Source organism: Triturus cristatus, chromosome 10, assembly GCF_964204655.1.
Source record: "Triturus cristatus chromosome 10, aTriCri1.1, whole genome shotgun sequence".
Taxonomy (NCBI): domain Eukaryota; kingdom Metazoa; phylum Chordata; class Amphibia; order Caudata; family Salamandridae; genus Triturus; species Triturus cristatus.
Genome location: NC_140593.1, coordinates 319947515 through 320019603, shown reverse-complemented (window position 1 = coordinate 320019603; position 72089 = coordinate 319947515).

Below are 72089 nucleotides of genomic sequence, written 5' to 3'. Positions count from 1 at the left end.
GGAAATTTGTCATTAACCTCCTCAAAAACTTTCTACCGGAACTGGCACAATGGGACTGGGACAAAGAAATTCAGCGGGTGCATAGATTCCCTCTAAATATATCCAAGCGACGTTCAGCTGATTCACAATATGCCAGAGCGATTTTAATCTTTTTTGGGAACTTTTTGCTCCGGCAATCAGTATTTGAACTCGCAAGACCAGATAAAAGAAGGAACTGGGAGACTTTTTCATATTTTGTGCGCCCTGATTTTGCCCATGCTACTGTAGAAAGAAGGTGGCGACTCAGACAGTTGATTACACCCTTCCAGAAAACCGGCACCACTGCCTTTTTGCAAAATCCTGCGAAACTCAAGATTAATGTTCAGGGGCAGTTCCATTATTTTACTTCTGAAGTTCAGGCCCAGAATTCTTAGATGAAATCACTGCTGGTCAAAAGAAAAAATCTTCCTGAGAGCAAATTTATGTGTCCGGAGGGTGAAAAGGAGAAAGAGAAAGGATAGTAAAGAAAAGAGGAAAGAGAAGATATAAGAAAGGGGAAAAAAAAAGAAAGGAAGGAAGGAAGGGGGAAGAAAAAGGGGGGAAATATATATACATACAAATGTTTTTTTTTTGTGTGGGGAAGGTAGGAAAGGAAGGGAAAGGGGAATGAAAAAAGGAAAAAAAAAAGGGAGGAGAGGAAAAGGAAAGGCGGAAGGGAAAGAAAAGAGAAAAAAAAAAAGGGGGGCACTATAATTTCAGTTTACGGACCGCGGCGGGGGTTGGGTGGGGACAGTACAGACGCCATCATAACAGGCTCAGGACTGAGCCTGATTGCCTATATATTGGTGGGGGTGGGGGTGGGGGTTGGGGGGAGGGGACCCGAGGGAGGGTTGGGAGGAGACAAGCTCAGTACTATAATACATATAAATTGCGAAGGTAAAGTTTTTTGTTGTAAAGGACATCAGATTAAAGAATACATGAAAAAAACGTTTATGGGAAAGATAAAAATGCTCTTAGCTGGGAGAGCTAAAATTTCAAGATGGATAGGGTAAAGATTCTGACCATTAACAGCTGTGGTCTCAATGATGAGAGAAAAAGGCACAGAGTGGCTATGGGGCTACAATCTATAGGAGCAAACATCGTTTGTATCCAAGAAACACATATCGAGGGATCTAATATGCATCTGCTTCACAAACTCAGCTTTAAATTGATCTCTGCCACAACACAGGGGGTTAAAATTAAGGGTGTCGCAATTTTAGGGAAAATACACGGGACACAATTCAACCGCTCAAAAGCTGATAAACACGGACGATGGGCCATCACAGAGTGTCTCTTGAACAATGGATCTACAGTAGTCATTTGTTCAATATACAATAGTATCAGTGACGACCCTGATCTCTTGGATCATATCTCTAATGAGCTCGCCCACTGGCCACTCCCGGTAATAATCTGTGGAGACTTCAATCTGAATTTACCGACTGATTGGTCAGATGATTTACGCTTTAAATACAAAGGGAGGAAGCCTAGAGTCTTTCAAGCATTTAAGAATTTATGCTCGACCCATGGTCTTATCGATATTTGGCAAACGAAACACCCGGACGATCCAGGCTATACCCACTATTCCTACCCCCATGCTTGTCACGCAAGGTTAGATTTTTTTTTAGTGTCCAATTCTATGGTTTCTAGTTGCGTTATTGAAAAATTACCTAGGGTAATCTCTGATCACAACCCTCTCCTATTGACCATAGAAATTCCTTTAATTAAAAGTAACACTAATATATGGACGTTTGAAAGGGCACTACTAATTAACGAAACGTATTGTGAGCTCATGCGCCAATGGATCCCTAGATTTTTAGCCGAGAATATTGGTAGTGCGCCAATCGAGACAGTCTGGGATGCTCTTAAGGCCGGGATCAGAGGTGAAACTCTCCGATTTTCATTATGTGCTAACAAAAAAATAAAACAAGAGATGGCAGTACTACAGAATAATGTCATAACCGCTGAAGAAGGCCTAATTAAAGCTATTCGAGAGAGAAGGGAAGTCGAAGAAGAACTTAAACAGATCACAATTGCCAAGAATCGCGTGATGGAGATATTAACAGCTAAAGCTATCGACCAAGCCACAATACATAAAGAAAATATTTATGAGTTAAGTGAACAGGTAGGGCACCAGCTAGCTGTGCGTACCCGAGAATCAAACACTGCTAACCTTATCAAGGCTATCAGAGATCCAGAAGCCGGGCTCTTGACAGATCCTGACGCAATTAGGATTGCGTTCCATAAATATTATCAGATTCTATACAGGGAAACTCTCATACATCATAATATTCATGATGCAATTAACGAATACCTAAGACAAGATGTTCACATGAGGCTAGAGAGCAATGATGCCGATAGCATGGATGAGATTCCAAAATGGGAGGAAATCCTCCTCGCACTGAATAGCCTTGCTATAGGTAAAGCGGCGGGTATGGATGTAATTCCTACTGAATTCTATATTAAATTTTCTTCACAAATGAAAGATATATTGTCTGAGCTAGTCGCTCATGTATTCCAAGGGGGACGACCCCCGGGATCTTGGTCTATGGCTAAAATCGTAGTCTTTTTAAAAAAACATAAAGACGCTACAGAATTAGGGTCCTATCGACCTATCACGTTAATAACTAGCGACTCCAAAATTTACTCTAAATTATTGGCTACAAGATTAGCCCCTTACATACATAAATTAGTCTCGGCTAGACAACATGGGTTTATCCCCGGAAGGGGCACCACCGATCATATCCAGAGAGTAATCTCATTATTTGATTGGTGCGAGGTTTCAGGAGACCCTATGGCTTTGATATTATTAGATGCCGAGAAAGCTTTCGATAAGGTCTCCTGGAAATATCTCTGGACTGTCATGACTAAAAGTGGTATAGGGGAACCCTTTATCAAAGCAACGCAGATGCTGTATAGAGAGCCAACTGCAGTGGTCATGGTGAATGGGTCAACTTCAGAATCTCTGCCAATAACTAGAGGGACAAGACAGGGATGTCCATGTTCTCCTCTCTTATTCGCTATATATATTGACCCATTCATACGGAGATTGGAGAACAGCGCTCGGATCTCACCTATTTGGGTAAGGGACCAAGCGACGAAAATACTAGCATATACGGATGACATCGCAGTGGTCACTAGCGACCCTGCGAACTCCATCAGGGCGATTGAAGAAGAAGCGAAGATTTTTGGGGAAGTGTCAGGCTACAAATTAAATCAAGCCAAAACCCAGATTATTTCCAATAGCAAAATAAGTCTGACAGACTCACGGGTGACGAAAAAGCTAACTACCTGGGAGTGAGCATAACCTCAAAATTAGAAAACCTAGTTGATGATAATATCTCTCCTTTAATGCAGCGTACTAAGAAGGATATGATTCGTTTTAACAATCTTTACCTATCCATTGGAGGTCGTTGTAATTTAATTAAAATGCTTATCTTGCCTAGATTTCTATATTTTTTTAGATCAATCTGTTTGGAGTTCCCCCCGCAAATATTTAAGAATATGGACAGTATGTTTAGTAGATTTCTATGGGGGTACAAGAAACCACGAAGGGCGTTGCAAACCATCACTTTACCTAGAGATAGAGGAGGACTGGCACTGCCCAATTTCAAAATATACTATTGGGCTACCACCTTAAAATTTTGCGTCGGTTTACTCTCTCCCATAAATAATAACAACGAAGGAGATATCCCAACCCCACAAGAGCTACTGCTAGGAAATGAGTCTAGCGGCTGCTTATGGCGTCATATGAACGATGGTTACTTTAAAAAAGTAAGATTTAAGTCAATAACGTGTATTCATAAAATCTGGAACTCTGTACGGAAATTAGCCTGTATTGGACGATTATCTTATTACACTCCGATTCTCAATAATAGCAATCTCCCCGCAATTTTTAGCGACGTATATATGGAAAGGTGGATAACTAAAAGAGTTACACAACTTGGTTGTTTATATACTATATCCGGAATTAAATCTTTTGACGAATTGCGGACTGAATTTAATTTAGACCACTGGGATTTTTTAAAATTTTTGCAGATTCGAGACTTTCTTTTGAAGAGAGGGGAGAGCAGGTCAAGATTCCTGACAGTCCCACTAATCGAGAATTTATTAAACAACTCTAAAATTAAAATTGGGGAAATTTATGAACTATTAAATCTTCGTATTTCAGATGATATGGATAAATATATATGTAAATGGCAGGATAAACTTGGGATTTCGGCTGAAATCGTTCAATTCTCATTTAGCCTATATCTGTCTAATTTTATATCAATTAAGCTTCAGGCTCAATTCTATAAAACTTTTTTTTTCTTGTATTATACCCCTTATAAAATAGCTAAATGGGGTTCAGGGAAAGGAACTACGTGTCCCAGATGCGCGCTACCCGAGGCGGATAGCATTCATATTTTTGCCACTTGCACGGTATTATCGAATACTGTGAACGATATCTCCACTTTTCTTTCCGATATTTTTAATACAAGAATAGAAATTTCTATTGCAGAAATTATGCTGGGCACGTCAAATGTTATACGACCTAAACATATGCATGGGTTAATATTCATTGCAATGGCTGTTTTTAGACTGTGTATTGCTTCAGCTTGGCTAGATACCAGCGCTCCGGCGTTTCAACAATGGAGAGCTCGGTTTTTAGCAGTTTGCAGTCTAGAAGTAGCTATATATAAAAGAAAGGGCTATATCAAACACAAAAAAGGGTTAGCAATCTGGGATCCTCTTCTACAATGGCTACAAAGATAATGCATAGTGTTAATTTTTTTGTTGAAGTCTTTAACTGTTTCTTTCAATGCTGTCCAAAACGTACTATGTTAAGATAAAAAATTGTTATTTGTATGTAATGGATTGTTCTGAGCTAGGGCGGTGTTTATTTTTTTTTGTGGGGAAAAAATAAAATAAAATAAAAGCATTTAAAAAAAAAAAAACAATTATTGATAAATATGAATAACATTGCAATATATTGTGAAATAATTAACTTGAAGAATTATCATGGAGAAATGGTAAGTATAGAAAAAGAATAGTAGGAAATAGGAAAAAGAAAGAGAGTAGAATAAATAAGAGAAGACATGGATTAAAAATGTAGCGAGAAAACAAGTAAGTAAAATGGAACAAGGAATTAGAGGGGAAAAGGGCAAGGAAAGGGTGAAACAGATGTGAAAGAGAGTAACAGATAAACAGATAAGATAAGAGTAAAGGAAAGAGCAGGAATGAAAAAATAATAAAAGAAAGTTCCACAAAACGATACGGAAACATGGGGGTGGACCACACATGGAAGGCAAGACACCCACGCAGGAAACTCCAAGACGAAACGGAAAGGGAAGACATCGTCCAGGCGAACATGATGGGATCACAGATTAAAGGACCACAATGAACTGCACCTGATAAAAAAGAAGAAAAACTTATTATGAAAAATATAACAAACATGCAATAATAACGTACAATACATTAAGGGATGTGAAGGAGCTTAGACATATCAGAACAGCAAAATTTCAAAAACTAGCATCAAAACGTGGATGTGTGAGGCAATTCAATGCTATCAGCTTTGCAAGAGTCTAAAAACAGTTGCAGACATGCCGGGTCCTCATAGGTAGTGGTTTTATTGTTAAACGTCACTTTCATAAGACAAGGGTGAAACAGGCCATATCGGGCATTCAGGTTGTGGAGCAACGGGCTCATGTCTAAGAATTTCTTCCTCCGGTCGGCCGTTGCTTTTGCATAGTCTTGAGCAAAAATGTGATCATTTCCTTGCCACAATAATTTTTCTCTACTTTTGGCAGCATGAAAGACCTCAAGTAAATCTGCGTACTCCACAAAATATAGAAAGACGCCTCTTGGTTTAGCATTGGCAGATGTAAATTTTGAAGTTTGACCAAAACGATGAGCCCTTTGGCTATTTATTTGGAGAGTCAGGAAGTTCCAAAAGGGTTGAAAGAAACGATTGAAAGAAAAAAATAGGATCTGAACCTTCAATTTCCTCCACCAGGCCATAAATGCGTAGATTATTACGCCTATTGCTGTTTTCCAAATTTTCAACTTGTTGTTTTAGGTGAGAGACCTCCAGCTGCAAAGGAGGAATCTGGTTGGTAACGTCTTGGATAGTGTCAACACGTTGAGTCAATTGGAAAGTTTGTTGTTCCATCTGGGACCATTTGTCCTCCAGAGTTTGGAGACGGTTATTTGCTTCCTCCATGAGAGGTTTGAGAGCGCGGATTTCTTGAAGAAGCAACTCCATAGATAGTGAAGATGTAGAGTTAGTGTGTGATGGAGGTTTTTTTTTAACACGTTTGGCAGAAACTGTGGTTGGCGTGGAGGGAATTTTAGTTAGTTGCTTGGAATTACCACGGGATATGGTAGATGATGAAGTACTTGTATGAGTTTGAGCAGGTCCAGATTCATCCATATTCTCTTGTAGTACACTAAAGGGATTATAATCAGTCACGGAGGTATTTTCAACAAGGTTAGAACCATTGCGAGAGGGGCGTGCTTTTGCCATGGCACACCACGTAATTGGTTGCAGGTTCTAAGGAAAACAGAGAAGTAAGCAGAGTAGACCGTTGTTACAAAAACTTTTGAGGAAAAACCAAGAGAACCATTGGAGATGACGAAGGCGTGTATTAATGAAGAAATAAATAAGAAGGAAAATACTTCATTGAAACATCGCTTTAGAAGACTCTTTGAAATGCTATGAGTAGAACAGGTATAGTGTCATATACGCAGCAGAGAGAACAATGTGAGTTGGCAATATAAGAAAAATGTTCAGGAACCAAAAATACGAGGAGAATGTATCTGGCAGCTCTGTAATAACATGTCAGTGGAAGAAAAGTGAGTATGTTCAAAAACGCGGTTAAAAACTGCGAAAACGCTCACCTTAAATGCTGAAAAAAGGCACAGTATATAATGCAGACTTTCAAATCATCCTGTTAGTGACTGCAAGGATTGGGACTGTGCAGAAAGACAGGAGTTCACAAGCACATATTGTATGGTGAAAAAAGATTTGGTTGCAATGGAATGGTAAAGCTCCTGCACGAGAAAAACAGAACTGCAGAGAAACTGTGAAGAAACTGAGCATCGAACGCTCAAAATGGTGGTCGCTAGTTGCTGAGGAGAAAGCTTATCAGCACAGACGAGGACAACCATCTCACCCCAGACGCTCGTAAGGCTCGCAAAATGAACCGCGAGTCTTCTTTTCTCTGTTGCTGGTAATTTAGACGTCCGACATCAAGAATTGCCGCCCGGAGATCTCCCGTCTCCGAACACCACCACAGAGCTCTACATGAAGGCAGCCATATTCCTTGGTGTCGAAGCCACGCCCTTCTCTAAATTGGTTTCTAAGTCAGAAGGTAAAACTTACAACCGGTACGACCTTGGTTTCTGTATCTGACCTGAGCTCCATCACAGCAGGCCTTAAATTGAACATATACTTTAGTCAAATGCAACTAGATGACCGTGATTGCACTGATGCTTTTGATTATTTTTGCTTTGGGTGTCATCATGTTCATTAAATTATCCACTAGTTTTTTTAATTGATTTGGGATTTTATTGCGTTGTGTTATTGACTTTTCAACTATTTTTGTGCTCCTAAATGCTTTACACATTTATTTTCTTAAGTTAAGCCTGTCTGCTCTGTGCCATAGCTACCAGGGTTGCGCTCAAGTTTAAATACAGAAATCTCTGCCGGAACTAACAAAAATAGTGACATTATTACTTGTCCACCCTAACTAATAATGCACTTTCTCACACTCACAGAATAACCTGTCTACCACACTTTAAATAAGATACATAAAATACCAGTTTTGGTCTTCAGAAATGTGTGAGGCACGAGCATGAAGACATATTGTGGAGCTAACTCTCATACTAATGATGTTATAATGTCAAAATTATTTGAGCCAAGTGTGTATAAATACATTTTTGCTAACTCCTAACAAAGGGTTATGTGTGGATTGACATAACAATGTTAAAAGTGTTATTGTTGATAATTACCCTAACTAAAGCAGACTAATGAGTTATATGATTTAACTCAGCATCTAGGGTTTCGTATGAATATTCACTTACCACCACTCATGTCTGTATACTTCAAAAGATACAATTTATGTTGGTACTCTAAGTTATTGCTTTATCAAGACAGGATAAAGGTTTGATATTTGCATGTTATTCTACATTATTTTCATCATTGGAATGTATGCTGCACTGTACTATACACATACAAATGTTAAGAGTTGAATTCTGTCACAGCATTTAATTTTTTAATGAAGTGTATCAGTTCAAAACAATAAATGTGCTTCTTATCAAAACACACACACACACTTTTACTAAAGTGCCAGATTATATGCGTTGGCACATGCCAGACTAATGTGCATTACTGCAGTGGGATAGAAAAACAAGATCACCCTAATGAAGATAAAGGGTACTATTTCACTCTTTCCTTTTAACACAAAGCAACACAGCAATTCTTTTCTGCCCTGCCTCAATTTTTTTAATTAGATATCCAAATATTCTTTTTTTTGTTGTTTTTTTTACAATTAATGTGTGTGCAAATGTCAGCTTGTTTGTTATGTTTGAAATGAACATTTATGTGTAGCAATTTGTCTTGGCTGGTTTGACATCTATCTTGTAATCAAAAAATGTGCTGCATACTAGAGACATAGATCATGTGCTAATTTTTTAGAATTATTTGCTGTGTAGCTAAAATACTTCAGTATTTAAATTTCCCATTGCAACTTAATAATGTAATATAAATAGAATGATCCCTCTTTAGGAATTACTTTGTATATATTATTCACAAGTTCAACATTGGCTATGTTAAATCAAGTATTTTTGAAAAACAAAATATTTTTATTGAAATTTCTTTGGGAGCGGGGCACCTAAAGAAATTCACATGCAGACAATCATACAGAGAAATTTCATAGAGATAAAAAGCGTTGGGGTAAAAACCTATACATTCTATTAAAAGAAGCATTATTTTCATATACGGTATATCAATTCATTATTACAACAAGATCCCCTACCTCCGCCTTCCACCGATAGACTGGGGCCCAAATCGTTTCCCCATTTTTTAGGCCTTTCGGCCTTTTCTTTCATAAATTCCTTTCCCCAAATTAAAAGTGGAGAGGAGCTGGGCGAGCCAATGGCAAAAGGATGGGGCCACCGGTTACAACCACGCTGTAGCAATACACATTTTAGCCACTGCCATCGCCAGAAACAAAAAATATGGCTGAGTGCCATCTGATCCTGAGCTACTTACCCCCAGTAGCTTTAACTCTGGGGTTAAGACCACATTCGCTCTAGGAACTGCTCTATATCTTTCTTTAAGGAATCGAGCGGTAGACAGGTCAAAAACATGTGAACCACCTCTGCCCTGAGGGCTTGGCAGCGAGGGCAGCTAATACCCACTGATCTGCCCCACTTTGCTATTTTATCTGGCATATAATACAAATCTAAACTCGTTTTATAATGCTGTGCCTGTAATTTTGATGAACAGAATATAGTGTGTCCCTTATCTAAGGAATCGAGAAAGCCAGATTGCTTTATTCTGAGCCTTTGATCCCATTTGTCTGCCTTCCTCTCTAAATGATCTGGCTGCACGACGATCAACTCACTTTAGATGCTGCTGATGGTACAACCTTCTTCGTCCCTTAGCCCATCCATAATAATGTTTTTAGTTATCCCTTTTGGACCCCCATTTTCTTCCCCAGGAAGCTACGTATCTGTAAATATTTGAAGGGAGCGTGGCAAACCGCCAAGCATGGCAGCCGCAACTTAGCAAAGCTCAGCTGCAGTACCCAAAAATCCTGACAATATTGTTGGTACAGGGGGCCATCCAACAGTAATTCCCCCCCACACTTTGCACACACTGTGAGAGGCATGGCCCCAAAGAGACAAAGCAGACAGCATGGTTCTGGCCAAAGAGGAGACGCCATACTGTGCACACATCCCAGGCCCAATGCGGGAAATGGAGACCTGGCATTGCCCCTGACATCGGAAGAGACCTGTGCCAGCACCCATGGGACTGAGAGGCTTCCATGTCCCCGAGAGTGCGTGATTACCTTGATGAGGCCTGAGGGTGAGCTGTGCCGATTCCCGTTAAGATAACCAGGCCTGCGAAGGGCCGGCGAACCTTCCCCTTTGAGCAGCTGTGGTGTGGCCAGGAGACAGTAGAGCACTACGGGAGCCCTGTCCTGGGCGTGCTGGAGCACCACTGTGCCTGGGCTGAGCGGTGGGAAGCTTTGGTTGTGGTGCGGAGCCCCACCGGCAGCCTCAGTGGCCCTTGAGCGGCGCTGCCGGGCGAGACAGGCAGAGAATTGCCCTCGGAGAATCCGGTGAGTCGAATTCTCCCTTGCGCAGTGGAATGAAGCCCCGGTTCTTGGGCCTCTCCTGACTCTGGGTCTACGACCCTTACGTCCCAGGACAACTGCTGGGTCTGCCACAATTACCCTTTGCAGCAGCCCGATCATGCAGCGAGCGGCCTACAAGTGGGATGTCTCCTGATACAGCGAGGGCATTGAGAGCAGGATGAAAGTGCCCTAATTAGCCGCAGAATCCAACACCGCACCTATGGGGCCTGGCTCCTATTGCATGTGGCCCTCTCCTGTTGTGAACTGTTTCACTGGACCACCCTGCCACACAAGCGGCCTATGGACTGGGGACCCTTAGTACACATGACAGTTAGGGCAACCCAGTTTGAACTATACCTTGTGAGTTTGACCCAATAGACCCAGGGAGCAGGCTGAAGCCGCTGTTGGAGTTATCGCCCGTGTTGGTGGAGGCCCTCTGGGCCTGCTCCCTTCTGAGTCCACGAGGGAAGCCTACATAAGCACTGCCAAGCACTAAATACTGCTTTAGCGACCGGCTTGAGCCACAAACCACCAGCAACACTAGTCTAGTTGGCACTCGCCAAACATTGCACCATGGGGCGCACGAAGGGCAAAACGCCAGAAGTACCACCTGCGAACTCACAGACACACGAAGAGTCAGATGCAGCCTCCCAGGCACTCTCACAAAGTTGCATCCCGCCGACTAACATGGACCCCACTCCGGACAAATTAGATTTGATCCTGCAGGAAATACGGGACTCACGGAAGTCCATAGAACACCAGATATGCTCCCTCACTACCGGATTCACCCTCCTTAAGGCTGACCAAGAGAAGCTCTCCACCACAGTGATTAGCAACAAACAGACTCTGTCGGACTTACTGCCACAACACAGGGAACACTTAGAGCACATATCCCAGTTGGCTGGTCTCTTTGATAGGGCAGAGGACACAGAGGGCAGGTCAAGATGAAACAACGTCTGCAAAATAGGTCTGCCAGAGCACACATAGGGCCACAGTGCCACCGGGTTTGTGGAGCATTGGCTTTGAGACCAGATAGCCCCAGAGGGCTTATCAAACTTCTTTTGTGTGGAGAGAGTGCATTGGATCCCTACGGGTAGACCGACGGTGGGTGAACTCCCACGCCCAATGATAGCCCGTATACTGAATTACAGGCACCATGATATCCTGCTCCAAAAGACCAGGGAGAAGACACCAATACAGTACAAAAAACATCGAATCTCGCTGTATCCAGACTACACTGTCCTGGTTCAAAGTCAAAGAGCCTCCTACCAGCCTCTTAAAAACAAGCTTGAAAATCATCTACGATCAAAAACCACACTCCTTTGACAGCCCAAAAGTGGCAAATGACTGGCTGGAAATCACCCTCCCCACAAGCATTGGAGAGCCTTGAACATAGGACACATTGAGACCCAAAAAAGGCAAAAGGACAAAGAACTCACCGAGACCGATTGACCCGCAAGCCTGTTGCCAAAAGCCCCTCACTGGAACAGGCTCTGTGGGGGCAGGAATCAGCCTTGGCAGCGGCAGCTGGCATTCGAGACTCTAACCCCCCTTCATCACCCAAACAATCGGATGAGAACACTATGCACTCGGACTCTGTGAACACTGACATGCTATTCCCCTCGATTACTCCACAAGCAGTTCAAGACTTATTCAGCTAATGATATTCAGAGACCGAACAACGCTCCAGGATCATTGTTACATGGATGCACTAAAGAGAAGTAAGACATTACTAATGCACCCAACTCTTTCCTCCCCACCCCAGCACCCCTTAAACTTTGTTTAAATTAAGGCTCCTGACATGCGTGTAGTTCCACCCTAGTTGATGTACTATGCAACACACATGAACCCCCTGCAGCAGATGCATACCGAAGCCAAATGGAAGTTCAGATTATTCTGTATAATGTTGGGACCAGCATAGTTTATGCGCTAGTCCTCGTATTGGGAGTTTAGTTGCTTTTTTTGTTGGGTTCCTGGCTCATACTGCACCAACCCACACACACCGCCTATCATCCAACCCAAGGCTATCGCAATACCGACTGAACTCAGACATGGCCACATTGTGTAAATATACTGAAATTACCTGGAATGTCAGGGGGATGGGATCAGTGCACAAACGCCACAGGGTCCACGCACAATTGAATAGACTAGATCATTCTCTGCATTCGTGAGAGGGACAGTTTTATGGGTTAGTCACGGGGTCCCATTTGTGGCTATTGAGCAGCGCACAGACACTTAGGGCAGGTAGGTGATTGTTCATGGCACGTTGGATGGCGTACATATAGTAATTTGTTAGTAATCAATGAGAACTAGCTCTGGTTTAAATTGTTTGTGTCTGCGGGGAAAAAAAAAACCATTAGGTTTTTAATGAAGGCCCTCACCCACCAACCTAGTTGGTGGCATGCTTCATCATTGGGCCCCACCCGAGGTACCAAGTGTACCTCAGGTGTGCTTCGACGCCAGATTACTGCGGAGCGGGTTTTTTGGTTCGTGAGGGTGCTGTGAGTGTGCTCTGAGTGAGGTTTAAAATACTGTCCTGGGTGTCCCAAAGACTGTTTTAATGGTGGGCCCCAGGCAGTCGATAAAAACAAAGGCTGTGGGACGTGCACGGTAGGCTTATGGCCTCCGACGTCCTGTGCGGTCAACTAGTTTCAGCCAGGCCTTTTCTTCTACTGGCTTTCGTCAGGACCTTATATGTGTTGGGTGTTACAGGGGTATTTATGAGTTTGTCAGTGCCCTGTGTGTAAAGCACACGCTACGGTGCTTATATGTGCAAGAGGTGTTTCCTCTCGGGTTGTACACCTGATTGTAACGAACAACTCAGCATGGAGCTCAGCCGGGGGCCAGGACCATGTGCACTCGCGCGATGTCGCTGGTCCCTCAATGAACCTGTTGTCCGGGCAGAGGCTCTGTTAGTAATTGGCAGTATATATGCCCCGAATTATGAACAAGACAAATTCCTTACAAATCTATATGCGGTGCTGGCAGATAGGGTAGACTTCCCATGGGTACTCGGCGGGGACAACAACTCCACTCTAGATGTTTAGCTAGATCGTTCCCAACCACCCTCCGAGGAGCTGCCTCAATTAAATAAGTAAAATCTTTACGGTTCTGGGCGGAGGGCTGGGCACTAAAGGATGTATGGGGCCTAAAAAACCCTAACAACCGTGACTACTCCTTGTATTCCCCACCACACCAGCTACATACCAGGCTGAATAGAATATTCTGCTCCCTGCCCATCACACCCCAATTTTCTCATACTACATACCTGGGTAAAACCCTTTCTGATCACAACCCACTCGAGATCACTTTAGAATGGGGAAGAATACCCACCCCTGTCCCTACATGGAGGTTATGGCAGCAGATGCTGGAAGACAGTCTTCCGTGACACATTGGGGTCAACCATCACAAATTATTTCAATGAGAATGCCAGCTCTGCCTCCTCCCACCTCATAGAATGGAATGCATTCAAGACAGTGATCTGAGGCACTGCTATTGGTTCCACGGTGGGGGCCTGCTATGAGTCACATAAAAATCTAACAACACTAGAGGTCTCTTTAAATGCACTAGAGCAAGGGTCAAGTAACAACCCCTCCAAACAAGAGAAACTGCAAGAAGGGCGAATACAACACACTGAACTCCTAGAACAACTCCAATTGATAGATTACCAGTCATACACCCAACATAAACACGCAGATGCAGATAAGTCTGGAACGTTATTGGCGTGATTGCTACGAGAAACACCCCCTTCTGTCCCGATACATGAAGTGGCTCTGCCAGATGGCGCCATAGTGCACACCCAAGAGGAAATAAACCTGGCCTTTAGTAATTACTAGGAGACATTATACAGTGCCCCCAGTGTTGCAATAACAGAGCCCATAGCGACTTTCCTAGATGGCTTAACCTACCCCAAGTTAATAGAGACCGACCAAGAGGAACTAGATGGCCCCATTAAAAATGGGCCAAAATTAATGAGGCTATCCGTGAGTTTCCCGTAATGAAACCCCGGGTCTGGACAGTCTACCGGTAGAATTTTTCACCACCTTTGCAGACAAACTAACACCACAACTTAAACGTTTGCACCAAGCAGCTCACGGGGCCCATTCTCTTCTGCTTTCTACTAGGCAAGCCCTGGTCTCTTCCCTCTCCAAGCCGGGCAGAGATCCGCGAGATATGTCGGGTTACCATCGCTATCCCTCTTACCCGCAGAATATAAAATGCTTAGTAAAATTCTGGCCTGTCTTCTTCTTCCTTACCTCCCGAAATTAATTCACACTGATCAGTGTGGCTTTGTCCCAGGCCGCAGTACATCCCTGAACATGAGGCACTTGCACTATGTCATGGAGGCTGCCTCTGATGTTTCCCACGAGGCTGGAGGCATCTCCCTTGATCTGTGGCAAGCTTTTGATACCTTAAACTGGGAATACATGGCAGCAGCCAGTAACAAATTTGGCATTCCACCTTGTTAAATGGGTTGGATTAAGCTATTATACACGGCTCCTACAGCCCGGGCCCATACTGGCTCTCATATATCACGTTCTTATCTAGTAGCACGAGGTATGCGGCAGAGCTGCCCCCTGTCACAACGGCTATTTGTGCTAGCTTTTAGAACCCCTTACCATCACACTTCGGAGGGAAGCAGAGAACAGAGGGATCCAATTAGGAGATACAACACATGTAGTATCAGCATATGTCGATGACCTCATTCTATACATTCATGACCTGACAGAAGATTTAGAACCTATCCCGAGTATATGCCAACAATTTGAAGGTATATCAGGGTTGGCCATTAATGAAAAGAAATCGCACGCGTTCTTTGTACACCGAAGGGAGAGCCTGGAGTCCATCACATTTGGACAGCTAACCCTAGCAATCACCTTCAAATACCTGGGTATTCATATGTACAGGGCTTCACAAGTTCTTATAGAGGGTAATTTGCTGAAAGCGATCAGAGCACTACATGCCCAGGTCTCCTTTTGGACATCCTTACCCCTTTCGGTGATGGGTAGAATAGCCATCTCAAAGATGGTGGTTCTCCCACGATTGTTATATTTTTTTACGAATCTGCTGGTCCTGATCCCCTCCACTATTTTCTGGACATTAGATTCTCTACTCTCGGATCTCATCTGGGGGAAGGGATGCAGAAGAGTGAGCCTGGCCAAAATGCAACTGAGGCCAGACGAGAGATGGCTAGGAGGTCCTGATTTTCATTCATATTGTCTGGCTAGCCAACTACAATGGCTGTCATATTGGCTTGCAGGACGCAACATACACAAAATCGATTACACGCCACAAACATTGAGCCGGGGCACTCTCCACACCCTGCTACTACCTGGGAATAGGACACACCCCTATCATTCCCCCTTTGCTTCGAATGGCTCTCCTTTATTGGAAAAGGGCACTACAATACACCAGACGGACTCCCCCATATGCACCTAACACTCCTTTACTTGGAATTCCCACCGCAACAGGGCTAGTCAATAAACGTAGTATCTCCCACTGGACATGAGAAGGGGTATCCACCATCAGAGCTTTGTTCATCGACAGTAGGCTAGCGGACCATGAGAATTTCACTCCTAATCAGAGTTCCCCGCTCCCTGTTTATATTACACGCTACTATCACCCACTACATTCAAAAGTACTGGTCCCAGTGAACCCCCTACACATAAATTAATCCATGACATATATCTGATGGGGGAAGGACGCCACTTAATTAGATGGCTATACAGGGGGTCAGGAAGCACGGAGGAACTTCCCTCATGGCTCTATGAGTCAAATGGATTAGGGATCTCGGTAGAGACCTAACTGACAAGGAATGGTCCTCTCTACTGGAATTCCCTAAAAAGGTGTCTCATAATGAAACATTCAAACGTATACACTATATGATCCTACACAGGGCGTACCTTACCCCACATCGCCTTAATTGTATATACCCTGAGGCCCAAGTCTAAACGCCAGACATACTGCATATGTTGTGGGCATGCCCACACTTGGGGAAGTTTTAGTTCATAATTGGACAAGTGGTGAGAGATACAACGGGCACCTCTGCCTGGGACACAGCAGAGAGCTGCCTACTAGGACTACACTATATTCAAAAAATATGTAGGGGTTTACCCAAATTACCCTCCTATATCTGGGCAAAGATACAATACAAAAGTAAGGGAGAAAAAAATGGCAAGGAGGAAAATATATATTTATATCTACTTACATAGGGAACTTCATATTACCCTATTAACAGTATATAGTCCTGTCATTTGTTTATATTCCTTATTCCAAACAACAAATCACATACCAAAGACACATTTTTACGTAGTTTTAATTTCTCATAGTATTGATTTTGAACATCTTAATTTTTTTAATTATCTTATCAAACATACAAACACAACAAATATATACAAATCAGAAAACAACACAGTTCAGGAATTCCTTCTACCCACTTGATAGAAAAAACAGTGTTCACCTATTCAATAAAGGTAATACACTTAGAGGTCGTCTAATATGCACACGAGGTTATTACTCCTCTAAAGCCCTTAATTTCACAAATGTGCATACAGTCGTCACAAGCTTAATCAATTATAGTTGGACTCCTCTTGTCAAAACCTGTCGACGCGGACGCGTTTCGGCCTTCATATACGTCTTGGCCTCCTCAGGACAAGGGTAAGGAAACAAACCTATATAAATATAAAATAACTTATTGTACCAAAAGAAAAGCAAATACTATATTTATCTCTGTGCGAACCACTACCAACAAACGTGCCCCTAGGGAGACCATCACCGGATAAAATAGCAAGCATGTAGGAAGGGAAGAGTCCGATCCACCTCAAACTCAGTGTAGATTGCCGCAAGATACCATAGTGAAAACTAAGGGCTATAAATGCTGTTGTCAATATAAAAAGGAATGAACCCCAAACTCCACAGTCCGTGAGTGTACCTCAATAAGCTTATCCTGGTGTGATTTATACCTACACTAGAGATCGACTCACTTGATGGACAAAATCCAGATGCTATACGGTCAGAACCCAGTATAAGTCCTTCGTAAATATTCAGGGTGTATCACTGAAATGCATAAAGAAGTCTCTTAGCGTCTGACTTAACCAGGGCAAGTCAATCTCAATAAGTCAAGTACAGGATGCTGAAATCCTCAATTACGATAGGGCTTACCTTCACTACTTGCTTTTAAATCAAAAGTCACTGATGGGACACCAATTTCTATCTTGATACCCACTCATATATAGCGCTGTTATCCGCCCGCATCATCCTCTCTACTGAAAGGCATTACCCCTCTAACTAAACATTCCCTCTCTCTGCTTCAATACGTCTGTAGGCATGAATCTCCTTCAGTACTATCGGCACTAGGCGCTGCAAATCCGACGCGTTGAGATTTAAAAACGCACAACTCGCCGTTCCACGTGATCAGGACCCAACACTGAACATAAGTAAAGGATTAATTATCAAGGGAGGCATGCTAACTAATCACAAACAAGAGACTCACCCCCATAACGGAGTCTCTAGCAAACCTTCTGCTATGTACAGACCCTCACAATGGCCTGGAAACGGGAAAATGCCATCTTTAACACAATGAATACAAAGGACTACACTGCTGCCGGAAAACACAGAAAATACAATACCGTTTTGCGGATATGGATATTCTAATAATGAAACGCGCCATCACAATGAGATGGAAATCAGCCTGCCCCCTACACTAGTCACTTGGCACAAAGAGATGGTCAGATGGGGGGGAAGCAGAGAGTGCTATCATCAGGATGAAGGAACTTTGAGGGGTGCGTAAAACACCCATTGCCTTGGAATGGGACCAGATGTTAGAATCACTCAAAGCCACTGACCCCTTTACGCCCTCCAATATTCAAAACATGTCACCCCCTCTGCCGAGTCGTAGTATAGTCATCCCACACAGAACTGTTCTGCTTATTAGGTCACCCAGTTTGAATGCAGTCTCTAAGATATAATAACTCTATATAGGATAATATGATATATGAAAGATATAACCCTGGTCCAAATTACATGACGTAAGGGTGAGCCAGTTGAGTGGGTGGGGGGTGGGTAGTTATATGAAGTTACATTCTTTATTCAAATTCTTAGGAAATGTACAAATGCAACAACTAATGCCAATGATAGACCTTGAAACACTAATGCACGCTCAGGATGGTCAGAATATACTTGGGATATCTCATTGGCAGGATTCTGTTGAAACTGTGAATATGCAAATCCTGAACCAATGGAACAATGTACCATTGGCTACAGAACTGTAATATTGTGATACACTATGTAAAATCAAAACTCGATACAATTCTGTTTAAAAGAAATCTGTAAATATTTGAAAAAATCTTTCCTGTCTACCTCGTATCTATATTGTATCTTGGTGAATGACCTGATTCCAGTTGTACCAACCAAATCCCCAATCATCTCTACCCCTAGGCCCATCCACCATTTCATTGTATTATGATGAAAGGCTATCGTTAGAGATGGATTCATGAAAGAGGGGTGTAATAATTTATTCTTCCTATTCCTATCTTTATCTTTATTGCCCTCCAAACCTGGCCTGCTGCTAAAAGAGTCTTAAACCTCACCTTCATATAATAACTAGGCACAGTAAATCTTAAATAGAGGTTTTCAGCATCTTTCCCTACCAATAGTTCATAGCTATCTGGTACCCTGCCTTGATTCCAAGGATCAAAGGGATTTCCCCCAGCTAGTCCATATATATATTGCAGGGCTGATGCTAGGTATTATAATCTAAAATCTGGGACAGTCAATCCTGCTCTCTTCTTAGGGAGAGTCATGAATTTCAGGGTCTGCCTTGTCTTCCCATATGCCCATATAAATCTATTTACAATCCTCTCTAACTTGTTGAGCCATACTGTCTCAAATATCAGAGGTATTGATCTAAAAAAGAAGAGAACTTTAGGCAGAATTTTTTTTTTAGCTGCATTACAACGACCAATCAGTGATAAGTGGAGATTATTCAGCCTAGCAAAATCTTGTGACCCCTTCTGGATGACAGGAGCTAGATTTACCTCGACAATTTGCCCTATATTGGGTGATCTATTTACCCCTAGACACGTTGCCGACTGAGCAACCCGAGGGTCGTTCAATCCAAGATGATCGTTAATTAAAATGTAAGTTTTGTGTTGATTGAGGGAGTACCCTGATATTTTCCCAAAAGCCAAAGTTTCTTTCGCTATTTCTGCCAATGCCGACTCCGGAAGCGATGTGACAACCGCTAGGTCGTCTGCATAGCCTATAGGCTAGTTTAACATCTATCTTGCAATCACAAAATGTGCTGCATACTAGAGACATAAATCATGTGCTAAGTTTTTAGAATTAATTGCTGTGTAGCTAAAATTCTCCAGTATTTAAATTTCCTATTGCAAATTAAGAATGTAATATAAATAAAATTATACCTCTTTAAGAATTTCTTTATATATATTATTCACAAGTTCAGCATTGGCTATGTTAAATCTCACATTTTTTATGTAAACACAAACTTGTTTTTTTCCCCAAAATGTTTTATAAATTAGCACTTCCCAGATAGACAGCCAGCTGGGCACGATGCTTGCATATGGCTACAACAAATGTTACAAACACTTTGGCTAGATTATTGTTGTTTTAAAAATATAATTAAATTTGCATGATGATCATCTTTTGAATGTAGGGTCATGATTTATGCTTTGCTGGACATCTTGCGCCTGTGGTAGAGGTCATCAGCTACACCACCCTGCCTCAACTAACTCCGCAAAATTAAAGGATCCCTGCTTGCCCAGCAGTCATCCCTTTGCCCTTAGAGGAACAACCAGCACAGTGGTTCCACTGAAGACAAAATGAGTTAGGTGAACATCCAGACAGATGTAAGGCAGCCTTTCAACAAACTTATTCATAAACCAATTTCTAGAGTTAAAATGGGTTTCATGAAGTTTAAAAATAAGGACCCCCCCCACACCCTACATGTTTTGTCCTAGTATGCGTGTTTATTAGTTATGTTATCTCTCTGTAAGCACCATTTTATACATGATGCTGACAGACAGAAAATAATATTAAATCAGACCATCAGCTCTAAATAGGTCTGGCACTCTGATGTCCTTAATACGAGGGCCCCTACTCTGTTTGCGTATTGGACTTACAAATATTAATAACTATTGTTTAAAGATACCATAACTAGATGTTGGACTTCATATTGTAGCAGGAGTATGAAATAGTTTTCAATAATTCAAACAAATAATTTCTTAAATGCAAATTTCTGTGACTAAAACTTCATATTTTCTAATTGATTTAACTAGCGGCACTAAGCTTCCTAGGACCCCTTTCTAAGGTACAGTAGTTAATTCTAAAAAAGATTCAAATACAGGACAAGTCTTGCTTTTTATCATGTCAAAAGACAGAGATAGGCATTGGGCGAGAAGCAAATTTTGATGTAAAGGTGACATATTACCTATCATGAAATCTAAATGTTTTTGTTTAAAAATATACTCAGTGGAAGATGAGGGTATTTTAGTCCATGCATGGAATGTGAATCAAAATGTTTTGTTTTTTTCAAAGAACAATTGGGTCGAAATAAATGCTTGGGATACTTGCTAGTTTTGTTAAGTTAATAAATTTCTCTTTTTACGGGAATGTTAGATGTGAAAATACTTGAGAACTTACCTTTTCCAATCAAATGAAAATGTATTTGGAGAATGCCCTGATGATAAGTTCTCATTTTTTTATTTTAGTAACATGTCTGTCCCTAACAGAGTACAAACTCAAAATCTTGGACTTTTTAGGCTACGAAAATAAAATATATATTTCCTGCTGTTAAACTAGGCAGATTTTCGATCTGAACAAAAATAATATTTTAATTGTTTACGTTCCTTTTGTTTGAATCACATTTGATTAAAACAAGTTAAATATGGGGTTGAATGTTTATTATATTTTTACAGACAATTTGGAGGATCAACAACGATGACAGTGCTCAATTATAGATATATATATAGATTAGATTAGTTTATAGGCATGTAGATTATTTGTAAGCGATTTTTTAGAATACTGTAGTTGTTGATTTTATATAGTGCCTATTGTCTTTAAAAATTTATATTTGAAAAATGCCAATCACTATTAATATCAACCGTTTTATACTGAACATATATTATAGTGATATAATATGACTAATTCTCACTTTGATTAGTGGCCACTGTGTAATAGCGAAAACAACGTGGACAAGTCCTTAACGGTTTATGGTCATTGTTGCTGACCTTCATCCTGGTAGAGGAACGCAGACAACCAGTGGTTGTCTTAGGAAACCCCTCCCCCACCTACCTAGTAGGTGACATGCTTCATCATCGGGGTCCAGCTAGATTGCCGAGTGCAATCCAGCTGTGCTTCAACGCCTGATTTACAGCGGAGCGGGTCCATGTTGTTTTTGCATATTACCCTGGGAAAGGGACAAGTTTCTATTTCCTTACTCTTTAGTTGTTTACTTGCACTGTGTATTAGCACCAAACCATAAATTCCTTTCTAAACATTTTCATTTCTACAAACCATCAGCAACATGTAAAAACATAGGATTCAATGACTTAAAAATATTCGTCATGACACATAAGCATAATTTCATTAATCTGGATGTGTCCTGCTCATTACTGGGGTTTATTTACAAATTATTATATATCATAAACAAGGTTTGGTGGTAAAATATAAACAGTATTCAAGCCAACAATAAATACACTATCTGACATCATTAAGTCATTTTGTATGAGTTTAAACACCCTAAATTCCATAAAAGGTCAACAGATGACAACTGGTATGTCACATATTTTAAAAGGTGAAGGAGGGTTGTTGTATCAGAATCAAAAACATATTGTCCTTCAACACGAATGTATATAATTATTCCATAACAATATAAGTATGCCAAATTAGCTATGCATTTTATTCTTATATATATATTTATTATTTCATAACAGTTTCCTAAATTGTAAATGGAATCCATTGACATATTATTTTTAATAGATATATTTGAAAAAAGTCTTACCAATATTAGAGAATATCTATATACTCCAGTCTGGAGGTGATCATTAATTGCACAGTCAATAAAGATGTATGAATCATGGACTTCTACAGGATATTTTGCAACAATATTTGTGGCAAAGTATTGCAAATCCGCAATATCCCCTTGCCATGTGTGCTGTTGCAGCTGATGCTACTAACTGGATGTGAGTACAGTCTATTGCTCCCAACACGCGTGAAATTATGCAATTTGGTAAAATCCTTGCTTGGCATGAATATGAAACTGAGGAGTAAATTTGATGATGGAATCTAGTACATTTGGTAAAAAAGGAGAAAGTGCACTCTGGGAAATACAAGCCATCCTCGCATATGTGCTTTTGATGATCCACATGCATGCAAATGGAGCACAGACAGTATCTTCACATGTGGTGGTATTGCATGTGAGTGTCCAGTGTTGAATTTCAATGTGGATCCAATTTTACCAAGTAAAGCAAATGTTTTCTTTCTTCGGACTTTAATATCTAAACACTTCCTTCTCGCTTTGTTGAATGAGGCTGATTTTCTGTAAAAAGATACTCTCCTTGTTCCTTCTATGGAGATTGCAATGTTGTGGATGCAGAATGACTTTCAAAATGACAATTTCTATGGCTGCAAGTGAATGTGTGATGACATATGAGATGCTTGTACATAAATTGTGGCAAATACCATCCTTGTTGTGCCTGTTAAGACCATGCGTAGGTTTGCAATATTTGTATCACAATAATACCAGCAGGACTACAGCCAATAATTTGTAGATTAGATTAATAGGAATTGTGCCTGTATGTCATACTTTTAAGTCACCTCTATCAAGTTATCTGCTTGAGCTCTTTTTTTAACTTCACATTTGCTAAGAACTCACTGCATTTCTTGTGTATGAAAACTTTATTTGTAGATTTGCGTACATTAAAATATAGTTAAGAATTTACAATATCATTTGACATTTCATATCTAGGCATGTTGTCTTGGGTACCCTTGTTGTTAATAATGTTAAGACTTTCCCTAGGACCCTCTGGTACCCAGGGTTCCCCTTGTTCTTTGAAACTAAAATGAGTATCAGAGCATGGAGTTTTGCTTTCTGTCCAAAGTTTCGCTTCTTCATCCATTATGTGCTCTGCCTCTTCTGAAATGCTTTTTTTTTCTGGGCCAGTGGGGGGAACACATACTGGTAGGTCTGTATTGAATTTCTTATCGGTGCGAAATTTCCTTTTCCCAAGATCTTAGAGCCTGATTATGACTTTGCATGTGCTGTGCCGGTCTTGCACCGGCACAGCACCGCCAAAGCCTTGCAAAGACCGTCCTACTGATTATGAGTTGAACCTGTGCAGGATGCCGGTCCTTTTGCCGTTCCCACAGTGGTGCCTTGAAAAAGGGCACTGCCATGGAAACGGCAAAATTGTTCCAGCACGGCATAGACTGTGAAAACCATGCCGTGCTGGAACTGGGGATGCAAGCAGACTGAATGCATCCCCATGGTGGGGGGCATGGGGGCCCTGTAGGTCCCCTTTGTTTCCCCACCACCAGCCTTTGTGTGGCAGGCTCACTACCATGAAAAGGCTGGCGGTGAAGAAACTCAAAATATGCTCAGGGGGACTGCGCCAGACCCGCTAAACATACAGTATTGCCCTCCACCATGCCACCACCTGGGAGCGTCAGTTCACTGCTGCAGCCAGCGGTCCGCCGCAGTAACGATGCAGACAGTCATAATCCAGCAGTTGGATCACTGCGAATCAGCCCCTTAATCTGTAGATCAATAATGAAATACATTTTTTATTTCCCTGTTCTCTTAAGAATTCAACATTAGCTCTTACTTCTAAGTCTAATAATAACCCTACACTCTACTACAATGTACACTCATACCAGTAGATACTGGTAAATCCTGTACTGTGAGCAGTCCATTGTAACATAATTTTATCCACTTATAATGTCGCAATTAAATCCTGTAAAGCTATTTGCACCCATCAACGTTGTCTCAATAGTTCCATTTCTCACTGAACTACCCATAGGAAACAGAGAACTAAAAAAATGCTGAAGGCCATACACAGTAAGTCACTTAGTTTGGCACACTGAATGGCCTATAGCTAGTCACTATGCCCAGTACTCATGGGGCATGTGTGGATGTTTTGACCTGTGGGTACTGAAGGCAGGGATACTGGTGGCAGAGGAGGGCTGAATTCCATGTCCTGCAACCAATACTATTGGCAACCGTAAGCAGTATGGAAGTACTAAGATATTGGACAAAGTATGATGTTACAAATCTTGAGGAATAAAGTGATCTCTGATAAAGGAGGTTATTGCTCTCTGCCAAGATAACATGCTTACCTGGATTAAAATGCCCCATATAAAGTACCTGCTCAAGAGTGTGTCACCCTCAAGTAAAATGTCCACTCTGCCTCAAAGTTGCGATTTCAATGCTCTGTACATATTTCAACAACTTCTAGCTCAAGAGTAAGGAATTTTTGGAGAATAAGATGCTATGCTTTTCATTTAAATTCAAACACAATGTGTGTTTTTTTTTGCATGATGCACAACTCTACAGTCAGGTTTGGAAACCCCATTGAATTGTATTTCTATTCAGTCGCTACCATTAGCCTCTATATATTTCCCCGATGGTGTTGCTTTCTTCTCAGTCCACTCTGGCCACTATCTTGAGTTTTTTAAAGCCATTGAAATTTACCTCAGTTATCCAGTCTAATAAAATAGCCTGAAGGTGAACCAAATCATTTCAAGTATGCCTGCATGCTCATAATTAGAAACATAGTCTTATACAAAGGCCAATCACCCTACTTGTTATCAGACTTGTTAGAAAGTTTTGTGAGGCTGGGGTCAAATTGTTTTGCACAGCCTCAATTTTGTTCCTCCTAGGGTTTACCTAAAAACTCAATGAGATTCCACAGAGTTCTGCAAGTGGCAGAGTTTGGGTCATGCTGTTTGTGCTGATTTTTTACACCAGAAGCTTGTCCCGCACTGTGCAGCGTGCCAGATGGCGCTGCTTCTTTCTGCTGCTCAAGTAGATTTTCCACTTGGGCGACAGCTTTCTCAACGTGAGCTGTAGCCACCTGCCACAAGCGCCTGTGTTGAGAAAATTCGCCGGGTGGCAGTCTAGCACTCGATTTTTACGCTCACTAACACGTGTCAGAAAAAAGCTTTGCCACACATTTTGCAGAAAATTGATGACAAGTGTATTCTAGTGGAAGACAGTATTTTTGGACAATGAATTGGTGAGGTACAGTCCATTTTGTAAAAGTATCTAAACTGGATGATGCTATTCTCCATGTATCTCTTCTCAAAAAGCAAGTCCTGCTCTTATTACAGGTGGCTAAGGACATCACAAATAGACTGTAATAAGAAAATATCAGTAATGTCCAACACATTATAATCATTTTCACCACCATTGTGCAATATTCTTGCAATTATTCTGTACTTTTCACAGCAGGATGTATTGACATGGATCCTTTCGTACACTGCTGCAATCTGCAAATATATTGTATATCACACTATAAGGAAATGCCTCTTTAGGATGGTCACCCCCAAAACTTTGGACTGATGCTGCAGGTTTTTCTACTCTGAGAGCGCAATGAGGCCTACTAACCAGACCTCAGTGCCAGTGTCCTGACCTTAAAATGTGTATGTTTGATTGCCTTATATACAAATGGTATAAGCTAAGTTACTAGATATTTTCTCGTGTCGAAGCACTCGCAAATTAACCAACAACGTTTCCTGTTACTGTCACAAAACTAAATACACATTGTAGTGGGCTTCTCTTCTTCCTTTATTTTCATTTGAATCTCCAAACTTCTTTTATTCATAACATTCTTCCATTCCCAACGCGTTTCGTCGATAGGGAATAACCCATGCGACTTCCTCAGGGCTGGAAGCAATAAATAATATACATTGGAGTATAGAAACTCACTTGTTTCATATCCCATAGCCCACATTGTTGCATGTGCAAAGGAAAAACATGCTGTGTGACAACACACTATTAATATAATCACATAAATATATATAATTAATACATTAAGGAATTCGACCCATCATTTGAATATTCACTCTAAAATATCATCCACCATTGTAACAGTGAAACACTAAACACATTCGTGATGGCACCATTCTCCCAACAGTGAACCACACCAAATATTCATGCCTCCAAATAAAGCCAAATGGTACCTTAATCTTGTGTAACTGTCTCCTAAGTTCCAAAAAAGTACAAAAACACCTAGTCATACACACTGCGGTATACATGAGGCAAGGATGGCGAGGATAAACACCAAATATTCATTATTAATATCACATACCTTAAAGCGCTTTGAAATCAATAATATCCGTATCTCCTTCCTAATGGTCGTTTTGTTATCCAACAACACCTACAATACAAATTTAACTGTAAAAGACCCTGCACTAAAAAATATTATGTCAGTCAGGCCACATGTCTTAAAAAGACTGAAATATAGTCTCACCTGATATCACTGAACACTGTACGTGACCATTAGCGCAATTGTTTAAGCAGTAATCCTCAAATAATCTTAATTGAAAATTCTGAAAGGAAAGTGAAGAGTCTACAGCTAGAAATTGCTCAATTAGAGGAGGAGATCGCATCTCTTAATAAGCCGGAAGTAGCAGCAAAAAATTATGATATTCTAAAGGAGGTTTTAGTAAATCATCAAAATGATGTGAAACAAAGGAAAGCACGTAAGCTTAAAAGGGACGAAGTTGATTACAAGAATGGGAGGGTATTTACATTCTCCAAAAAATATGATCATTTGATTGTAATAGACAAGAATAAAAAATCAGCAGAGATGCCTTCCACTAGTTCAAGTAACACTTCACTAAGCACAATACCAACGAGTGGTAGTGATGTGGAGGGTGGATCTAGTGGTATAGAGAGACAACATGGCCCTTTGGGAAATTCCTCCTTTCTACAGGAGGTGAATCGTATCAAGAGAGGGAACAGGGAGCAAGTCAGAAGAGTAGACAATACAAGAAAACAAGGAGAGGTAAAGGAAGGAGGAAGGGAGGGGGACAAAGTAGGAATGAAGACGCGCTCTTGGAACAAGAAGAATTGAGCAGTTCAGGAACTGGAGAGGTAGAGGTCATTAATTTATCGGATCGAATACTGACAAATGAGATGATTACTTTATTGAAAAAAGGTTTGAGTTATTGTCCTTTTTATAAAGGAGACATTTGTGACACAAAGATAGACCTATTTCGGTTCATTCGGAAACTAAAACTGAAGAAACACTTTGCTTTGAACCCTATGCCTAATAAAGATTGTATTTCACAGATTTGTGATTCAGTGTCTAATACATTAACGATAAGAGATATACAAGATACAGTGACTCTACTCTCTATAACCGAATTGGAAGATGATCCGGTTACTATTGGGAAAGTTTTGGAGGATTTGTATGTAAGACCAGATTTATCATTGACGAGTGGTCTGAAAGAGAAGTCTAGATGGTCCCCAAACCTTACTAGTGGGAACAATGTTGAAATTTTTGATACCTTGGTTTCTAATGATCTTGAGAATGGTGTAGATAAATTGGGTCATTCTTTTAGACATCGGGGTGAGAACTTGACGACAAGTGAACGTCAGGCACTTAAGATACTAGCAGAAGACCCTATGATAATTATTAGAAAGGCAGATAAAGGGGGTAACATTGTTATAATGAACAAAACAGATTATGATCATGAGGTTTACTCCAATTAAATAAAGTGGAGAACTATCAAAAAGTCTCATATAATCCCATGTTCTCTCTGATCACTAAAATTAATGGATTGTTACAGGACTGGCATTATCAAGGCCTTTTAGATGAAGATGAATTGCTGTATTTAAAAGTGAATCGTCCACGTTATCCCTGTCTATATACTTTGCCAAAGATTCATAAGGACCTCCCTTTTCCACCAGGGAGGCCCATTGTGGCAGGGATAGGTGGTCCTACAGAACGAATTTCACAGTATGTCGACGTGTTCCTACAGCCGATGGTAGTGAATCTGCCATCATATATTAGGGACACGAAGCATATTTTAAACATATTGAGTGATATTACTTGGGAATCAGGAATGAAACTAGTGTCGTTGGATGTTGTATCACTGTATACGAGTATACCCAACGATCTAGGTCTGAAAGCTATTGAATATTTCCTGATGAAAAAACCAGCTAGCCAATGGGGACATACTCAAATGTTATTAACAATGACGGATCTTATTTAGTCAAATAATTATTTTCTATTCAATGGGGAATGGTTTAGGCAAACCCAGGGAGTGGCTATGGGTTCAAGATTTTCGCCTGCTTTCGCGAATCTATTCATGGGCTGGATGGAAGAATCAGTGATATGGGGCCCAGCGGGTATTTACTGGAATGATGACATCTTATATTGGGGACGATATATAGATGACTGTCTTTTAATATGGACAGGAACAGAAGAAAAATTAAGTGGATTTATTGATTACCTGAATAGCAATACTATGAATATCAAATTTACTTCTTGTGTTAGTTCGACTAATCTGGTTTTTTTAGATGTGGAACTGTTTATAGACAATGATAAAATCTGTAGTTGGATGTATCGTAAGCCTACGTCCTGCAATGCTATTTTACATGCGGGCAGTGCGCATCCCAAACATCAGATTAGGGCAATTCCCTATGGAGAAATGTTACGGGCGCGACGTAACTGTAGTGAGGACAACCAATTCAGAGAATGTATAAAGGACATGGAAAGGAGGTTCACCCAAAGGGGCTATGATAAAAGAGATCTTATGGTGGCGACACAGAGGGCTCTCAAGATAAAACGCGCATCCACCTTAAACCCCAAAAAAACTAAAGATAAGTCTAATTTGATTAGGATGATAACGGATTTCAATCCTATAAATTCAATTCTCTATAAGAGCATGCACAAGCACTGGCATATCCTGAAGGCGGATAGGACGCTACGGGAATTTCTGCCAGACAAACCACAAATTACATATAGAAGAGGGAGAACATTGGGTACAATATTGAGTCCAAGTTACCCGAGAGAGGCTGAGAAGGAACAATGGCTTACCCAAATGAGTAAGGGTTTTTTTAAATGTGGCCACTGTGGGATGTGTAAACATGCGAAAGACAAAACTAAACAATTTCAGTATAATGGTAAACAAGTATATGACATTGTGACTAATATTAACTGCAGTACTAAATATGTTGTATATGTAATTAATTGTATGTGTGAGCAAATATACGTGGGAAGCACAATAAGGGCTCTTAAAGACAGGATTGCTGAACATTGGAGAGCTGTAAAGAATAACGATCAAAGATATCCAATTGCGGAACACATACAAAACTGCACTTCGCAAGGTTTACATAAATCATTTCAATTTTGTGGCATTGAGCATGTTAAGAGGGAAGCGCGTGGAGGTAATAGAGAACTCGCACTGCGGAGGCATGAGGCAAGATGGATCATGCGCTTGAGGGCCGTGGAGGATGGTCTTAATTATGACCGTGAGTTACAATATTTCCTAGGGGAATGAGAACTTAATGGAGGGGTCAGTTGGAGTAAAAGAGTGATCGATAAGCAGATCTAGTGTTGGCTTGTTGGAGTTGCGATGTTTCCTTAAGTTGGTAGCTATTTTCTAGCTGTATGTATCATGCAGTTCTTAGTGTTTTCTGCATAGGTACATATTCCATGTTATACTGTATTAGCAAAGAATTAAATAAAGAAAGATGCTCAGGTTCTATTAATTAGTGATGACGGTGGAGTTGTCACTTAATGTGTGATAGTTTGGTATAATGGATTGATTTCACTTATTGTTTGGAGACACCATTTTTAATCTATTTGTTGCCATAACAACAGAAACAATTTACTGCGGGAATGTTTTAAGGTTACCCTGTTAAGAATGGCATTATTATCCAGACCATATTATGGTACGCGTTTATGGGGAATTTATAAACTTAAATCATAGGTATGGCGGGGTATAACTAAAAATAATTATGGCCTCGAATATTTTCGTGGATCACTTTATTTTATTTTTCCGAATTAAAAGATAGGTCTGATTCGGTTGCAGTGTTTTGTTCGAAACATTTCCTAAATGGCGCCCGAGAAGTGCGTTCCTGGTCTCCCTAAACCTATCCAAAATGGCGCTCATTAAACTACGGAGTAGTCACCTCGTTTATGTTGCTTGTAGTGGTAAACAGGGTTAGGAAACGCGACGCGATTAGACACGAAGACGTTTCCTTATCCGGGGACGTTGTTATTGCTAAAAGTAAGTAAGATGGGAGATTTAGAGAAGATTATTGGGGGATGCCATGTAGTAATGTTAGGATTCATATTAAAATCTGGTGTTCATTGTTATTCATAGGTCTCCGTACTTCAGAGACTTGGATTACATATTTGAGGATTACTGCTTAAACAATTGCGCTAATGGTCACGTACAGTGTTCAGTGATATCAGGTGAGACTATATTTCAGTCTTTTTAAGACATGTGGCCTGACTGACATAATATTTTTTAGTGCAGGGTCTTTTACAGTTAAATTTGTATTGTAGGTGTTGTTGGATAACAAAACGACCATTAGGAAGGAGATACGGATATTATTGATTTCAAAGCGCTTTAAGGTATGTGATATTAATAATGAATATTTGGTGTTTATCCTCGCCATCCTTGCCTCATGTATACCGCAGTGTGTATGACTAGGTGTTTTTGTACTTTTTTGGAACTTAGGAGACAGTTACACAAGATTAAGGTACCATTTGGCTTTATTTGGAGGCATGAATATTTGGTGTGGTTCACTGTTGGGAGAATGGTGCCATCACGAATGTGTTTAGTGTTTCACTGTTACAATGGTGGATGATCTTTTAGAGTGAATATTCAAATGATGGGTCGAATTCCTTAATGTATTAATTATATATATTTATGTGATTATATTAATAGTGTGTTGTCACACAGCATGTTTTTCCTTTGCACATGCAACAATGTGGGCTATGGGATATGAAACAAGTGAGTTTCTATACTCCAATGTATATTATTTATTGCTTCCAGCCCTGAGGAAGTCGCATGGGTTATTCCCTATCGACGAAACGCGTTGGGAGTGGAAGAATGTTATGAATAAAAGAAGTTTGGAGATTCAAATGAAAATAAAGGAAGAAGAGAAGCCCACTACAATGTGTATTTAGTTTTGTGACAGTAACAGGAAACGTTGTTGGTTAATTTGCGAGTGCTTCGACACGAGAAAATACATGAATCAATTTGATTGTTGTTTTGAGGATTAGGGTGCCTATCCTCAAGTTGAAAGCACCGCACTAGGATAATTGTGGATCAATATTACTAATGGTGTGAAATTTTGCTGGTTGCGCGTTCTTTCCCTTGACACCCATTCTTCTGTTTCTGTAAGTTACTAGATACAATAAGGTATCAAACATCTCATTACATTAAGCATGACATGATGCCCATGTTGAAATGAATGTAACATGATGCTGTGTGCAACTTTTGCAAAGATGCAACTTTGTTGTAATAAGTATCTTGTGCCCGTTAACGGCTGTACATGGGGTCTGTTCCCGAGAGAGCATTCTACCATCCTGAGGAGACGCTTAAACAATTCCCAGGAAAGGACACAATAGAAGCCTGTGTGGCGGAGCGGTGTTACCTCCCCCTGGCAGGAAGTCACACAGGTGTTGGTCCAAAAGGGGAGCTTTCCCTTTCCACCTTTGAAGGGCAAATGGCAAACACTTGGGAGAGGGGCTGCTCTATTATTTAGGTAGACAGGCGGGCACTAGGGACAGAGAGGGGAAGCCAGTTGTCAAACCGTTTTTTCAGTGTTGTGTAGAAGCCTTGGTAGCCACACTTCTGGGTTTGGCTAATGAGCTCTACAGGCTGAGAGGGGGGTTCTGTCATCTTAAGAGTGGGCACGGGAAGTTGTCGTCAGACTGGAGGAAACCTGGTAGGCCATTGGACAGTGACTGTGACCTCCCCTGAGGGCATTTCTGGGCATAACAAGGGCACCCCTGGACCCCAGAACTCAGACCTCGTTGGTCTGAAGAAGAAGGACTGCACTGCTGCACCAAGGATACAACGAAGGGAGGCTGCCCCAGCAAAGAAAATGCACCTGCTGTACCTGGCAGCTTGCAAAGGAAGAGGGACTTTGCCTCCTGTGCCTTCCTCATGGAGAAGTTAACTCCTGAGCCCACCTGAAGCAAGAGACTCTAAGGTTGGCTGGCTTCCTGTTTGCAGGACATGGCCACAACAACGGAAGAAGCCTAATGGGGCAAGTTGGTAGCCTGGATTCCTGAATCGCTGATCCTTGCTTCTGTGCAGCCCAAGGGAAAAAGACCAGATGCTCAAAAGTTGTCCCCGAACCTGCTGGACCCAGGAGAGTTGTCGGTGTGCAGCTAGGTTGCCCAAAAGGCAAGTTACCACCAAAAAAAGAAACCTACTGAAACTGCTGTACCAGTTGACTAGTAGTCAGGTGGCCACTAGACTTCTACCAAGCTTGAGAGGACATAGATGAACATCGCCCCCTTTGGCCAGGATCACCTCACCAAGCCAGTACCGAGGAGTAGCCCAAGGAAGACCCACCATAAGCTGCACAGCATCTTCAGAATCCTTGTGTATCGTCAGAATTCTGTATCTCTTGCATCAGAACCACTCACTAGAAGTCAATGGTAAAGAGACCCAGACTTTGGAACTGAACTTAAGACTGCTTAGAGAGGTAAATGTTTCTGTGGACCTTGCAAATTCCCCTGACTGGCTACCTACTTAAGATGGTTGCCTAAAGTAACTCCAAGTAACTGCATTGATACTTACCAACATTTTTCCTGAAAACGCTTCCTAGTGTCAAATTCATTGAATTTCCCAATGCTTGTTCTCCGATAAATAAAAAAAGTGTTGATTTACTATAACTTGTATATTCTGCATATCCAGACCCCTACAGTGGATCTTTTTCATTTTGGTGTCAAAAGTCATAGAAAAAACAATACGATTTTTATAAATTGGTGTCAGATTTCTTGAGTGTCTTGTGTATTTCTTTGATGGAAAAACAAAGAAAGTCCACTCTAATTTGAACACAATAATATCCTTACAAAAGTGACTAAACCAAAAAGAACTATTGAGTTTCCTAAATGGGAAAAACAATATGTGTTCTAGAATAACCCTCACCCACCAAAAGGTCCATTGTGGCATGCTTCATCATCGGGTTCTTCCTGCCTCGCTGTGGGACGGGCGTGCTACGACCGACGGAGACGTGGGAGCACTTACTAGTGTAGTGATACTATGTGTTTGATGTGAGAGTGGAAGAGTTAGTAAATTAGTGAGTTAAAAAATACCTGGCTGTGTGGAAAACTAAACTTTAATACTCCCCATAGCTGGTATTAATAAATGGTGGGGAAATGGAGGAAAGGATGCTGTAATGGGCAGTTTCCTCCCAGATCTACATGTTTCAAAGCCTACCCCTAAGCTTCTTGTGGTATTCATCTACTATGTCATCTACTATGCCTTATGTGTATTAATAGAATTAAGAATGTTTTGGTAACCTAGCTACAGGGTTCTCCAGTGAGACAGTTGCTGCTGGATTTCCTGTGGTTGGGACGCTTCTCCGTTTACTCTTGTTCTTAAAATAAAAGATACTTTTGAAATCCTCTTTTCCTCTCAACGATACTTCATTACACTTCTCTTCAGGACAAAGGTTGTTGCTCCATTATACCACTCTGACTATATACCTTTAACCTGGTCAATGTTGAGGGCTAATATACATTAGGTCAACATACATTCATCAAATACCTACTTGGTATTCTACTTTATAAAATGACACTTAGGGTGCATAATTAAGACTCCATGAGCTTCATCACAGAAGAGGAGGAGCGCTTGTAGTCAAACATTCGTCCAAGCTGCTGTCTCACCAATGCACTGCCTGCCCGTGGCTCCAATGAACAAATACATTGGTGTCAGATTTCTTGAGTGTCTTGTGTACTTTTTCTTCAATCGTTTTGGTTTTGTCTGAATGCTTTACATTTGTTCCTTTGTGTAAGCCTGCTCAGAGCCACAGCTACTCAGGGATGAGCCAAGGATTTAACAAACAAAACCCGACTGGTCCTAAAGGGGTTGGTAGTGTATTACATGGTAAGGTCACACCACATCCTCTCCCCACTTTCATGGTTAGTAGTTGGTTCTGTTTTAGGTGGAGCTAACAGGGGAAATGGGCTGGTGCAAGCTACCTCCTGACGAGATCCCGGGCACTTATGTTTTTTACAAACTAACCACTGATCCTCAGCAGAGTAATCTGGTACTGTTTTCCTACTGAATGATGTACAGTTCATCAAGTCTGTACACTGATGCAGAATTCCACCTGCACTTCAGGATGTTGATTTGACAAAAAATTCCTAAATCAAAGCTGCAACCTGTCCCTACCACGGTGATGTCCTACTACATTTAATAAAATTTATGTAGCTAGATCTAAATGACTTCTTAGAATTGTTGTATAACTTTTTTATTTATATGTAAAGCGCAATGAAGCTTGATGTCATCAGACACCCAGGTACATCATAGACAATTCAATCAGATCAACAAATGAAATGAAAAGCCACAAAAAGGGGCATCATTAAACAAGCAGTAACATCCCCAAAAATGTGTCATGCTGTATTGTGGTGCAATGTGTACCACTATTCTCTGCCCTGTGCAGTGCTGTAACATGATGTTTCTCATCCAATGTTGTGCTCTTACTCAACAGGGTGGTGTTCCTCTGTGCTTTTACCCTTGTCACACTTACTTTGCAAATGGATCCTTCTTGTTAGGTCCCCTGTTGAGATTGTCTTGCAGTTAGTGGGGAAGATCCTTGCAGTCCTAACTTATCTGCGTAGAGGTGTGTTAGTTTACTCCAATGGTCTTCATTGTTGCTGGCGTGTCTTCTTGACTGTCTTCACCCTCTTCTGAAGTCAGCACATCCTCTTGCATGCTCTACCTACTTCCGAATTTTCTTGTCACCTGCTTCACTTTCTTTACTGCTGGTTAGGCTACTTGTGTGGCCCTCATGATCACCAAAGTTCACTCAACAGCTGCAATTTCCTCTTCAACATCTGCTCTTCTTTGTGTAGCGCCCCAAACAAGATGGTTGAGTGGGACACACAGGAGAGATTTTTATGCCATTATCTTGCTTCTATGCCCAAACATGTGGAGTCTTTTTTGGAGGTTGAATGCAGGGCTGGTGCTAGGAGTTTTGGGGCCCTAGGCAGAAAGGGAATGGGAGAGGCCTCCCTAATTTGCATATGGCATGACATCACATTAATACTATACATTTACTTAATCCTATGGTGTTGTTGAAGTGATTTTGCATGAAACAACTTTACTGATGCAATACCAACAGAAACACAAATAATTGTAACTGATAAAATAAGTTGAAATATTTTAAAACTATGTTAAGTGTAAATACATTATATTATTCACTCTGGGTGAAAAAGCTTGGCCCAGGTTTCTACAATATATATATCTTTATTCCAGTGTTAACATTTCTTCCAGGCTAGTACGTTATCATATGTATAGGTATGTGGGATTGATATAGTGAAAACCAAACATATACCCCTGCAATGCCCAGGGTGGGGGGACCTCTCTTGTGCCTCGCAGCAATTGTGTAGTGCTGTGAGGCCAAGGGGAGGGCCCCCCTTAGACCTCGCAGTGATGCTGACCAAGACAACAAATGAGGCACCCTCGTGAGCCAGGGGCGTAACACAGGCCCCCGCATCCCCCGCGGTGCGGGGGTGCCCTGAGCTGCAGGGGGCCCCCTCATCCCAGTACTAAGGCCTTAGAGCTCCGGATTAAATCCGGAGTTGGGGCCCCTCCATGGACCTTGCAGGGGGGCCCCCTGAGCTTTCGTTACGCCACTGTCATGAGCAGCAGAGACAGTGTGGCTGCTGTTTCCTCCAGCCAGCCCCTGACCTTCTGTGCAGGGGGTTAATCGTCACCCCCACCTCCCCAGTCAATCTACCATGCCCTTTGAAGTGGGAGGTGCGAGGCCGAGCCACTCCTTGCTGCTAAATAGTGCATCGATTGGGAGAGTGGGGGGCACAAGAGGAGCACACAGCGTGGGCAGAAATGCATGTGAGAATCGTGCTGTGGGCTGTGACCAACTGATGCGGGCCCCATGTGGGTATGGTAAAGGTGGTGCCGTGGGCAGCAGCCCACACTGCCCATGCCTAGTGCCGGCCCTGGTTGAATGTCCTGATGCCATGCCCTGGCTTGTAAGTGTTTTCCCCTGCACACCACCTGGAAACAAATTCCGGAACCATGTTGTCATTATCACCTTCGTAATTATCCCTCTCCACCTTATCCACCCTCATTTCAAATTGTACGTGAAGGTGGGTTGTTCTCTGTGAATTTGCACTCTGTGAAACAGCGCCTGTGCATCAGGTGGCAGGCGCTAGTAAATCTGTCAGTGCATATATGCCAGCAATTTCAAATAAAATGTTTAAAAAAATGCAATGTACAGATCAAATAAATCAGTTATTGTTTCAGAATGCCTCGCAGAATAGAGAACCATAACCTTATTTAATGAGAAAGTTATACAAAGAAGGAGTTAGGATCGCAAATTATAATGAGGGTTTTTACGCTCATCCTACATAACAGTCTTCTCAAATTAAGACATTCTTTCAGGCAGAGCGCATGGCAAATTGCTAGCCACGTCTTCCACCTCCTATGCAGTGACATACCAGATGACTCGTGAAGCAAAATCAATCAGTGCAACTCGAAGATGTTCAATCAAGCTAATGTCAATGCAGTAAACTTTAAACGCCAAAATAACCCCACCGTCATCCATTGATTAAATGTATGTGCATGCACTTACTCACTACTCTGTGCTGCAATTAGATATATAGATTTCATTTGGCAAGATGTAGATAGTGTTTGATGATGAATTATGCTTTTATTTTAGAAAACGTGCCTGCACTATTAATTTTGTGAAGCTGTATGTCTTTAACAGATGAGTTTCTATAAGTGCTGGATCAGATGAAGACGGCCACAGTGAAAACAATGGTCAAAATACTCTTAGTTGTATTCACAGAACGTTTCGTGCTCCTATTTCAAGCTTACATGCGCACAAGCTGGTATATCTACCCAGTAAGAGAAGATATTGCTTAGCAAACCATGCTGTTTGGATGTTCAAGTGCGCACACTGCATGTATGACAGAGGAAAAGCCAGAAAATAAGTGCTTTTTCCACGACTGTGTTAGTAGGGGCAGGAGAAATGTTTGTCTCTTTGGAGGGTCATGGGCATTGTCATCGGAATATGATGAACCCTCACAAATGTATAGCTTTGTAAGTCTTCGCAAAGATTTGCACTATACATATTTCTGGTCGGCATAAGCTGGGCAGAATGGACAGATAAAAGCCCATATGAGTAATGGGGAGCGTGACAAACCCCAATAGAAGGCATCACTACAGAAAATAGGGCGTGGATATGGGGCCTACATCGTCAAATGTCAGGAGTGGATGGATACATCTAAATAGGTAGTTACATTACAGGGGAGACACTGTTCTTCCAACTTAAGGTGGGCATCACACATTTCTGGTAAGCTAGCAAGTTTGAATTGAGGCTGAGTTTTCAGTTAGGTGATTCCAGGAACTGGGGAATGGGCATAAGAATGGCCTGATTGAAACCTTTGGGGGCCCTGGTCCCACCCAGGTCACCCATAGGCCTAACAATCGTTAGGGACTGCAGGGGAGTCCCAAGGCCTCCCCAATGCTGACGGCTCTCTGTCTTCTGCTCCTGTGCTGAGTTATAGCTGGCAGTCTCTACTTAGCTCCCGCAGCTACAGAGGCAACCCTGTTTTGACTTCCACAGTGGGAACAGCTGACTTCTTTGATTCCCACTTACAGCTGCATCAGAAACCTTGCATTGGGTGCAGTGGCCCTCCTCTGTTTTTGTTCTGGGTTCCAGGAATGGGGTCTCGGAGCAATTGTTTGAACCTGCTGGCCCTGGCCTCTTTTGTTGAGCAGGCCCCTGGCAAGATTAGTTCCCCTAGGGGCAATAATCATTCGAGAGAGGAGGTCCCAGGCATGTCTCCTCCCCCAGCATAATTAATTATTGAAGGATGTGTAGACCCCTGAGCCCAGGCACACCATGGGTGGATTCTAATAAAAATGGTGTCCACTGTCAACATATATCTATAATTTGTAAAGCTTAATTTCTCAAAAATGGCTGGCAGATTTACACCAAATCCTAAAAAGCATTTTTGTCTGAGTAAAGGCCTAGCTTTATGGCAAATGTGGTGTAACTCTGTTCAGCCGTTTTTTCTATATCCCATGTGGAAAAGCATTTTGGAATACCCCATTTTCTTCTGCTCTGCTTGACAATTCGCCTCAAAACTTTCCAGGAAGGAGCTGAGGTGGGTGAACTTTTTTGGAAAGTTTCATAAAAATTTGTCAAACTGTGTCAAAGTTATTAGCAAATCAAAAAAACGTTTTCTCGTGGAAACTATGACAACGCAGACGGCCTTCAGCAGGGATTGGATATGGTTATAAGAGCTTACTTTAAGTTTAAAAAAAAAACTTAAAATGTACTGAAAATAACAAAAATTTAAGTGACGTTATAGTTACCTACGGGGTTACTACCTCACTATAAGCTATGCTTATGACCTCACAGATTGCTTCACTCATGACATGTTCAATAAAAATCATTGATGACATCACTGATAAAATATCAAATGACATTATTGAAGGCAATTGTGGGGGGCACAAGTTCTAGTTACCTCAGTAAATGATAACTGGTGAATTTCATTGTTCTTCTTTTTAGTTTAAAATGTTACATTTTAATTCACATCTTCACCTGACCATAATATCACCTTTGTTTTTGTTCTGTGAATACAAAGCCCCTTTCAAATTACATTATCACTCTAATTCCTAAAACCCACACCTTTCTTCTCTTTACCCTTTTAATATTCTGGTTTCATGCCTGCATTAACAGCTCAATACTCATTTACTTCAGTCTACTCTTCAAGAAAGGAATTAAATTCAACAGCTCCTATTCCAACACATGATGTTCAGGAGTGATTCACTTTTTTTATTTGAATACAAGATCTTAGCATTATAGTTGTTCAATTATAACTCTGTGGTGATGCGGCTTATGCTTACTAGGGAGTTAACTGACAGACTGCTACTGGTGTTGGAAGTACATTTTTGACTATGCATGTCAGAATATTTTACTGCCATGGATGATGAAGATTATAGAACTCACAAAAATATTTACCTCATTTCAACTTTCTAGAGAACTATCCATAATTTCTAAGAGAAAAAAACCTCATATTTTTCATTTAATGCAGTATACTATGTAGCAAATGATTTCAGCTTTGCCGCTTTGATTACATCAAGATGACAGTCAAATGTAATACACCTTTGCATAAATTCAGAATGTTATCAATCTAGTTGTTTATTAGAAAATTGTGGTAAGAATACATTTGATCACTAGAGAGGTAACTGACAGGCTGCTGCTGGTGCTGAATGTCAGAATAGTTTACTTAACCCCTTCAGCGCGGCGCGGATTACCGCGCCGTGCTGAAGGTTCTATTGAGCGGGCGGGGCCGTGACGAAGCGGTCCCGTCATGCGCACAGCGCAACCGATGCGCATGATGGAACCGCTCCGTCATGCGCATTGAAGGGGTTAAATGGATGTGGAGGAGATTTGAGAACTCATAGACATGTGTCCTCAATTTAGTGTTCTGAAGCACTAACCATAATTTCTATGACAAAATTAACCCTCTCACTTTGTTTATTTCTAAATGAAATGCTATAAGTTTTACAGTTTCTGTTACAGAATGGTTTTGTGTGTTCCACAGTTCTGTCATAAATACAGAATGTTAGTGCTCTAGCTGTTCATTAGAACACTTTGGAAAACTGCATTAGAACACTGGGGAATCAACAGACACACTGTTACACGCATTTCTTTTTTTTCAGAACATTAGACTTTATTATCACATGGCGGAGGACAGTGTGAAAATATAGAAAAGGTGCTCTCATTTTAGCTTCTGTAGCACCTTCCTTGACGTCAGACAAAACCATTAAAGAAAACAGTAAGCTCTCAGCAAATCCCAGAAAAGGATCATAATTTTTCATAGAATAAAGTCACCTTAGAACACTCCACAGTGTCTAAAATCAGTAAGGTACCACCAAGAATTAACTAAAACCTGTTATCACCCTTTCGATGTGTTCCTTTTTGTGGCCCTGAAAGACAGGCTTTCACCACATGCATTTGAATGGGGTCCATGTTCCCAAATCCTAAAATGGCTGCAAAACATTTTGTCTATGCTGAGGCTAGATACTCCATGATCTTGAGATCTGGGTGTGCTCACCCAGGCCCCTTATATTTTTTTAATTCATTTTCAGGACACAGAGACCATGTCCCTGAGTTCTGTAATGGCTGCCACAATATATTGTTGAGGTAGTGGCCAGTCAATGTGGATTCACAAGTCCACTTTAAAGTGACCAGAGCATATATTGACACCAAAAATCCAGATATTCCCCCTTCATGACAACCCAAGCACCACTTTGAATGCAAATTTCTCGAAAATTGGCTGAACAGATTAACAACAAATAATGAAAAGCACATTTTCTGACTAAAATTCTAACTTTCTGCCAAATTCGGTGTAGTTGTATTTGGCCTTTTTTTCTGAATCGCTTAAAAAAGTTAAAAGTAACATGAGAAATTAACATTTTGGGACCCCTCTTTTTCTTGGTCCCTTAGCAGTCAGAGCGGCACACAACATTTCAATGAGAAACATAGGTAGATGACATTTTTTGAAAAAAGTTTCTTGAAGATTCGTCAAATAGTGCCAAAGTTTTTAGCGAAACAAAAAACACTCTTCATATGGAAACTCTAACCTAACTGCAAGCTCACAGTAGTGACCGCCACTGTGTAATATATCTGCATAATGTGACGCAGCCCATCTATAAGCCCATACTTCGTCAGAAGAGCAGGCAGCAATCAGAATGTGAAAAATCAAGTAAAAATAATAAAATATCCATGGCATCCCCAAAGGCTCCTTATGTCCCAAGGGCAGCACAGCAACATGGACACTGGAATGATTAAAATTATTAAGATTAATTAATGTCTTCACACTGAGAGCTCTGGACAACTACCCCAAAGAAACACTTCTAAAAGTTGCAGAAATGTTTAATTATTCAACCATCTTACACACGTTCACACAGACACTTGTTTGACAAAATGGTTGACTACTGATAACAAAGGAAAATGGCTGCCTTCCTTGCCCTGAAGCCCCCTCAACTACCAACAAGCATGTGCAGCCTATACAATACCTCACATATGGAATACATTCAAGGCCACCCACAGGCTCCTAGAACATATTTAACACAGCAGTTGTGAGAATGTGAAAAATCTGTTAAAATAATTTAGAAAAATATCAAAGGCTTACAGACTGGCACACCAGGCCCCAATCAGTAAAGCATCCCAGTGAAAATGCCTTGTTTAATAAAGTGTGCCCAAATCTCGCTATTTGTGTCAGTGACGTGTGTTTAGAACAGTCTTGTCATTTTCCAACCCTTGTCCAAAAATGGTTTAATCAGGTGCGGGGAAGGCAGGTTCCTGGGACTGTCACTGAATTGCAGATGGAGGGGGAAGCAGACGGCAGATAACTAACCTGCGAATGGTATACAAGAAAGCCCTAATTAATCAGAAGTGACATGAAGCAGAGAAGGTGCTAGCTTCTAATGAAGTGCGGTCATATTACATTTTGCTAAAAAAGTCTTTTTTGTATTAAGTTTCCATGAATATCCCTTTAGTTAAGCACAGTTTTACTGGAAACATGAAACTTTAATTTCCTGTCAAGTAAAGATCACATTAGGGACTCTATTGTTCCAATATATTACCAACAATTCATTGGCCTGCCAATATTTCCACATGACTACATTTGCACTTATGCAACTTAGTGCAATACACATATTTTAGTCATTTGCTTGGCTCGGAATATGTTATAAAGCTTGGTCCTCCAGAGAATTAATTACTAAACCATTCCTGCTTCAGATTTGCTTGGTATGCTAAAAATAAAACGTAGCAATTGAGAACTCAAACTTCTTCGGAAACCACATATGACCTACGACTCCAACGATTTAGACACATCTGAAATGCATAAGGCCACTTGTTCTAACAGTACCATGAATTAACACACCTCCAAGATGTTACTCTTCAAAAGCCACTCATTTTCATACATTATAAACACAGTTTAACGAGTAGTGGTTTTTGTAAAGTTAGTTATGAAATATCAGCATTCCTAACTTTCGTATGCCATGATTTTTTTCCCTTGTACCAAAGTACATGTGCATCATTAGCTTGTTCTTTACCACAATGGATTTGCGAGTACACTTTCCAGGAGTTTCAGTTCAAGTTTAGACAATGCAGACATGTCCGAGAAGCATTCATAGTTTTTTCACTATATCTTTCTAATCTCCCATTTAGTAGGTAACAAATTCCATTGATGTCCACCATCTCATATTCTTTACTCTTTGCTTTACATTTGATTTGCATATTCACTTACAATTGTCTGGCACGATTTCCATCCATTTTAGCTGATGAGACCCTTTCTAATTTGTCCCTGACATTGCGTCGAAGAGGATCACCTATAGATTTTCCATAAAATTAAAGCTTTTTATGAGCTCTGGGCCTCCCACATTATGAGCTGAGCAGATTGATATTCTTGTGTGAAATTCCGCTCCACTTAATACTGAGTGGGCTCTTCCTCCTAACCCAGGATTTAGAGGGAAAACATACTCTAGCCTGTAAAATCGAATATCAGCCGAGGCCTGTTCAGTGGCTCTCATCGACTCTCTAGTCTAGTTTAGCTTTCTTATAGAGCGCATGGTTCCCGAAGGCCTCCCAATGCTAGAACAGACATCACAGGGCGTCAGATCATCCCAGAGTGGAAGATCAGAACCTAAAGAGACAAGGTCTCAGGGCTTTACAGACAGAAAGTTCATGCTCCAATTGGCATGACTGTGAAAGTAGGGTGTTCCAGAGTTTGGGAGCCAAATAGGCCGTTGAATGGCCATCCCATCGGGATCTGCGGATCTTTGGTACATTCAACAGATGCTCTGAGGATGATCTAAGAGCCTCCCAGCCATATATGGGGAGCATGTATGGGGAGGCCAGAGGTCTTAGCAATAACGGGTCTTTTTTCTTAAGGGTCCTGTGCATAATTCATAATGCCTTAAATTGCACTTGTAGCTCTACCGGGAGACAGTGTAGTTCTGCCAGAGCCTTTATGATGGACTGGTGTCTTGGGATGTTCATAAGGAGTCTGAAATAAGTGATCTGGACAACCTGCAACCTTCTAACTACATATTGGGGTGAGCCGAGGTACAGGGCATTCCCGTAGTCCAGGCGTGATAACACGAGGGACTGAACAATCAATCTTCTGGCTGTGAAAGGGAGAAGATTGAGAACTTTGCTCAGCAGTCTCAGGATACCAACGCAGCTGGCAGCTATTTTTTTTGCTTAATGGTCCATCATAAGGCTAGATTCCAGCCACATCCCAAGGCTCTTATTTGAGCTTTTTGGGCTAGAAAACCTACACAGGCAGTCCAGCATGGGAGTCAGGATGTTGTTACAGAGATTGTTGCCCAGCAGGATAACCTCTGTCTTGTCTTCATTGAGTTGGCAGTTATCCATCCATCCAGCTACTTTCTTGAAGGCATCAGGTGTAGGTGGCTTGAGCTGGGGTTGGGGGAGATTGACATGACCAGCTAGGTGTCATCAGCATAAGAAACCAATGGCAACCAGAATAAATGCACAAGTTCAACCAGGGGTTACATATGAAGGTTCAAAAGGGTAGGATTCCAGGAGGACCCTTGAAGTACCCCGCAACTAAGAGGAAGACCAGCAGAGTAGCAGGACCAGTTTACAACCTGGAAAATGCAGTTTTTAAAAGGAGGAAAGACATCCATTTTAGTACTCTGTTCTTGATACCTATATTTGATGTTCTCTGAATAAGTGTTGAATGATCTACTGTATCAAAGGCAACACTGAAATCTAAAAGAAAAATGGCTGCCAAACCTCCTCGATCCAGAAGTTAGCTAAGTTCTTAAACCACAGCCAGCAAAGCCATTTCTGTGCTGTGTTCAGAACCCCATTTGGGTGGGTTGAAGGACTTCATTGGATTCTAGGAAGGTGGAGATGTGTTTATTAATATGTTTTTCCAGTGTAAACAGTGTAACATGTGTAACAGGGAGATTGGCCTGTAATTACTCAGACAGAGAGGGTAGAGGTCGTGTTTGTTTAGAAGTGGTTTGACTATTGTGCGCTTCTATTGAGTGGGGACCTGCCCATTAGTGAGAGAAAGATTTAAAAGATCTGTCAGAGCAGGGGCAATACATTAAGACCCATGGTGGAGTATGTGAAGGGGGCAGGTTCTAATGGGGAACCTGATTTTACTGTGCTTAAATGGTCTATTAAAGGATTTAAGGTAAGGTTAATCTTAAGGGGACTTTCTGGTTGGAAAGTCATCCATATTAGACCAGTTTACCATTAGTCGGGTAAAGAGGAATACATATCCATTATCCTTTTTTTGAAAGAAGAGTGCCAGGTTGTTAATATGCTCCACAGAGGCTTCCGGAGTAGAGATGGCTGGTTTAGTCTCGTGGTAATTCCTTTGAAGATCTGAAAGATCTCTTTAGGGGAGTTAGAGGCATTTTCAATTTTTGTGGAGTAGTAAGAGGCTTGGGACACTTTTATTTTGGCATGATAAAACCGAATAGTTTCCTGTACTTGAATCTGCTAGCCTGGTCACAGGACCTTCTCTAGTTTCTCTCCAATCGCTTACACTCCTTTGTCAGGGACATTAGATGGGTGTTAAACCAGGGGAATTTGTAACTCCTCTGGGTGTTCTTGTGCCAACTTGCTGGTAAGACTGTGTCCAACGAGTTAGTGATCTACTCAATAAATCTGGGGTGGAGAGGGTTATTTGATCAGGTGACATAGCACTCTCAGGCAAAGCATGGTGAAGAATCTACTGTTCCCTTCTGCCAGCCAGCATGTTCCCCTTCCCTATCCTACCTTCCCCACTCCTCTACCTTTACCCTCTGCCTCACACCAGCCCCCGTACACATTTCTCACCAGCTCAGTGAAAGTGGAACATGTGTGCATTAATCCCCATGGACAGGGGAATACCATGTGGAATTCCAATCATAATGTTAGTTCTGCACAGTGATTCCTCACTAGAGAGTGTTTAAGTCTTAGTTCCAGGAATTGTATGAGGACATTCTGGTCAACATCAGTAATTTCAGCTTGCCAGAATCTCTGCATGCAATTCCTTACAGGTTGTAATAAGAGCCTTAGTCTTTCTAATATTGTCAGGACTTCTGGTCCCACTCCCCAGAATGTAGAACTAGCCAAACCAATGAGTATGTTACAGGCAGAATTGAAAACCAACAACAATGGGAAATGGGAGTGAGAGTGACAGAGACAAACAACACACCAAAATGTTCTGTGGAAGCACTTACTCTTCTATCAATCATGCCTTGTATCACAACAAGGTTAATAAAGAATATTCTCTCGTATAGAATTATCTCATCTTCAAAATGGCAGGCTAAGTGCCTAAGCCTATCTGAAGGAAGCCAGTAAGACACCAGGTATCCAGTGCATATCAATAGAACAGGGTACGGGGACACAGCAAATACAACAAGACACAAATGAAGTCCAAGACCAGAGTAAGGTAAACGGGCAAAGGTCAGGATACAGAGTGTTAGACCTAACAGCCTTTGGTGTGGTCTTCCCTTCTTCCCTCCTGTTTTCTGGATTTCATTTTTGTTGGCATTAGATCTCTGTGCCCTTTCCACTGCTAACCAGTGCTAAAGTGTTTGTACTCTTGCTTTAACCATGGTAAAATTGGCGTGCACCCAATTGGCACATTTAATTTCCTTATGAGTCCTTAGTAAAGGGGTACCAACTCTACCTAGGGCCTGTAAATTATATGCAGCTAGTGGGCTTGCAGCACTTATTTTGCCACCAAGTTGCATAGCCCTTCATTGCATGTCTTTGGTCTGTCATTGCAGCCTGTTGTTATTGTTAATTGTTATTGTTAATTGTGATTTATAGAGCGCTTAATACCAACAGGTCTCTAAGTGCTATGAGAGGGAAGCTACAGTGCCCTCAGGTGAGTAATGGTCCCTAACTGAGTGGAATTAAGCCCAGGCTTCAATGAAGAGGAGGGTCTTCAAATTCTCCCTAAATGGTAGAAGGGCCTTCTCAGATCGGAGATGGGGTGGGAGCCTATTCCACAATTGTGGAATGCAGACGGAGAAGGCTTGCCCTCCTTTTTTCGTGAGGTTGAACCGCGGGCAGGATAGTTGGTTCCCCGCGGAGGATCTTAAAGAGCGGCTTGGGACATACTTCACAAGGCGCTCTTTAATGTAACTTGGGGCTTGTCCATGTTGAGCCTTATGGGCGATACAAAGTCCCTTGAATTTGGTCCTTTGCTTGTTAGGAAGCCAATGGAGTTTTTGAAGTAGGGGGGCAGCTCTTGTATATCTGGGGAGTTTAAAAATCAACCTAGCTGCGTCATTCATTACCACCTGAAGTTTGCTTTACAGATTATCCGGTAACCCAGTATAAAGCGCGTTGCCATAGTCTAGCCGAGACAAGATCATTGCTGTTACCACCGTTCGCATGGTGAAGAAAGAGAGGATAGGTGAAAGTTTCCTCAATTGCCTTAGTAGGCCCACACATGTCCCAAAAACTGTGGAAACTTGATTAGACAAGGAAAGATTAGCGTACATTTTTATACCCAGGCTTTTTACTACTGGCACTGGAGACGGAGTGTCTCCGAGCTCCAGTGGCCAAAATTGATAGGACCATGGGTTATTATCTGTAGTAATGGCCAGCACCTCAGTTTTATCTGGGTTGACCTTTAGTGAGTTGAGAGTCATCCAACTTACCACGAATCTCAGAATGTCTTGTACACCTGCATGGGCTTGGGGAGTATTTTCGATTTGTAAAATGATTTGGGTGTCGTCAGCGTAGTTAAACACTTGACAATCTATCCGGGCCAGGTCCATCACCATAGGGCACAAATAAATGTTAAACAACAGTGGTGATAGAGCGGACCCTTGGTGAACTCCACAGGTTATGGGCCCTCTGTGTGCAGTTTTAAGCTGCCAAATTCAATTTGGCAACATAAACTTTTGCCAGGCCTAAACCTCAATTTTTAATACATACAAGTCACCTCTAAGGTAGGCCCTAAACAGCCCATCTAATACTACTCCTGGCACTCTCTTTGTGACCCCGGGCCACAGAGGACGCAAACATTTTGCCCCCCCTCCCCGAGGCCAGGGCTCACAAAGGAAGTGGCAGGAGCAGCAGGAGCAAGCTAGATGTCAAACCTGCAATCTCTCACCACCTCCAAATGACGTCCATTGCTGCCTCAAGCACACTCACAAAGCAATTTGACACCAGCCTTTCATCACCCTAAACTACTTAAGGCCCGGACAGGGGGCAGGAGGAAATTTCCAGAACCAGGTTGGTGGTATAGCCTAGAAGATTCCCCCACTCCAAAGGCTGACACTAGGTATAAACATTGGACACTCAGACCAACTCTTCAGTACACTCCAGGACTTTCAGAGGACATCCAGAAGGACTGCCTTGCAGTGGTGGTTCCTCTTTAAGAGCATTTGAGCATTGCCCGGCCACCTGAGACCTACAAAAGGCACTATAAAATATCAATATCAATTGCCTCATATTTACTTTAGGCGGAGTCGGCACTGCAACTTTGCAGTTACTTAGTGCAGGAAATGTAGCCTTCCTCCTTGCACTGCTAAGGTGAATGGCAGGGGCTGCTGTAAGAACATGTGCATGGCAGGCTGGGCGAGTATTTGGACACTGTCAAATAGACATGTGCACTTTGAAGTCTCTGAACTGGCACTGTATAAGAGAGCCAGGTGGACAGTAATGGCAGCCCCCATTCTTCGATGAAGCGTTGAGATGCCGTGCCCAGCCAATCCCAAGGCTGATCACATACACTGTTGAAAGAATCTCTTGCTCATTATTTTAACGAGCAGCATAGAGTTTACCTTGGCAGGTGGAAAGCAAAAGATGCAGATCCGTGCTTAGAAGGAATGAGGATCACTGCCGGTGTGTTCCACTCATGAACAAACAGAGCTTGTGTGGAACTCAAACACAGGGGGCCAGATGTACGACCGTTTGCTTTTGCGACTCGCAAATTGCGAAAAATTGCGAGTCACACTTTGCGAGTCACAAAAGCAAATGTACAACAGTGTCAGAGACACTGTTAGCGATTCCCAATGGGGTCGCAAAATGTGAGGCTCATGAATATTAATGAGCACTCGCAATTTGCGACCCCATTAGGAATGGCTGGCTATCCCAGGTATGGTGGCTAGCTGTGCTCAGCAGAACTCCATGTCTGGGACTGCTTTTCAATAAAGCAGTGTTTTTTTTTAAAATGCCGCCCGTTTTCCTTAAATGAAAACAGGATGCAATTTTTTTTTTTTAAATGAAACATTTTTGTTTAATTTTTTTAAGGGCAAGCAGTGGTCCCTGGGACCACTGCCTGCCCTTAAAAAATATGTTTGGAGCCAGTCACATAGGAGAAGGGATCCCGTGGGGACCCCTTCCCATTTGCAGCTCCATTACCACCCTCTTTAAGAGGACGGTCATTTGGGAGTATTTTGCGACCACAATTGCGGTCCCAAAACATTCTTACATAGTGTAGAGACTCACTATTAGGAAGTGACGGCCTTGGCACGCCCCTTCCTAATAGCGACTCTCAATTCCTAATAAGGGAGTCACAAATAAATTGCGACTCGCTAATTAGGACTTGTACATGGCCCTGTAACATTTTGCATGCGCAAACCGGTCACAAACCGGTTTGTGCATGCAATTTAGAGTCGTACATCTGTGCCAGAGTTTTGAAAAACAGTTAAAGGATCACCATAGTAGAACTTTTTTCTCCTAAAAGGCAGGTGATACAAAAAAATAATCATTTTCAGTATGATGATGTGCGTTATCTCAAAGTATAACTGGGGAACCACGGACCTTGAACTCTGCATCTGGCCTTTGCCAGGAGTGAACCCTGGATCCCACAAGTGGTGCCCAACCACTCCTGGACCCTTGTAGGTGGTGCTAAAGATGCTTCTCCAGCCAAAACCTGACCTTAGGCACTTAAAAAATGTACCGCCAAAAGAGGTCTGAGAACCGTTATTAGTCTGAGACCTTCCTGGTCACCGATCTCCACGAAGTAAATCGCTGGTTGGCCTGATTTCACAAAACCAATCATTATTTTCTTCTCCACAGCAGTAAATCTTGTTTAGAGGTTCATTTCAGAACGAGTATAGGGCCTTGTGGATTCCTCATCGGCTGCAACGTGCAGCTACATCCCGATGGAGATGTTTGACTTTTGAAAAAGTGACAAAGTCCGAGTGTGGAAATCTTCACCTCAACTCCGTCCAGCAGCTCCCTGACAATGACACCTCCTCCTCAGACACTGCTAGCTGCCTTGCCCCCTTGAACTTTACCTTCTCAGGAACTTTTCTTCAAAATTCCTTCTAAGTCAAAACGTAAGCAGACACCAGGCCCATGGCGGTTGGCTTTAACTTTTGACTTTACCCTGGTCTTGCGTGACCAGATACCCGCGGTTGCCTCTTTGATCATTTATTGAATGTTCCTCTATTTTCTAAATTGGTGTGGGATTTTGCTTGTCTTGTGTTTTCACTGTATTATTGTTCGCATGCTGCATAAATACTTAACACAGTGCCTCTAAGTTAAGCCTGACTGCTTTTGTGCCAAGCTACCAGAGGGTTAAGCATATGCTAATTTAGTGGCTTTTGTGGTTCACTCTGACAATGATTGTAGTTGTTGCTACAGAAGGGTCTTCACCCCCACCCCCTTATCAATAGCACAATTTCTCGCACAGAGGAAAACCGTAAAGGATGAAAATAATAAAGTTGAGGGGTGAAACAGTGAATGAACTCTAAGGCAAGTGAAATATTATTACAACAGAAATTTGCCAGGCAGCTTCCGTTTATTTTCCTTCCTGGCCCCATATTACAGAGGCGCCCATAGGCGCAATGGGCATTTGTGACCAAATTGTTTTCCTCAGGGCACTTTAGTATGACAGAAGGGAGAGTAGATCTCGTGGGACCCATTCTACAAAACCGATAGTGATGGCACACATGTACTGCTAGCGCTTTCGAGAGTGGGTATTCCCACATGGGCATGGCCCTATACAAATGAGTGAATCTCTTTGCTTCTGCACCGTATTACCAACGTAGGTGCAGAGGCAAACATGCCTTAAAAGAGGCGCACTTAAAGTGTGCCACAAAAAAGTGGCACACTTTCAGTACACCTCCCAAAGGCAGCCCTCTGGAGGTGACAAAGGGGTTCCCTTGGACCACCCAGACACCCCCTAGCAGGTGGGTGCAGTCACTCACTGCACCCGCCTGCAAGGCAATTCCTCTCCTCTCTTGAAAGTGCAGGCGGGATGCTGCCTGCACAGAGAAACACAGAGCAGCATTTAAACAATTGCTCCATATTTCTCTTGAATGCACTGCCCTTGGAGCAGCACAAGTTTGCTGCTGCCCTCAGGGTAGCACATTCCTCCTAATATGGCACACTTTTCCTATTTGCACCTAGCGCACCTTTTTTAAGGTACGCCGTGGTGCAAACAGTCAAAGTGTGCCCTATCTTTGGTAGGACACCAGATGTTTAAATAGGGCTGATTCCTGTCCTGATGTGGAGACCCCACCCTTTAACTCTATATAAACTGCTAGTAATGGTGCCTTAGTCTCCAGAGGCCAGTCTGCCATAGTCTTAAATGAAAATGCTTCAGTGCTCTTCCTATTACAGGTCTCAAACTTAGCATCCCCTACTGATTCCTGACAAACATTTCTTTTCACAGTGAAACAGGTATTGATAACTGTACAATTCTGCTTGCCTGAAATAATCTTTTCTGCTGTATGTGTTAACCCTCCTTGTTACTGTGTGTTTTGGCTGTGTTTGATATGAGTGTTGCCCACTCAGAGGGCCCATATTGACACATTACAATACTATTCTCACTACTTATCAAACAAGCAGACAATGTAGCTATAATGGGAAACTGTATTTACAACGTGGTGTGAGCCACGTGGGTCATTTCAATGCAAGTGGAACAACGCTTGCCTGAACGACGCATATGCTTTAATCGCGCATATGTCTAAACCACTCATATGCGTAGTTAAAGCAGACAGCGGTCTAGATGTGCGGCTGGGCGGAGAGAGGAACAGGAACGACCGAGAGAGGAAGGACCAGGATGCGGTTTGGTAAGTGGGGCTGGGGCCATGTATTGGTGGGTGGGGTCGTTTTTAGGGCTGTGGGCTGGTTTTAGGGCCCAGGGTGTGGGAGAAGGGACACTTTTCATGTTTAGAGGTCAGTTTTAGGGCTCAGGGTGTCGGGGAGTTTTTTGTAAAAAGGGCAGGGTTTTAGGTCCCAGAGTGGGGAGTCGGAGTAGTTTTTAGGGCTGGGACGGGGTGGATTGCAGGGCTGGGGTATCTGCAGGGCCGGACTGACTACTGGGCGTTTTGGAATTCTGCCGAGCAAGGGGCTGATTTCACTGCGGTGGGGGCTGATTTTGTTCATGGAGACCTGCGTGTACTTCGAAATAACTAAAGCAAAACGAATTTCATTCAGTACATGCAGGTCCCCGTCAACTAAATCAGCCCCCAGCTCAGCAGCATTCCAAAACGCCCGGTAGTCAGTCCGGCCCTGGGTATCTGGGGGCAGTACAAAGGGGCTGGGTTGCACCTTTACCACTCATATCCCTTGACTAAGCATGCCTTTACAACAAAATGTGTTGTAAAGGCATGCGTGGTAAAGGCATGCTGTAAAGACGAGGTCATGATTCAGACTGCGTTGTTTAGGCATGCGTGGTTAAGGCATGCATGGTTGTATCATAGAAACATCCATAATGCACTCTGAAAGGCTAAAGTATTACCTTTTTTTATATGCAGATTTATATAGCGCAAATTCGACCCGAGGGTATTGGAGCGCTGTACTTGAGCACTGGTTGTGTTACACAAGGACACATTCGTTTTGAAGGGCATTATAGTATGGAAATTTCCATAATGCAAAGATCGCAGGAGTTGGCTGCAAATGAGGAGCAAAAGTGTGTCTTTCGCCTGATGAAACAAGTTTTTGACAGTTAAATACTTTCGGTTTTGTCTAAGTGTTCATAACCAGATGATTTGACATAACTTAGGATAGCACAACGTATCTTAAGTCACATAAGAACTGCAAAACAATATAGCATGATTTAACATGAATTAGCACAAATTAATATATTATGTAGTTTTGAAAGGCAGCATGGCAGACGTAATACCAGGAAGCAGAAGTGGTGGTCAAGGTCTTTCTTTGGGTTTACAGGCAGGAGAAGGGAAGAGATCAGAATGGTTGGTGCCACGTCAGGTGCAGTTATATCACTGGGTCGTGGTGGTGCAGTTCGGGTTATTCAATTACCCCTTGCTTCCACGGACAGAATGATTTCTCAGTCACACGCACATACACACATCACACGCTGGTGGGGCCCATAACACCAACATTCATTCTTCAAACTATCCATGCCTACAAAGGGACATCAATTCCGAACCACAACTATTCTTTTGATAGAGGAAAACCACTTCTCCTGATTCACCCTAACAATTACTCCATCAAGAGGTCATCTGAATCATTTAGTTGTTTTTAGTTCAATGATACTTTACTCTCAATTTAATCAATAAACATTTCAATGGAAATAATCACCCGACACAGTAATTCAAATAATGATTTTCTTTATCTAATTTATATGCAGGTTAAATCCTAATAATGCAATATCATTTTTTGTCATATTTACCTATTCTGGCTAATTGTCGTTTTCTAAGTCAGAACCGGTCCTCAATGAATTCGTCAGAGTTCTATCATATAGAGTCACCGTCCTCTCCATCAGCATAAGGATCTCTGGTCCTCGATTCTCTGTCAGTAGCTTCTGGATAAAGTGGGTGAATTTTCCCTCTCTAGTCTACTAATATTTATACTAAAATTTACATATCAATGATACATTTTCTCATTTTTACAGAAAACCGATTGGCTGAATTCAAATACATCTAAGTACATTAGGAAACATTTTCAAATTCTCTGATGCGGGAAAAGTCTCAAAGCAAATGTATGGGAACGAATGTCCGTGGTCCTAAATGTAACAGTTCATTGAAACAGGTTGGGTTTGAAAGTTCATATTCTTCTTTTGCAACATTTGCTTCACGTTCAGAGGCATTGGCACCTCGCCCTGAGTAGTCTTTATGGGCATGGTCTGACAGGTCACACAAACGACACGAATGAAGTCAGTGCAGGCACCTTCCTCCATTGTTCAAATGGTGAAGTAATGTACTTTAGTTAGGCTTCAGTCGGCGGCCATCTTTTGGTAGGCCAGAATAGTCAACTTTAAGCAAAGAAACATAAAATCGTAATTAATACATAGAAATGATTAAAACAGTGTTATTCCCTTGCTAGTACCCTTATGTGTATGCCTTTATCTAGCCATATGCAACATTCAAAGCAGTTAATGCTGGTTTATTTAAGCGCAAATCACAATAACATTACTCAAGCGACATTTATCGTTTTAATATGCATACAAACTTAGTTCACTTATTATTTAGCCATGCAAATGCATTCCCACGTGTATTCTCTTTGTTATTAAGGTTGGTTTAGTACTTTCACATCTCACTATTAATTATTATAATTATTCATTAGTTATTTTAATATAAACATATAGAAATGGATTGGGTATATAAAAAGAAAACATTTTACCCGCTCCATCAATCCCCCCTTTGGTGATTTTATCACCTCAAAAATCAAAACCCACAAAATCAATTTATTTCCCCTTTTATGGAAATTCAAAATGTTTTCTTGCTCAATTATAATTCTGTTTCCCCTTCATCTTCTCTTTTTGTTTTGTCATAAATACTCTTTTTCCATTCTTCTAATTCTATTTCTTCAAAATCTCTTTCTTGTTTCGTTTGCTTCTTTTTGATAATTTCTCGTCTAATTTTCTTTTTATTTCTTCTATGTCTGCAACACATACATCCTAATCTAAGTATTAATAGTATGAAAATGACACACGTTAATGGAAATAATATTTTCCCTAATATAGTACTACCTAATTTACCAAGGAAAGCTTTAATAGCAGCCATTTTATTACTAATTCTAGTCCAGATACTTTCAACCTCCAGTGGTTTTATTTCATCATGCAATTCCGTAATATTTTTAATATAAACCTTTAATCTTTGCTTTCATCAGGAATGTAAGTGCAACAGTGTTGAACTTTCAGCATTCCACAGACTCCACCGTCTTTTGCCAATAAGATGTCAAGGGCAAGTCGATTTTGCATATTCATAGCACGCATAGCAACCATTTCAGTGTTTACCAAGAGAAAACCTCCAACGGTGCTTGTTGACAAGCGATGCACTATGGTTGACAATTTCCGAATATTATTTGCATTCAAAGATATTCCCACTGCTGGTATCAAGGCTCCAAAAATATCACCTACAATTTCTAACCAAGTTTCTCTTCTACTACGCATTAGTAGGTTATGTGATCCACTATTTTCTACTCTATCTATGTGAAAGATTTTTGGAAAGACCAGGCCAACATAACATGTGCCATACCAATGGTCGGGCAACCTGTAATAAGCCTTGTTCCCACAAATATAGTATAATCCAAGAAAGACTGGATCTTCTCCGCCTCTAAATCCCCATCCAGATGCAATAAAATATGTATCATGACACTCACTTAACCCTATATAATAATAATCATATTGGGATCTTTCTCTCATAATGCACAGTTTGCCTTTCTGTGGTGAGTCTATAGCTATTGTTGGTCTAACTTCACCCTTTGTCTCCCTTTTCCCATCGATGCTCCAAATATTCTCTCCTACTTCATGTCCTTCTGCCTTTTCATGCATCTTCAACCTCCTTTCTTCAACCATATCTAGAAATGTTTTCTCTTCTTTCTTCAAACTACAAGTTAAATTGTTCCTAAAAATGTACTCTAATGTTAATTCCTTAGTCTCTATAAAAATGTCACCTAGTACATTAGCAGTTTTAGCTGGATTCAATTCATTATTCATGGGCAATTGTCCAAGAATGTTATCTATATTAGACAGATTATATTCTAATTTCCCTAATTGATAAAATATACTTGTTAAAACGCTACATGTTATTCCATAAGTTGCTGGGAGGTGATGATAAGTCACCCCTTCTGAAACAGAGGCAGGTAATTGCATACAGACGTAGCAATCCCTTACATCCATGGTTTTTACATATTCATACAATAGTTTTGAAAATACGTTGCTAGAAAAATCAGTTATAGACCTATCCTTGTGTATATGTTCAGTGCTTGTTTTAAATGGAACTACCTTTTGTGAATTCTTCACTATGTTAGTCATATTCTCTGTATGCCCTTCTAGTGTATCTAAAGTTACTTTGAAAGAGATCAAAAGAGCGAGTACGCTCCATAGAAGCATTAATAATCCTGTACAACAGCAACCCATTTTGCACCATCTTCTCATGAAAGTACATCTACTATTGTTATTATCTATGTTAGCCATCTTGATAATTTGACCGTGTCTTTTGACTTAGCCTCCTCTACTCCACTCCTTACTCCTTCACCTGAAAGAGCAAAGCACTTATCAGGTTAACCCAGTTCTTCAATTTCTTATTCAATCTTTTATATTTTCATACAATGAACCTCTTGAGATTACTCAGTTTGGCATCTCATCGTTTTTCACTTCCTTTTTGTCATCCACATACAGAAAGTCCTGAATTTCTGCTTCTTCTCCAATATCGGATAGGATAACTCTCAGGATTTCCGCTGTTTCTTCTTCCTCCACCACTTTCAGTAAAGTCTCCTCTGGATTTCCTTGACTATCTACCTCTTCTCCTTGTTCAGGCAGTGCCACGTACGTCCATTCAGGTGACTTATACTTCTGGTTTGGTTTTCTTGATCTTTTGTTCGCTTCAGACACCTCTGTCTCACCCTCCTTTTCTTTGAGCTGACTTGTCACTTCATTCACTTGTTCAGCTTTTGTGGGTTTGACTCGTGTCAATCGGTATCTCAGTCTCTTTATTTTGTTTGGCCAAAGGTCTCCTTTAGCATTTCTTCTTAGTTTACCTTCTTTACCATTTCTCTCCTCGATCCAAGTTCTCTTTCTCAGAACTCGACCCTCTGGTATTTCAGTTTCACTGTCTTCAGATTCTGTCTCGTTTGGCTTTTCCCTTTCAGCAGTTTCTTTTTCCACCTCTTGTGTTTGCCCTACTTCTGTCCCTCCTCGGGTCTCCGACACGCAATCTTCCTGCTGACTACTTGTCCCTTCACCTAACTGGATGTTGCAGTTCCCTACACCTCCTCGGGGATCCTCCACAATCTGTCCCTCTCTCTCTATACCTGTCCCTTCTTCTCCTTCAAGAATTTTCTCCGGTGGAACTTCTCCTACTCTTTCATCTGGTGTGAATGTTACTTCTGCTGATACATTCTTTTCTTTTCCTCTTTCTGTGTTCACCACTGGCGTTTTGTTCACCTCCAGAATCTGAATCGTCTGAAATCTGCAATCTCTTTCTCAGGATTTCTTCTCTTGGGGTTGGAACTAATCTTGGCTCCTTCTCCCCCCTTTCAGGATTTTCTTTTGTCTTTGAATTCTCATCATCTGAATCAGCACTTGATTCCGAAGCATCAAAATATTATTTTCCAATGCTATCTTCTGGATTTGGGACTCTCAAAGTGTGACTTGCATTTATCCAATTTTTCAGTCCAGTACACTTCACAGCAGTTGTTGTGATCAGGATAACTTGCCTTGGCCTTCCCCACCTTGGAACCAAGCAATTCCTTCTTCTGTGAACTTTTATTCTCACCCAGTCACCTGGGCTCAGATCATGGGCTGGTTTCCTCTCAAGGGTGGTGGCATCCTCTCCAACCTGGTGAAACACAGAATTGACTGCGTCAGCCAGGCCTTTGCAGTAATCCAAAATCATGTCATCAGTTATTGTCATCAATTTGTTGACTGGAACAAATGCGTGTCTCATGGCGCGTCCCATGATAATTTCGTGGGGACTCAAACCTGTAGTTCTGTCTGGAGTAGATCTGATTGTCATTAAAACTAGAGGCAAGATATCAGGCCATTTCATTCCTGTGGCTAAACACATTTTCCCTATTCTATTTTTGATCGTACCATTCATTTGTTCAACCACACCAGAAGCCTCTGGTCGATAGGCACAATGTAGCTTTTGCTGTACACCCAATGCTTCACAAATCAATCCCATGATCTCATTGTAAAAATGTCCTCCTCTGTCTGATTCAATGGTCACTGGGAACCCGAATCTTGGGATGAATACCCTTAACAATAGTTTGGCCACTGTGAGTCCATCATTTCTTCTTGTTGGGTACGCCTCCACCCACCTGGATAATAGACAAACTACCACCAGAACATACCTCAACCTGTTATAAGGGGGCATTTCAATGAAATCTATTTGCATTCTTGTGAAAGGTCCTCCCTCTCGACCTATTGTACCTAGGCTTACCACTGTTTTTCTTCCAGGATTGTACTGCTGACATATCAGGCATCTTTTACAGAGACTTTCTGCTACCAACCTGAATTTTGCATTGTACCAGGTCTGCTTAAAGGCCCTTATCATGGCATCCCTCCCTAGGTGCCCTTGGCCATGGTACATCCGTGCCATGGTTGACATCATGCTATGAGGCATAACTGGTCTTCCATCTCTATAGATCCACACATGGTCTTTTTCCCTTGGGGCAAAACCTGCTTTTACCCACTGTTTCATTTCTTCATCTCCTGCCGCATCCTGCAATTGCCTCACCTCTTCCCATGTTCCCACAACGTTAGTAAACATTATGGAGCAAGAAGACATTTCCTTCTCTTTACCCCTGTTAATTGAGTACTGGTTTCTGGCACAGTACTGAGCCATGTCATTTGCGTATCGGTTCCCAGTAGCGATGTAATCACTACCATGACTATGAGCAACACATTTAACAACAGCCAGTTCTTTTGGCAACTGTATTGCTTCAAGCAATTTTCCAACCACTTCTGCATTATGTATAGGAGTTCCACTTGAGGTCAGGAAACCTCTTTGTAGCCAAAGTTGGCCAAAATCGTGGACAACTCCAAAGCCATACTGGCTGTCAGTTATCACAGTCACTCTCACATTCTTCCCAATTTTGCATGCCTTTGTCAGTGCCACTAATTCTGCTACTTGAGTGGATTTAACTCCTTTCAAGTGTGATGCTTCCATGACTGCTGCAACTGTGCATATTGCATATGCGGCACTCAACAATCCTTCATCCGTTCTTAAACAAGATCCATCCACAAACATCACATAATCACTTTCTGGCAATGGTAAATCTTTTATGTCTGGTCTGGGTTTTGTGCAGAAATCAAGCACATCCAAGCAATCACGATCAACATCATCTCTTACCTCCACTCTCTCCGCATCTGGCAATAGTGTAGCTGGATTCACATTCACACATCTCTCCAGACTCACATTGGTTGCACCTAGAATGACCTTTTCATACTTAGTCAGCCGACTATGCGACATGAACTGTGTTCGGCTCCTTGTTAAAAGGATCGCCACATCATGAGGTACATACACTCTTACTGGATATCCCATCACAATCCCCTCGCTTTGCTCTAGACTTCGACATGTTGCATCTACTGCCTTCAGACATCCTGGCAGACCCACTGCTTCTGGATCTAGCATTGATGAGAAATAAGTAACTGGTCTCCTTAGTCTTCCATGTTTCTGTATTAACACTGAGAGTGCACATCCGTTTCTCTCACTACAGTACAATTCAAACTCTTTTTCATAATCGGGCATACCCAGAGCTGGGGCTTCACAAAGTTTTTCCTTCAATTGTCTGAATGCTGCCAATTCTTCTTTGTTCAGTTCAAGAGGATCCTTAACCTCGCTTTTTGTCAACTTTACCATAGGCTTTGCAATCAAGGAAAAGTTACTTATCCATTGACGACAGTAGCCAACCATCCCTAGGAACATCCTTACTTCTCTCTGGGTCATTGGGGCCCTCATTCCTCTAATAATTTTGATTCTGTCTATTGTCACTTTTCTTAGCCCTTTCTCAATGTTATGTCCTAGGTATTGTACTTCCTTTTTGCAAAATTGCAATTTTGTCGGAGATACCTTTACTCCATCTGCCAAATGATTTAGCAAAGCTATGGTATCTGTTTCACAAGCTTCACGCGTTTTCGATGCCACCAGTAAATCATCGATGTACTGGACCAAAACTGAATTTTCAGGCATCGTAAGACTTTCCAGTGATTTCTTTAGCAACTGATTAAATATTGAGGGGCTCTCTGTGTACCCCTGTGGGATTTGGCACCATGCCAAAATACGCTCTCCAAACCGAAATGCAAATATCGGCTGGCTGTCATGATGCAACGGAATGGAAAAGAAAGCATGACACAAATCAATTACTGTGTACCATTCTGCATCATGGGGAATCTGGTACCAAATTACTGTTGGATTTGGAACAATGGGACAGCATGACACAACAATTTTTCTCAAATCCTGCACTATTCTGAACTTTCCATTAGGCTTCTGCAGTCCCATTATAGGTGAGTTACATGAACTGCTCATAATTTCCCTCAAAACTCCTTGTTGAATCATTTTCTCAATTAAAGGTGTCACTCCTTCAATTATTTCGGGTGTTAGTCTGTATTGTGGGATGTTTGGATAAACTACTCCTTCTTTTAATGTAATTTTTACCGGATCTACATTTCTCATAAGGCCTACATCTTCTCCAGTAAAATCCCAGACTCCTGCTTTCACAGACTGCTTCAATTCTTTGGGTAACTCATCAGGGTTGAATACTGCATAAGTTCCTATAGCTTCATGCTCTTGATTAGCTTTTGTCATTTTATACAGTACATCCTCATCTGGTGTCTCGAAAGCTATTCCATCTGGAGTACAGAATATGGTGCAATTCATTTTGCACAGTAGGTCCCTTCCTAACAGATTCACAGGACTAGTATCGCACACCACGAACCGGTGCATGTCTGTGAATTTCCCTATTTTGACCTTTACCGGTTCGGTAAGATAGGTCCTAATCTGGGTGTTTGCCACACCAACTACTTGGATTGTTTCATCCGAGAGAGGAAGATTCTTTACATCTGCTGACCTGACAGTTGATCGTGTAGCTCCTGTGTCTATTTGAAAAGTAATGCTTTCATCATTAACTTTCCCATCCACAAATGGTCCTTTCTGATCTATTTCTAGAGTTGCGCCAAGCACGCACTCTTATTCCTCCCTTCGGCACCGTCAATAATTCTCCTCTGAATCACTTTCTTCATTTCGCAGCCAATATTGTGAAACAGCGCTCGTGCGTTGCGGCTTGTTTACCTGTTCTTCATTGTAGAATCCCACTTCTTTATTGTATTTTTGGGTATTTCTGCTTTGCGGTAGTGGCGGTTTTGGCACCTGATTCTGTGGATTAACAGCCTTCTGCTGTTGCTGTGGCTGGCCACCCACCTCACACTGCACCTGTGGATTCAATGGTGGATTTTCATTATTAGTACTTGGTGGGTATTTACACTCAGATTTCCAATGTCCTAACCTACCGCAATTGTGGCAGGGGAACTTCTTTTTAGCTTCTTCTATATTACCCTTCCCCTTTCCTGGGCCAAATCTCAATTTGTTTCCTGGGTTATTTGCTTGTTCGACCAGCTGAGCTTCCTGTCTTTCTGCAACTTTCACTTGAGCCCACATTGCCTTTTCTTTTAGTTTTCGCTGCTTTGCCTCGATCTCATCACTAAAGTATTTGGCACGTCTCAAGATCTCATCTATTTTCTTACTCTGCCAGTCTACCGTATGCTGCTTGATCATTTCACTAATTTCGGGGCGTAAACCATACACAAATCTGTATACAAAATGACTTAGATCCTTTTCTCCCAGATTTTCATCTCCACTAAACTGTTTGAAAGCTAATATTAGCCTCTCATAATAAGCATGAACTGATTCTTTCACTTCCTGATGCGTTTGATCTATTTTAACCCAATCTGTTTCTTTGGGAGTCACTTTGTTTTTCAAAAATACCATAACCTGTTCGTATTTCTTCATTACCTCGGGGTCTGGTGCTCCTGTTTTGGGGTCTCTCGGGTATTCTTTAGTTGGCCAATCAATAACTATTTTGCATTCTGCCCATAAGTCTGCTGGCACTATTATATCAAATAGACTATTTAGATCAATCCACAGTACTTTTGACAGTTTAACAAATCTGTCCACCTGTCTGTACCACTCGATGGGATTTTCCCGCAATCGAGGGAAGTCATTTGTAAATGACAAATGTCCTGTCTTGTCCACGGGACATGTACATATCCCCCTCCTGGAATCTCTCTCATGGGGAACTCCCTTTTCCTTTTCTCTCACAGGAAATGTGGTGAAAGTTCTGTCTGATGTATCATCCCGCTTTCTATACCACCTGCTTTTCCATTTGTTCACATCTCCCCATTTCCTTCACACCGTGATTATATCCTTTATCTGCCCTATTCGTCCTGCAGTGTTCAGATTTTCAATATCCTTTTCCGTGAAATCTACTCGGTAAGGCTTCTGTAAAGCTTTTACTTTATCCATGTCAATTCCCATTTCACTTGCTATTTCTTCTAGTCTGTCATGTAAATTCTTTGCTCTCCATGTGACAATCTTGCACAAAAACAATAGCTCCTCATCCTGGTAATTCTTCAGCTTTTCCATGGGGATTGTCCTTACTATTAATTCTTCTAACACCATGCGTAATTTAGCCACATGAATAGTTTGAGGTTCTTTCTCTTTTTCCCTGCAAACTCTTCAACCATTCGCTCAATTCATCGGTAGTTATACCCACTGATTTTTCCACATTGCCTGGTTCTGTCATTCTTTGTGGTTCTAATATTGGTCCTCCTACTATTCTGTCTCTTTCTACAGAATCAGGACTATAAAACGGGTTATTTGACACATTTAGTCCACCCTCACACATTGTATGTCTCCAAGGATTCTCCCTTGCTTTCATTTGGGGCTGTTCCGCTTGTCTACTGCATACATACGGAACTGTTAGACCATGCTCACTCTCCTTCTGCTTCTCAAAAATGGGCATAACTGGACCTATGGTTACAGGGACTGTAACTGCTTCTAGATTCTTTGTCAGTTCTCTTATTTTCTCAGTTAATTCTAACGTGGTTCTTGCTAATTCTTTTGAATTTTGACTTCCAGCCTTGTTTTCCATCTCTCTTTCCCTAAGTGAATTTCTCCTCTTCAGCTCTGGTGTCGTAACCTCTGTCTTAATAATTCGTAGAGTTTCCCTTACTGGGGTATCTGGGGTTGATATTTCTGATTCTTTTCTGTACGGAGGTTGGTTTTTGTAAAACATATCATCAAGGACATTGTCCTCAGATTCATTTGCTCCATACCTTCTGGTTTCTACATTATGTCTCTTTTCTACACACTTCCTTCCTTCATTTTCTCCTGCAGTTCTAACGGGAAACAGTCCTTCAGTCATACTTGCGTCTCGCCACCTTCTCATTCGATAACAATGAGTTTCGCGATCATTTGGTCGTCCAAACATGTATCGATACCTACTGCCATGTCTCTGTTTTTCTCGCTCATGCATCTCATCTTCCCACTCAGTCAATGCCTCAAACTGTGTAGGTCTAGGACGGGGGTCTAATCCCATCTTCCTTTCACGTAGGTTCCTCAAAATTGCCAAATAAAATGAACCATGTTCCGGAAATGCTAAAACTCCGTCATCCCTTGTCATCCCTTGTATATTTTGCCCAATTGTCTAACCAAATGCAAGTATGGAACCCATAAAGGATGCGGGTGTCTTTGTCGGAGGAATTAACTGTCCTTCCCTCGTCACAATCTCTTTGTCTTTCACGAACCAACCCTTTAATTTACTAAATAGGGATTTCTTCTTCTTTTCGGCTGAATGATAATACATCTTCCTTTCTTTCGTGAACCCCTAGACTTTCTGTCAACTGTACGGTCTTTAGTCCAATAGCAGCGCGACTCCTACTTACGCACCAATCCTGAGCGTCTATGTCACTGTCACAATCCTCAAATCCCAGCGCGACTCCTACTTACGCACCAATCCTGGGCGTCTATGTCACTGTCACAATCCTCAAATCCCAGCGCGACTCACAATAACGCACCAATCCTGGAGCGTCTAAGTCACCCTGTGCTTCTCCCAATCCTTTCGCGACACACACTAATGCACCAATCAGGGCGTTTCTGCTGTTCTAACCCGCTGTCCAATCCCAGCGCGGCCTTTCTGACGTCAGCAGTCGCTGCAACAGCTCCTGCTCCTGTCTACTGTCTCCAGTCTACCCCTCCTTTACACAACTACTCGGCAGACTTTATTTCAATTTTACGATACTGTTAGTCACAACATACAAACATCTCCATTGTCTGCTTCGCTAACCACAGAATAGCAATAGACCTTTCTCATGAGAATTCTGCCTTTCCCGAGAGCAGTGCTTACCTCTGCCCTACTACAGAATCATTAATTCCGTTGATAAAGTAGCACATCCCTCTACTTCACCCTTGTATCAAGCATCAATTAACTGTTTTCTCCGGAATTAAGACACATAGTTGGAAACGCAATGCTCCTGAGAAATAAAACCAGAGTTCCGCAATTAACCTGAATGCGATTTCATTCACGCACTTTCACACATGAAAAATGTAGCACATTCACACAGTATCCTGTCTTTTCCGAGAACAGCGAACAGTCTGTCCTACTACAGAATTATGACATACGTTAACAAAGCAGCGCTTACCTCTACTTTGTCCTTCACTCAAGCTCAGAGAACACCTGCTACCTTTTCAGTGATAAGCGTTATCGGTATGCCAATTGGTTTAATGGTACTTAAAGACCAAAATTTCACAGGTACTCTTTGCTATCATACACACTTCTTTCACACAGAAAATGTCTCTAATGGCAACACACGACGATGTCACCGAATCAAACCCAGACAATGCGACACGCAACTTCAATTATCACACGTTTTTCCCGTGTACCTACGGGCAACCACAATCCCATCTTTCCCGAGAGCAGCGCTTACCTCTGCCCTACTTCGGAACTGTCACCGACTTCTTACATCCTAGAAGCCGTACAGACTACATAAAACTCAATACAACATATAGTGTTAGTATACATATCAATACCAATCAATAATCGATAAGCTATATACAGGCAAAATCATCAAACCAAAACAATAAAAACCATCATCTTGCTACCAGAAATACTGGTGCAGTTCGGGTTATTCAATTACCCCTTGCTTCCACGGACAGAATGATTTCTCAGTCACACGCACATACACACATCACACGCTGGTGGGGCCCATAACACCAACATTCATTCTTCAAACTATCCGTGCCTACAAAGGAACATCAATTCCGAACCACAACTATTCTTTTGATAGAGGAAAACCACTTCTCCTGAATCACCCTAACAATTCCTCCATCAAGAGGTCATCTGAATCATTTAGTTGTTTTTAGTTCAATGATACTTTACTCTCAATTTTATCAATAAACATTTCAATGGAAATAATCACCCGACACAGTAATTCAAATAATGATTTTCTTTATCTAATTTATATGCAGGTTAAATCCTAATAATGCGATATCATCTTTTGTCATATTTACCTATTCTAGCTAATTGTCGTTTTCTAAGTCAGAACCGGTCCTCAATGAATTCGTCAGAGTTCTATCATATAGAGTCACCGTCCTCTCCGTCAGCATAAGGATCTCTGGTCATCGATTCTCCGTCAGTAGCTTCTGGATAAAGTGGGTGAATTTTCCCTCTCTAGTCTACTAATATTTATACTAAAATTTACATATCAATGATACATTTTCTCATTTTTACAGAAATCCGATTCTCAGTACATTAGGAAACATTTTCAAATTCCCTCATGCGGGAAAAGTCTCAAAGCAAATGTATGGGAACGAATGTCCATGGTCCTAAATGTAACAGTTCGTTGAAACAGGTTGGGTTCGATAGTTCATATTCTTCTTTTGCAACATTTGCTTCACGTTCAGGGGCATTGGCACCTCGCCCAGAGTAGTCTTCATGGGCATGATCTGACAGGTCACACAAAGGACACGAATGAAGTCAGTGCAGGCGCCTTCCTCCATTGTTCAAATGGTGAAGTAATGTACTTTACTTAGGCTTCAGTCGGCGGCCATCTTTTGGTAGGCCAGAATAGTCAACTTTAAGCAAAGAAACATAAAATCGTAATTAATACATAGAAATGATTAAAACAGTGTTATTCCCTTGCTAATACCCTTATGTGTATGCCTTTATCTAGCCATATGCAACATTCAAAGCAGTTAATGCTGGTTTATTTAAGCGCAAATCACAATAACATTACTCAAGTGACATTTATCGTTTTAATATGCATACAAACTTAGTTCACTTATTATTTAGCCATGCAAATGAATTCCCACGTGTATTCTCTTTGTTATTATGGTTGGTTTAGTACTTTCACATCTCACTATTAATTATTATAATTATTCATTAGTTATTTTAATATAAACATATAGAAATGGACTGGGTATATAAAAAGAAAACATTTTACCTGCTCCATCACTGGCCCATGCTTGTGGGCACCACTGATATTAAGTAAACACATTAATCTTGCTTCTCGACCCACGGACCAGCCTCAGTCGAACATTTGTCACCTCGGTTTCATATGCTGAGTTCTCCTGGATCTTGTTTCTGCACCAAATGGGTCCTCGGTGTACTGGAATTATTGTTTCTCTCTCAAACGAAACTGAAACTAAAAGTTTGCCTCTGCCTCTGGTCATGGTCTTACCTGGAAATTGGGGATAAGTGTCAGGTAGTTTGTTTCTGTTCAAGGGTGTTTATATACTATTAGTGCGCCAGGTGAGGTGGTACAGATACCCAATGGCCCACTGCAGGAAATAACAGCAGAACAGCATAGCAGCACAGCAGTTTGCTTTAACAATACAGCATAACAATATATCATAACATAAAATAATACAATACAGCACAGCGACACTAAATAGCATAAGTGAACAGTAATATTCGACTGTATTCTACTGTTTATTTATGAATTGTCACTACACCGAAAGGCAATGAGGGGTGAGCTGGAGGGTGAGGCGGGCGGCCCTTCCCAGTAACACTGGGACTGGTGTGGCCGATGAAACTGTGACAATGCACCCTGGGCGGAAACCACGAATGTTGTACTAACGGCGGAGCACGAGCTAGCATGGCCGATGCCCGGTGGAGCTGTTTAGGCAGCTATAGAGGAGATTGGCTCTGGTTTCACCTCCTCGGCCGTCACCTACCCAGCCAGACATTGGACATAGTTTTTCCTCGTCCCTCCACTGTGATTCCTTCCCTCCCCCGCCTCCTCCCTCCATGATCCTGTGGATGCCTCCCGCTTCCTACCCTGCGTGGAGCTGTGGAGTCAGTTACCTTATGGTTTTTGCATTGGATTTTTGTATGTCCAGCCATTTTGAGATAATTGTTATCATCTCACATGACCTGGGTCCTCCTTCTTGGCGGTTTCGACCGATCCTCATTTCTGCTGGACTGCTCCTTTTTCTCCTGACTGACCTTATTCCTCTAGTCAACCCCCCCCTTTAGGTCTCCAACACCCCTCCCTTCCTTTACTTTCACCGATACACAGGATGTTTTTGGATTGTTTGTCCCCAGCCCATTTGTTTGTTCTTTCACTTTGACTGTTGTGTCCCCCTGAAGTACTTTCCCCCTTACCAGTCTACCTGACTTGATATGCATTCCTTACCCTTTTTTACCATTCCCCCTCTCCCTTCCATGCCCCATTGGGCGTGTGTCTTGACTATGATAGGCGCTAATAACTCATGTTATTTTTTAATCACTGTTTTTTTTCTCTTATGTTATACTTGGCTCATGTAACTGATGTAATTTTTTGTAACTTGTAATTTGCTTATCCTCATGTATAGCGCTCTGATATCTCCGGGTCTAGCCAGGGCTATATAAAACTCTGCAAATAAATAAGAGATACACTGGGGGTTATTTTTCAGTGGATGCACTAAGGGTTATTTGGTAAAAGGATTCTGGGCGTTATTTATCGCATGGATACGATAATTATTATTTGTGGTTCAGATTGGCTGTGGTTTATTTGTTGGACAGGTGCACACTCTGTTGTGCATTAAGGTTTGTTTGTGAAGTGGATGCCCAAGGTTTGTTTGTTGCCGGTACGCGCGGAAGGTTATTTGTTATACTGATGCAGTGAGGATTATTTCTTTAAATCATGCAGTGGTTATGGTGGAAAGGATGCAATGGGATATTAGTTAAATGGTTGTATGGGTAGCATTTATTGAAATGCTGCAAGAAGGTTTATCGGTTCTGTTAATTAGTTTGGGATTATTTTGAGTGCGTCTTCAGAATGACAGCCTTTACGTCTCTGGCTCCTGCCCACAGAGGTTTCTTGTTTTCCACCTCCTTTGGATTTCCTCCAGGAATTAATTTTCAGGCCCTACTGCAGTGGATGCATGGCTCTCTTCCCAAGCTATGCTTAATTGATTTTTGCTATCTGTTTCAGCATTCTTGGTGATAACTTGATTTCCCTGTGGAGGGATGGAGGTGTTTTTCCACTGATACACAAATAAGAAAGCAGGACAAGGTTGTCATACTCCCTGGGCCATGGTATGTATCAGGGTCGGACTGGCTGCAGCAGGCACCGGGCATTTTCCTGGTGGGCCGGAAGGGTGGGGCTGGGTTTGGACCGGTGGGGTCCGTTTTTGGTACAGGGAGCTAGTTTTGCAGCAGTGCTGCAATATCTGCCCCTGTACCAGAAGCAGCAGCCGTGTTTCTCACCAGCTTCGCCCCCTTCCGTCCCCCCTCCCCCATTAGACTTAATTGCCAGGGCCGGTTTGTGTTCCCAGTCCCGCTCTGGTATGTATGAAGTGATTCTATCCATTATACTGCACACGTGCAAGAGTATCTCAGACCTACAATGCATTGCAACTAGGGGTGGGTGTAACTTGCATAATTTTCTCTATCATAATTACTTGCAATTACCCCAAACATACTTTTAATTATGCATAATTGTGTGGGAAGCATAATCCAGCATTTAGCGCTGTTTTCTAAGTGCAAAATGCACCTTTATTTCGAAAATGGGATTAGATGCTAGAGGACATGAACAGCAGTACAATTAATTAATTAGGAATTATTTGTTAAATTATGGGCTGAGAGTTTAGGGATGACAACATTCATCACGTACCCTTAGACAACCCTCAGACAGCCGTTTAACAAAAAGCACTCAGTATTCAATGAATGTAATTTATGGAATGAATTCACCATAGGTCATTTGTGAGATGGAGCATCTCAGAGTGCAGTGCATCTCTGCACAAATGATTGTTTGATGAATTGTTGAGATGGTTATTCTTTGTTGAGTGGATGTTTATAGGCTTTTTTGTGTGGAATCAAGTCACTGAGGATTCTTTGTGGAATGGCTGCACCAGAGGGAATTTCATTAAAGATGTGTATTTTTTAATATATGGACTAAGGTGTAGTTGTGCAGTAAAAGGAATTTATTTGCTGAATATGTCCAGTAATGATCATTTGTTAAATGGATGCTTTGACAGGTATTAGAATGGTGGCACGGGTGTTTATTTCTTCATTGATACATTGGTGATTATTTAGTCACAAATTGACAGAGGGTTATATATTTAAGCTATACACAGATGGCTATATTGAAACAGATAAACTGGGTATTTTTGCTGGATGATACGAGTAATACGCGTAATTCTCATTGTTTAATGGATGCAGGAATGTGTATTTGTGGGTTGATGCAATGATTAATGCACTGAGGATTCTTTATTTGATTTATGAATTGACAATTATTTGATGAATTTATTCTTCCGGTTATGTGAAAAATAAACTGAGTGTCCTTTGTGAAATGAATACACCATGTGTTGTCTGCTCATCTGACGCTCTGATGGTTTCTTGATGAACACATACTGAGGGCTGTGGAATGATTTATTAATTTTAGGACTACTTGCCGAATGGAAACACTAAAGCACATTTGTGGATTGGAATGTTTGCAAATATTTGGAGAATTGTGTAAGTCTTTAGGATAAGTCTACAGACAGCTACATATTTCTGTTGTCGAAGACCTATTTTGGACAATGCAATATAAAGAGTGAGCTTTGGGTAGGACCCTTGATCATGATTTGAGGCTTCCATCTCAGTTGCCTGCTCTTCATTCAGTGGCTTTCCTCCCTATTCTTGTGTTTGTCCCAGACCTGGATTTCTGCTTTATATCATTTGTGATTGAATGAATTGTATCCTTCCACATGAGGGAGCTAATTTTTTTATTTCTTTTTAATGCTCCATGGAAGTGCATGGCTTTCCTCACTTTTCCTTCCTGCTCTTTTCCTACTTATAACCCCACCTATCATGTCATCTATTGCTCTCCCACCCCTCCTGCTTCATTTTTAGGTCTTGCATGTAAAACATTTTAATGGGGTTTAGAGCAATTTATTGCCCTATACGCACATTGAGTACCATTGGTTGACTTCACCATCACTCTCATTTCCTTGCTTCTCTATGGTCAGCAAGTGCCAGTTTCACTTACTCTTTGTATTTTTGTCACTCCCCTGGAACATGGCCCAAGCACTGCTTCCTTTCTGTGTCCAGTGTACTTCCACTCCTCGCAAGCTTTTAAAGTTGCTTTTTACTGTAGTTGTAGTACTCAATAAGAGTGCATGTGTTTGCAGGTCATTTCCTCCCTTCCCTCCCACTCCATGTTGTTGTTGCTCCATTGTTGTTACTTGCTACGTTGTTGCACCACCATCATTTGCCCCATTGTTGTTGCTTACCCCATTGCTTCTTGCCTGCTGGAGTTGATATCCTGCGTTGTATACCCATTGTTGTTGCCCCGTCATTGTTGCCTCACGTTGCTTTCCTTGTCATTGTTGCCCCCTTGTTACTTGTACCATCGTTGTTAACCCATCTCATCATTGCTTGCCCTGTTGTTGTTGCCCCTTCATTGCTTGTCCCATCATTGTTGCCCTTTTGTTGCTTGCCCCATATCAGTACTGTACAAGAATTGTGTAGGGCCCTTCTCTGCTTGCCCTGCCCCTTCTTTCAATTCAAGCTGTGAGGCTGGTACAGGGTCAGCAAGGAAGTTTCAGAATGGTCCATCCCCTATGAGTGATGCTTGTGCTCTGATTCCATTTTGGCCACTCTCCGTGTTTAAGGTACTGGGAGCTTCTTGAGACTTGAGCCAAGAGTCACATACACTTTGGAATAAACTATAACAAATTTCACTACTGAGATAAAAAGCGACCAGCCCTGAGGTGGCTTGGTTTCTGGAGGTAACGGAGAAAAACAAGCATTGGCAAAGCCAGCCCTTCTCGCCTTTGCAAGATCTATTTAATACCATTGTTTCTTTTGCCTTGCTATACAGCAGCACAGTATTACATGGGTGGAGCATAGACACTCCAGTGTATCCACCCATGTATTTTGATAGAAACACATATTTTCAAGCACTTGTAAACATGGGTTTGCAACAAAATTAAGCAGCTACCTGAAGCGGGCATGAGAAGTAGCAAAGAGAAATATCTTTATTTCTCCTCATTATTTCCTCTTTGCATGTGTGCATTATGCAGAACACATGCAAAGAGGAAATAGCCTCAGAGCATATGTTTTGTGTAGGAACGTGTTCTTTCCTAGGCAAAATCTTTCTTGACCACAACGTAGGCACCCTTGTGCCATGAAACATGGGTTACTGCATTGACACGAGGTAGCCAGAAGTGAGCCTGGGCAAGGTGAAAGTGGACCTACACCATATGTTTGAAATTATGGCACTGTTCTTCTCTTTGTCCATGACAAAATACAACACAGTAACATCACTTGTGGTGTTGTGTTGAGTGAATTTGTTAGCAAATAAGGCCCTATATGAGAAGTTTGTAAACATGCTTAATTGTATACTATAAAGAATGTGGCCTCTAAGTTGGTTCAATCTGGCCTTAACCTGTTTATCAATTAAATCATGTCTTTTTGCTGTGACTGCTCCTGTTACAACACTCTTTTATTTTCACCTTTCAAAGATCTGTTTTATTTTAGGGGGCACCAGGGGTCGCAGCTGTGAACCATGCCTTCCCATTTGCAACCCTTGGCATTGCCTTTTCAACTCCTGCCTCAGGGTGGCAACATCAGTGCCAAGAACAAGTGGGAGCCACACATTCCTTGTTGTCTGCCTGTTACTTCATTATACTAAGTAAATAATATTATATTAATCACTATTAGTGTAATTCAAAATGGAATACTCTGAGGACCTATGGTGGCAGCTCAGATTAGTAAAAATGTTGTTAAAAGTATGTTATTGCTTGCAGGTGAGAGCATGTTTAAGTGAGAGATGTATGTGTAAGCATATGTGTATGAGTGAAAGTGAATGAGAGTAAAATGACAGTTAGTGAGTAAGATTGCCTGAGTCCAAATTTACTATTCTTTGACGCAAGGCACTGCTGCACCAAAGTTGCTGCACTGCCTTATGTCAATGGGGGAAAGAAAAAATGTGCAATCGCTAATAAGATATGGTGCATTTTGTTTCTCCCAATGCACTGGCATAATTTTGGCACCCATGTGCCAACACACATACCGTGTGGCAGAGTGCAAGGTGTGTACAGTTTCTGAAGCATAGGTTTTGTACTGGAAGGGGTCCCTTAACAACT